This window comes from Moschus berezovskii, chromosome 15, assembly GCF_049115385.1.
Source record: "Moschus berezovskii isolate FMDL1 chromosome 15, NW_MosBer_1.0, whole genome shotgun sequence".
Taxonomy (NCBI): domain Eukaryota; kingdom Metazoa; phylum Chordata; class Mammalia; order Artiodactyla; family Moschidae; genus Moschus; species Moschus berezovskii.
In genome coordinates, this window is record NC_142474.1 from 39789476 (window position 1) to 39861396 (window position 71921).

General features: G+C 45.6%; 1 protein-coding gene and 1 long non-coding RNA gene across 3 annotated transcripts in view; one reads left to right on the plus strand and one right to left on the minus strand.

The window, feature by feature from the left end:
- Window positions 1-28188: 28188 nt before the first annotated feature.
- Window positions 28189-36957, minus strand: KLF6 (KLF transcription factor 6). The gene is made up of 4 exons (XM_055431562.2): window positions 36605-36957; window positions 33216-33792; window positions 31679-31802; window positions 28189-31223 (listed from the first exon to the last, which is right to left on the minus strand). The coding sequence occupies exons 1-4, from the start codon at window positions 36806-36808 to the stop codon at window positions 31172-31174; spliced, it is 957 nt and encodes a 318-aa protein (XP_055287537.1). The 5' UTR covers window positions 36809-36957; the 3' UTR covers window positions 28189-31171.
- A 20103-nt stretch (window positions 36958-57060) lies between these two features.
- The window catches only part of LOC129559701 (uncharacterized), a 16431-nt gene continuing 1570 nt past the window's right edge, over window positions 57061-71921 (plus strand). The window contains exons 1-3 of one of the 2 annotated variants that reach the window (XR_008686636.2): window positions 57061-57202; window positions 70796-70877; window positions 71758-71921. The exon at window positions 71758-71921 is cut by the window's right edge and continues 1570 nt beyond it. This is a non-coding gene — a long non-coding RNA (uncharacterized LOC129559701). The remainder of the gene's footprint in view (window positions 57203-70795; window positions 70878-71757) is intronic. The other variant, XR_016039166.1, reaches the window with a different exon arrangement.

Below are 71921 nucleotides of genomic sequence, written 5' to 3' on the forward strand. Positions count from 1 at the left end.
ACTATAAAACACTAGTGAAAGTAATCAAAGAGGACACTAATAGATGGAGAAATATACCATGTTCATGGATTGGAAGAATAAATATTGTAAAAATGAATATACTACCCAAAGTAATTTATACATTCAATGCAATCCCTATCAAGCTACCAATGATATTTTTCACAGAACTAGAACAAATAATCTCACAATTTGTATGGAAATACAAAAAACCTCGAATAGCCAAAGCAATCTTGAGGAAGAAGAATGGAACTGGGGGAATCAACCTGCCGGACTTCAGGCTCTACTACAAAGCCACAGTCATCAAGACAGTATGGTACTGGCATAAAGACAGAAATATAGATCAATGGAACAAAATAGAAAGCCCAGAGATAAATCCACGCACCTATGGACACCTTATCTTTGACAAAGGAGGCAAGAATATAAAATGGAGAAAAGACAGTCTCTTTAACAAGTGGTGCTGGGAAAACTGGTCAGCCACTTGTAAAAGAATGAAACTAGAACACTTCCTAACACCATACACAAAAATAAACTCAAAATGGATTAGAGAGCTAAATGTAAGACCAGAAACTATAAAACGCCTAGAGGAGAACGTAGGCAAAACACTCTCCGACATAAATCACAGCAGGATCCTCCATGACCCACCTCCCAGAATATTGGAAATAAAAGCAAAAATAAATGGGACCTAATTAAAATCAAAAACTTCTGCACAGCAAAGGAAACTATTAGTAAGGTGAAAAGACAGCCTTCAGAATGGGAGAAAATAATAGCAAATGAAGCAACTGATAAAGGATTAATCTCCAAAATATACGAGCAGCTCCTGCAGCTCAATTCCAGAAAAATAAATGACCCAATCAAAAAATGGGCCAAAGAACTAAACAGACATTTCTCCAAAGAAGACATAAAGATGGCTAACAAACACATGAAAAAATGCTCAACATCCCTCATAATCAGAGAGATGCAAATCAAAACCACAATGAGATACCATTTCACACCAGTCAGAATGGCTGCTATCCAGAGGTCCACATGCAATAAATGCTGGAGAGGATGTGGAGAGAAAGGAACCCTCTTACACTGTTGGTGGGAATGCAAACTAGTACAGCCACTATGGAGAACAGTGTGGAGATTCCTCAAAAAACTGGAAATAGAACTGCCATATGATCCAGCAATCGCACTCCTGGGCATACACACCGAGGAAACCAGAATTGAAAGAGACATATGTACTCCTATGTTCATTGCAGCACTGTTTATAATAGCCAGGACATGGAAGCAACCTAGATGTCCATCTGCAGATGAATGGATAAGAAAGCTTTGGTACATATACACAATGGAGTATTATTCAGCCTTTAAAAAGAATACATTTGAATCAGTTCTAATGAGGTGGATGAAACTGGAGCCTATTATGCAGAGTGAAGTAAGCCAGAAAGAAAAACACCAATACAGTATCAGTTCAGTTCAGTTCAGTTCAGTTCAGTCACTCAGTCGTGTCCGACTCTCCGCGACCCCATGAATCACAGCACGCCAGGCCTCCCTGTCCATCACCAACTCCCGGAGTACACTCAAACTCATGTCCACAGAGTCGGTGATGCCATCCAGCCATCTCATTCTCCGTCGTCCCCTTCTCCTCCCGCCCCCAACCTTTCCCAGCATCAGAGTCTTTTCCAGTGAGTCAACTCGTCGCATGAGGTGGCCAAAGTATTGGAGTTTCAGCTTTAGCATCAGTCCCTCCAATGAACATCCAGGATTGATCTCCTTTAGAATGGACTGGTTGGATCTCCTTGCAGTATAAGGGACTCTCAAGAGTCTTCTCCAACACCACAGTTCAAAAGCATCGATTCTTCGGCGATCAGCTTTCTTCACAGTCCAACTCTCACATCCATACATGACCACGGGAAAAACCATTGCCTTGACTAGACGGACCTTGGTCGGCAAAGTAATGTCTCTGCTTTTTAATATACTATCAAGGTTGGTCATAACTTTCCTGCCAAGGAGCAAGCGTCTTTTAATTTCATGGCTGCAATCAGCATCTGCAGTGATTTTGGAGCCCAAAAAAACAAAGTCTGACACTGTTTCCATTGTTTTTCCATCTATTTCCCATGAAGTGATGGGACCAGATGCCATGATCTTTGTTTTCTGAATGTTGAGCTTCAAGCCAACCTTTTCACTCTCCTCTTTCACTTTCATCAAGAGGCTTTTGAGTTCCTCTTCACTTTCAGCCATAAGGGTGGTGTCATCTGCATATCTGAGGTTATTGATATTTCTCCCAGCAATCTTGATTCCAGCTTGTGCTTCTTCCAGCCCAGCGTTCCTCATGATGTACTCTGCATATAAGTTAAATAAGCAAGGTGACAATATACAACCTTGACGTACACCTTTTCCTATTTGGAACCAGTCTGTTGTTCCATGACCGGTTCTAACTGTTGCTTCCTGACCTGCATACAGGTTTCTCAAGAGGCAGGTCAGGTGGTCTGGGATTCCCATCTCTTTCAGAATGTTCCACAGTTTATTGTGATCCACACAGTCAAAGGCTTTGGCATAGTCAATGAAGCAGAAATAGATGTTTTTCTGGAACTCTCTTGCTTTCTCCATGATCCAGCGGATGTTGGCAATTTGATCTCTGGTGCCTCTGCCTTTTCTAAAACCTGCTTGAACATCTGGGAGTTCACGGTTTACATACTGCTGAAGCCTGGCTTGGAGAATTTTGAGCATGACTTTACTAGCGTGTGAGATGAGTGCAATTGTGCGGTAGTTTGAGCATTCTTTGGCATTGCCTTTCTTTGGGATTGGAATGAAGACTGACCTCTTCCAGTCCTGTGGCCACTGCTGAGTTTTCCAAATCTGCTGGCATATTGAGTGCAGCACTTTCACAGCATCATCTTTCAAGACTTGTAATAGCTCAACTGGAATTCCATCACCTCCACTAGCTTTGTTCGTAGTGATGCTTTCTAAGGCCCACTTGACTTCACATTCCAAGATGTCTGGCTCTAGGTCAGTGATCACATTATCGTGACTATCTTGGTCGGGAAGATCTTTTTTGTACAGTTCTTCTGTGTATTCCTGCCACCTCTTCTTAATATCTTCTGCTTCTGTTAGGTCCATACCATTTCTGTCCTTTATCGAGCCCATCTTTGCATGAAAAGTTCCCTTGGAATCTCTAATTTTCTTGAAGAGGTCTCTTGTTTTTCCTATTCTGTTGTTTTCCTCTATTTCTTTGCATTGATCACTGAGGAAGGCTTTCTTATCTCTCCTTGCTATTCTTTGGAACTCTGCATTCAGATGCTTATATCTTTCCTTTTCTCCTTTGCTTTTCGCCTCTCTTCTTTTTACAGCTATTTGTAAGGCCTCCTCAGACAGCCATTTCGCTCTTTTGCATTTCTTTTCCATGGGGATGGTCTTGGTCCCTGTCTCCTGTACAATGTCACGAACCTCCGTCCAGAGTTCATCAGGCACTCTATCAATCAGATCTAGTCCCTTAAATCTATTTCTCACTTCCACTGCATAATCATAAGGGATTTGATTGAGGTCATATCTGAATGGTCTAGTGGTTTTCCCTACTTTCTTCAATTTAAGTCTGAACTTCGCAATAAGGAGTTCATGATCTGAGCCACAGTCAGCTCCTGGTCCTGTTTTCGCTAACTGTATACAGCTTCTCCATCTTTGGTTGCAAAGAATATAATCAATCTGATTTCGGTGTTGACCATCTGGTGATGTCCATGTGTAGAGTCTTCTCTTGTGTTGTTGGAAGAGGGTGTTTGCTATGACCAGTGCATTCTCTTGACAAAACTCTATTAGCCTTTGCCCTGCTTCATTCCGTGCTCCAAGGCCAAATTTGCCAGTTACGCCAGGTGTTTCTTGACTTCCTACTTTTGCATTCCAGTCCCCTAGAATGAAAAGGACATCTTTTTTGGGTGTTAGTTCTAAAAGGTCTTGTAGGTCTTCATAGAACCGATTAACTTCGGCTTCTTCAGCAGTACTGGTTGGGGCATAGGCCTGGATTACTGTAATATTGAATGGTTTGCCTTGGAAACGAACAGAAATCATCCTGTCATTTTTAAGATTGCATCCAAGTACTGCATTTCGGACTCTTTTGTTGACCATGATGGCTACTCCATTTCTTCTAAGGGATTCCTGCCCACAGTAGTAGATATAATGGTCATCCGAGTTAAATTCACCCATTCCAGTCCATTTTAATTCACTGATTCCTAGAATGTCGACGTTCACTCTTGCCATCTCCTGTTTGACCACTTCCAATTTGCCTTGATTCATGGACCTAACATTCCAGGTTCCTATGCAATATTGCTCTTTACAGCACCGGACCTTGTTTCCATCATTGGTCACATCCACAACTGGGTATTGGTTTTGCTTTTGCTCCATCCCTTTATTCCTTCTAGAGTTATTTCTCCACTGAGCTCCAGTAGCATACTGGGCACCTACCGACCTGGGGAATTCCTCATTCAGTATCCTATCATTTTGCCCTTTGTTACTGTTCATGGGGTTCTCAAGGCAAGTATACTGAAGTGGTTTGCCATTCCCTTCTCCAGGGGACCACATTCGGCTGTGGTCCATGTGATTAGATCAGCTAGTTTCCTGTGATTATGATTTCAGTTTGTCTGCCCTCTGGTGCCCCCTAGCAATACCTACCGTCTTATTTGGGTTTCTCTTACCTTGGTCGTGGAAAATCTCTTCACAGCCGCTCCAGCAAAGTGTAGCCGCTGTACCTTACCTTGGACGAGGGGTATCTCCTCAAGGCCACCCCTCCTGACCTTGAACGCGGAGTAGCTCCTCTCGGCCCTCCTGCGCCCGCGCAGCCACCGCCTGTTGGACGTGGGGTAGCTCCTCTCGGCCGCCGGCCCTGGCCTCAGGCGTGGGGTAGCTCCTCACGGCCGCACCTCTTTGCGTGGTTCGTTGCGCCGGGGCCGGCGTCTCTGGCGTCGCGTCTGCGCCGCCGGGGCCGGCGTCTCTGGCGTCGCGTCTGCGCCGCCGGGGCCGGCGTCTCTGGCGTCGCGTCTGCGCCGCCGGGGCCGGCGTCTCTGGCGTCGCGTCTGCGCCGCCGGGGCCGGCGTCTCTGGCGTCGCGTCTGCGCCGCCGGGGCCGGCGTCTCTGGCGTCGCGTCTGCGCCGCCGGGGCCGGCGTCTCTGGCGTCGCGTCTGCGCCGCCGGGGCCGGCGTCTCTGGCGTCGCGTCTGCGCCGCCGGGGCCGGCGTCTCTGGCGTCGCGTCTGCGCCGCCGGGGCCGGCGTCTCTGGCGTCGCGTCTGCGCCGCCGGGGCCGGCGTCTCTGGCGTCGCGTCTGCGCCGCCGGGGCCGGCGTCTCTCGCGTCGCGTCTGCGCCGCCGGGGCCGGCGTCTCTGGCGTCGCGTCTGCGCCGCCGGGGCCGGCGTCTCTGGCGTCGCGTCTGCGCCGCCGGGGCCGGCGTCTCTCGCGTCGCGTCTGCGCCGCCGGGGCCGGCGTCTCTCGCGTCGCGTCTGCGCCGCCGGGGCCGGCGTCTCTCGCGTCGCGTCTGCGCCGCCGGGGCCGGCGTCTCTCGCGTCGCGTCTGCATATACTAACGCATATATATGGAATTTAGAAAGATGGAACTATAACCCTGTATACGAGACAGCAAAAGAGACACAGATGTATAGAACAGTCTTTGGGACTCTGTGGGAGAGGGTGAGGGTGGGATGATTTGGGAGAATGGCATTGAAACACGTATGTTGTCATATGTGTAACGAATCACTAGTTCAGGGTCTATGCATGTTATAGGATGCTTGGGGCTGGCGTGCAGGGATGACCCAGAGGGAGGATAAAGGGAGGAGGGAGGTGGGAGGGGGGTTCAGGAGGGGGAACTTATGTAGACCCAGGGCGAATTCAAGTCAATATATGGTAAAACCAACCAATATAATATTGTAAAATAATTTGCCTCCAATAAAAAATAAATTAATTACTTAAAAATAAATACATAAATAAATAAATAAATGTTTATGCTAAAAAAAACTATCTTATGTTCAATCCGGGGAAGTAATAAAACGTATCCAGTTCAACCAAGAGTCATGGAAATCGTGAAAACAGGAGTTCCTAACACGTCTGCAGAGAACTGTGAGCCCAGCTGGGAGAGATGAAAACATAGCCTTTTCCTGGGTATTGTTTCTCGGACTGGATCACAGCTTCAAAATGTGTATGTCCCATTCTTAGCACAATGCTCTAACTTACACCCTAGTAAATATTTTTGCAAGATAATATTTAACGATAAAGGTATTTTGCTCACTAGACTTTCCCTGTCAACAACTGGAAATTGACCTCTAACTTGGCCAAAGCTGAACAAACAGTGGAGGTAGCTATTTGCATCTGTGGCTTCTAAAATGCCTTCCTTTTTTAAATCTGGTATGAAAGAGTTTCCTCTAGTAAAAAGGAAAAAAAAAAAAAAGTACCAAAACAAAAGCCTCCTATTATTCTCTTTTTCTTCCTTTTCTTCCCCTCCTTCCATTTTTATAATGTGGACCATTTTTATGTCTTTATTGAATTTGTTTCAACATTGTTTCTGTTTTATGTTTTAGTTTTTGTGGTTGTGAGGTATGTGCGATCTTAGCTCCCCCACCAAGGATGGAACCTGCACCCACTGCATTGAAAGGTGAAGTCTTAGCAGTTAGACTTCCAGCGAAGTCCTTCCAACCTTTCCAGTTTTGAAATGTCCCTTAGACCAGCAAAAGAGGAGTCTATTTTGGAAAGCCTAATAGTTAACATTGATGAGCAGAATGCCATTTGCAACTCCTCACCCACTTGCCTAATTAAAGATGAGATTATGACGTGTGGAATTATGCCATGTTATCACAGGGAATTTGAATTTTTAAGTGTTTCCTCACTATCTTGTCTCCTTTCCTCTCCCTGAAACATCTAGGGAAGTGATGCTGGTAGGTGAATACGCCCACAATACTCTGAACTACACAGAAAAGCCCCCATCTGATGTCAGACATCATTCACTCAGGGGTCCAGACTGATGTCATGATTTTACCACAACTTTCCTAAAAGTCGCTTCCCTTCTCTAAGCCTCAGTTTGCTCTCAGTAAAATGAAGAGTCTAGAAAGACACGTTTTTGGCATTGGGCAATTTTATGAATGGTAAGAGGCAACAATTGGTGGCAGAAATTTTACAGAAAACCTTGCTTTTGCAGATTTAGAACATTCAGGCCAGTTCTAAAGAGGTCGTGTTCTGTCCACATCTGACCTCAACCTTATGGAAGAAAATACGAAACGCACAGTCCAACACAGCATCCCTCTGTTGAGTTTGGTGCTGAATAAGGGATCTGGGAGACTTACTATTTTTTTTTTTTTGATTGTTTTCCAAGCACCTCAGAGCACCACTGGAACCCCCGGGGCAGTTTGGAAGCTTCACCTCAACCCAGAGACCATCAGCTGTGAGCAGCCTTGGAGGCGGGTTTCATTGTGTTTATGGGGATTGAACTGTATAGGTGGGATGTAGATCCAAGTCCATATGCTATGGAGAAATACTCCTTCCCAAAGCGGCTCAGGACTATTTTAAAGTCACAGATAATGATTTACTGTCTGATGCCCTGGGGCTCACCTGATTCTAAAAATAGTTGTCCCCCCAGCTTGGGGAGGGAGAATGGCTGAGAACAGCAAGAAGTAAAACCTGAACCACCAGGAAACACAAAACAAAGTCACATCCAGCCCCCAAGATCTGATTGTCAAAGGGTGGCTGTGACAATTGATTTCCCATCAGTTACATTTGTAAAGGTCTTTTGAGGATGGAAATAAATGGAGAGCCAACTGGACACATCCTTTGGGATTAAGACCAAGTCAAAAATTGTATTACATCACCTCTGTAACAGCAGCATAGTGACATCAGAGAAACGACTGGAGCGAATGGCCCACTGAGGACTGACGATTGCCCCTTGGCCCAGCTGGGGTCAGACCTCGGGCTCCTCAATTCCAAAAGATGGACTTAACCCTGGAGACAAAGAAGCCAACCTTTCTCTCCCCAAAGCAGACCATAGGTTATTTGGCCCTTATCCAAGGACTGAAAACAACACTTTGTCCGGGCATTTCTAGGAGCTCATACTTGGGTAAAGGAACTGACACTGCTTTGTGTGTGTGGGGGGGGAGGGGGGTCTTTAAGGAATATTTGATTAATATACCTATGCTGAGACCACCCTATGATAACTTAAATACTGGAAAAGGAAAATTCAGGCCATTTTTTTTCTATTACTTTTCCTATTGTTTGGCTTCCCTCTGGCCATTTTCTACTTACCTTACTATACTTCTCTGTCCATCCAGCCATCCATCTATCTGTCCTAGGATGGAGAGATTAAACGGGGAAGTTTCAAGTTTCAGGTGGACCGTTTCACTTGCATTCCTATTAACATATTGTACAGCGACTGTTTAATCTTTGGGCAAGATATTGAGAGGAGGTGGGGGTGGGAGAGAGACAGAGACCACACTTGGGTGCTTGACTGACCCAGCTGGACTCAATCTTTATTTCCGTGTATCTATTATTTCCCTGCCTCAGACTGCAGTTGAGACTGCAGATAAATTTAGAAAGCACATTTGAATACAGGAAGTGGTTTCTGATAAAGAAAAACATGCTTCCCCTCCCGCCCCCTAAAAAAATATACACACATACACATACACGGGACAACCTCCCCACGACTCAGACATAGTCTGTGAGTCCTGTGTCACAGGCGGTCCCCTAGTCTGGGGAGAAGGACATGGTCCAATGTTTCGCTGCTTCAGTTGAAGTTCAGTTCCTCGAGTTAGGGTTCTTTTACCCTCTGAGGTCAGTCATGATAGACAGGCTGCAGAGGTCCAGATGGGAAATTCGTGGATTCCAAGCATTTCAGTTTCTTTTCATTCAAATGGATAAAAACTAAGGGAACACATGACACTTGCATTGTCACACTGTATGGGAGCAAAAATATGACTCCATATTGTCTCATTTTATAAGAAAATCCTGAAAGAGTCTTATGTTTAAGCAAGGTACCAAATGCTTTATGAGGTCTGTTCTAAGGCATGATTTACTGTGTAAACATCATGTAGGTGACTAAGGAAAATATGCACTTTGAGTTGTTTAGTACTTAGAAGAGTTTTAAGTGGTGTAACTGAAAAAGATATTACAGCAATCAATTATCGATGTAGGGGGAAATGCCACAGTATTGAATGTCTTGCATAAGTGAAAGTTTTTACATTGCAGTGTATTCCAATAGCATTATTCCTTGATTTTTATTAACAATAAATTCAGTACAGAATGTTAAGAGAATATTAGGAGCTATTTTAGAATACATATTTTCCCATCAAACTTACTCATAGTCTTTTCCATAAGAAGAAATATGTTCTTCTGTAAGAAAATATATAGTTATTGATAGAAACTTTTTCTCACCTCACTTAAAAATAAGAATATCTTATTTCAGATTATTCCTCACTCTAAAAGAGTTTAGAAATCTTAGAAATGTGTAAATCTTTTAGAAATATGTCTTGTATCCCCTTTAATTCGATCTCATTTTTTTACCTTTAACGTGATTAGACTCCTAAATAGTGGCCTCTCCGCAAACCAAAGAAAAGAACAAGAAAGCACTCAGGCTGAGTTCAGGTCTCAGAAATTTGAGTCAACTTTCTCAGGATGTATCAATGTAGACTCATAAATACACTCATTTGGAAAGAGGCAGAAGTCAGCTCAAAAAGTTATACATTAAGGCAGGATCCAGGAGGGAAATTCCTGTACTGTAACTCTACATTATTTGGAAACAGTGATAGGAGTGAAGGAGAAACTGTAGCCAAAGGGGAACAGGTGTTGGAGAAATTCCTGCTCAACCGCCAGGCCTTGGAAAGGACCCAGGGGACTCTGCTCCCTGCTGGGCCGAGGTTCTCAGGTCAGTGCCGGTTCTCGGTGGATGCCTGCTGCCCAGAGAGCTGATACAGGACCATCTACCCTGGACACAACAACAAGGGTTTTTTCTTTTACTTTGGCTGCACTACAGGGCTTGCAGGATCTTGGAATTAGAGCTGGAACCTCAGTGAAAGCACCGAGTCCTAACCGTTGGACCGCCAGGGAATTCCCAAGCATCGTTTTTAAAGGTGCCACTGTGTACTATTACACTGTACTTCCATCATTTATTCAGTAGGTCTCATGACCTATTTATACAGGTGGTCTGTGTGATAAAAACCACATGAGGACTCCAGAAAACCGCCCTATTTCATAGTCAATTTCTTGTGAGAAATTTTTCCAGATATTCTGGAGGAAGAAGCCTGCTTGTATGGTCCAGGAATGATTAGCAAATCAATAATAATACTCTGTTGTTGCTGTTTATCCAAAGAGAAGAAAAACATCTCATCAGAGAGAAATCTGAAGGCTTAGAACCGAGGTCATGCGGTATTGTCAGATGCTGTGTCAGAAATGACCATCAAGGCGCGGGGACCTGAGGAACACGGGGCAGGGTCAGAGCTGGAGCTGGGCCGCTGATAGGAGAGGCTCCTGCCTGGTCTCAGGGACGAGGGCTGAAAGCCTGGGAAGGTCCTCGTGCCCCGGGGTGATGGGGTGAAGGTAGGAGAAGGCAGGCTGATTTTTTCCAATCTAACCAGTGATTGTTGGGATATTTGCCAACAACACACTCTATGTTTCAGATTGAGAAGTAGAACCTCAAGGATAAAACTATCCTAAAGCGTCTAGCCAATGGTTCTCAGCTAAGGGTGATTTGGTCCTTCCTCTTGCTTCCTTTGACAGGGGCCACTGGACAGTGTCTTGACACATCTTAGGGGTCATAACTGGGGGTGTGGGTGCTACTAGTGGATGGGGGCCAGAAGTGTGACTGGTCCTTCCCCAGTGCTCAAGGTGGCCCCACCCATGGGAATATCTGGGCTGAGACGTCAGTAGAGATGTGGAGACATAGTCTAAAGTAGTTGGAAGGAAGTAGATTTTAAATGTGTGTATATACACCATTATTAGCATGTTTCTCATATAATGCAAATTATATATAATCTATGTAGTATATAAGTTACATAGTATATATAATTTATATAATAAAATATTAACATGTATTTATATATTTTATTATTTATATATAATAATATATTAAATGTATTATATATCATATTTTCACATATTATAATACATGGGCTTCCCTGGTGGCTCAGCTGGTAAAGAATCTGCCTGCAGTACAGAAGACCTGGGTTCAGTTCCTGAATTGGGAAGATCCCCTGGAGAAGGAAATGGCAACCACTCCAGTATTCTTGCCCGGAGAATCCCATGGACGGAAGACCCTGGTGGACTACAGTCCATGAGGTGGCATAGAGTCAGACAGGACTGAGTGACTAACAGTTTCACATTATAATATATAAATATAGTATGAGTATATTATAGATTTATATAAATATTAATTATATATCATTATATGATTGATCATACATTTTATACAAATTATGATTATTTATAATTTGGTTGTACATGAAAATATTAATAGTTATATATGCATGTATTTATAAGTTTATACATATATACATGTGCATAGGCATATGAAACAGAAAGAAAGTGCAGGGTTAGAAAGCTAAACTTGTTGCCTTAAAGAGGACGATAACAACAGTGTGGTCCATGTGCTTGGCCCCCCATGACCTCACATAGCCCGACAAGCCTCAGTTTCCTCATCTGTAACAGTGTGATAAAAACAATGTCTACTCCAATGGGCTCAAGGATGTAATTGTATAACACAGGGAATATAACCAATATTTAGTAATAACTGCAAATGGGAAGTAGCCTTTAAAACCTTTAAAAAGAATTTTAAAATAATGTCAACTGCAGAGTTTCCAAAAGTATTAAATAATATAAAACATTTACGTTGGTATTTTGTGAATAATAAATCCTGAACAAATATTTGCTCTAATTTTTCAGGTTTTAGCATTGCATCTGAGCCGTTATATGGAAATGAACCTAAATTTGAGGTGACTCAGAAAAATCATGTATTAACATGGGATCCTTGGTGTTGATTGATAAAGAAATGAAATGAAATGTGATGCTCAATAAGAGCTCTTGTTTTCTGGTCCTTGCCACAGACTATAAAGGGAGTGAAGTGGTATCTATTGGGAGAATCCCGACTGGAGCAGTAGGACAGGGCATGAACCTCAGCCTTTCAACTGGTGGAAGGACCCCTGTCCATTGTAACAGGCTCTGGGGCCTTCAGGGAGGAAGCCCGAAAGCCAGTGGTGAAATGAAAGTTTCTCAGTAGTGTCTGACTCTCTGTGACCCCATGGACTATATAGTCCATGGAATTCTTCACTCCAGGATACTGAAGTAGGTAGCCTTTCCCTTCTCCAGGAGATCTTCCCAACCCAGGGATGAAACCCAGGTCTCCCACATTGCAGGCGAATTCTTTACCAGCTGAACCACCAGGGAAGTCTGGGGACTAGCCAGTGGGATAGCCATGAAACCAGGGTTCACCACGAGCTCAGTCGCTTCTCCAGCACTTCCAAGGATAAGTTAACTCACCTGCACAGAAGTGTCCTTTCACCACTTCTAGTGGAGTGTAACATTTTTAAATGGCCTTGTGGAGCTTTCTGGGCTGTGGTTTATGCAAGAATGTTCCAAGAACCTAACCAGTCCAGGAGGAGCAGACGAGAAGCTGATGGGAGCGGCATACCCTCCCAACACCGTCTGCCTGTCTGGAGAGGGACTTGGGACAGCTGACTCCGAGGAGCCAACAAACGTCCAGTGAGTGACTCAGCGGTGCACTGGCCGCTGTCCCATCTGAATTTTCCCGCAGGAGGGGGTTGGCGTGGAGCAGGGGCAGTGGGCTCCTTTTCTGTATTCACTGTGTCCAAGTACTTGAGGATCTTTACTTTCCCGAGGACCCCACACAGCTCCCCCACTGGGGATGCTCCAGAAGAGGGAGGGAGAGTCCCGTCCCGTCCACACAGAATGGGGACGCATCCTTCTTTTTTTAATATAAATTATGAAGTTTCAGATGGAAAGAACAAGTGTTTTTTCTTTTTTTTAATTTTTCGTATGAGAGAAATACCCCCTAAAAAGGAGCAAAGAATTCTCTAACATCTTGCATGAACATAATACCCATTTAACTAAGAGACATACCCTGCAGGGGCCACACACCCTTAAAGTAGGTAATGAAGTTCTTAGGGCAGAGTCCCAGAGGTGGGAGAAGGTGCCTGTGGTACGGACGGGCAGTGGTGCCTGGCTCAGCCTGGTGGGTGTGATGAGTTGGGCGTGTCCCCGTCTCCTCCCCACACCCCTCTTCCCCTCCCCTCCCCGCACCCTCCTCCTTCCCCCACTTTATCCATCACAGCAGAGCTGCTCCCACAGCTGAGCACATTCAGGAACACGGTTGCTGAGCTGGCTTTTTAAACCCAGGAACACGAGGATGGTAAAAGAGCGGTTTCAGGGATGCTCAGCTCTGGCTTCACTAAACTTATCTGTTTTCCTTATTCCAATTATTATTTGAGCAAATGGAATCAGGTGGAAGATCTGACAAGTGGGTGGAAGGGGATGGAGAGCAGAGGACACCGAGTTTTTCAGGCACAAGAATGACAGCAGAGACGTCAGCAGGACGGCTGCATCCTTGGTCATGCTGGTTTGTGCTATGGAGGTATCTGGTGGGTCCACGATGCTGGGTCACCTGAGACAGGTGTCCTATGAGCCTGGGCTCTGTCCGGCCCATCAACTTGGGGACAGCTGTGACTTGGAAGTCTGTTGCGCCCTCTGCCCCACCCCTGTGTCCCAGCTTCCCCGGGGTGGTGGGACTCTGTGTGTCCCCTTCCCACCCATCCTAGAAAGAGTTGGTTTGCTCTGGGGTCCTCTGGGTGCCGGGGCACCACGAATCCCCCTCTTTCCTTTCCCAGGATCAAACCCATGATGCACCGTGTGGCCTCGAGATGGATTCAAGTGGCAAACTTCAGGCCAAAAGGGCCCAGCGAACACGTGATGGACTTCCCCCCACCCCCTCCAAGGTGAGGTCATTGAGACAATGGGCTTCTAAAACAATCAAAGGGGCTTTTTGTTTTCTTCTTCAAATATGTTCCATGTTATCTTCAGAATGATGTAGAGTGACAAGTGTTCTTGAAACTTGGCCTGTGTTGACGGCTAGGATATGGGGTGATCATGACAAGAACCATAAGACTGACCAGCATGGTCAGGGGATACCTCTCAGGTCCCCATCTCTCCACCTCTGAGCTCACAGTACTTTTCTTTTAAAACAGTTTTATGCTTAGGAAGGATCCTTATGCCTTATCCTTAGAGAAACTTGAGCTTAACTTTCAGCACCAAGGAGAACACTGAACACTGGTAATGACCGGTCCCTTCTTTTACAAAGTGGCCCCAAAATATGCACACTTCTTTTCTCTCTTTTTTTTTTTTTTGGTACATGTTTAGAAGTGAGAATCTGCATAACATTTAGGATGAAGAGAAGCTGAGCTTTTAATCTCCGAGCAAAAGGCCTCGGGTAACTTGCAAGTTCCTCTGAATCTTCTGATTTTCGCTCTGGTTCAAAAACCATAGCTCCAAGTGCAGTTGAGAGGGCATTTTCTCCCATTTGTGACTTCTGCATTTGGTATCAAGTCCTTGGTTACGTGCCTGGCTTTGGTAATGAGGCCATGCTTTCTTTCCAGGAGTCCCAGCATCAGAGCACTTCTCTATGATGGGAAGAACAGCTCAGAGTGAGCCAGGGACCTCCAACCCATCCAGGCAGCAGACACCAGTGCATCCTGGCTTGTCCTAATGCCCATCTGGACAATGTAGGGATGCAGAAAAGCTGTTCTTAGTGATATGCCTGACACAGGAAATGAAAGACGGAACCAATGGTTTCAACCAAGTGACAGCAGAACTGAAAGTCTGCAAATAAGAATTAGAGATCCTTAATCACAACTTTCTTTCTGCTCAGACTGTATAAAAACACGCAATTCTATATGAGACTTGTCTTTTATTTTTTTGTCCAAAACCTCTTGAGTCATTTTGACTTCTGTCTCTTGATTTAGGTTTGACTCTGAAAGCAAAGCAATAGTAAAACACCTCATTTCCCTGCTCTGCATGTTCTGCACTCGGGGGTGTTCTCCACCCAGGGTCCTGCTCGGAGGACAGTCCTTCTGTCACAGCCTCACCGTGCTCAGCTAGATCTACTCTCTGGGCATCCTTGAGACAATGGAGAAGCACCTCAAACCCTGACTCTTGGTTTCATTTCTAAGCCAAATATTTGGAACTTTAAAAAAAAAAGCGTATGGAGATAAAGCCATCACTGACTGTGGAAAGGCGCATTAGCCAAAAAAATAAGTTGGACACATCTATTAAAAACTGAAGACTAAATGAGCTGCAATTATAAGCCAAGGTAATCTTTTTCGAGACCCCAGCCCCAACTGTGTAAGTCTTTCATCCTTGGGGTTCTTGCTTTTGACTTACTGAATCCACAGTTAGAAAATGGGGCTCGTATGCAAACAATTTTGCAATTCTTTGAGCATCTACCTTTGGATCCAGACCCATTCTGCAAAGCGTTAAAAGACCAAATGTGTATGTTTTTCAGCATTTGGGGGAAAAGGGAACTGATATGATAGCAGCCTTCAGAATTCTCTCATGGGCAAATAATGAAGCTCAGATTGCTGACGAGTGACACTGTCCTCCAGCATTTGTTCTCAGGAAACCTTCAGAGACCTGCAGCTCATGAGGACCCCCTCCCACCCATCTGCTCATTGGAAGCGACAGTTGAATCAAAATTTGTTTTTCTCTCCATAAGAACACAGCAAATAGATTTCATATGGGAAGTGACTTGCAAACCCAAGCTCTTCTGTTGTGAACACACCACGTCAATATATTTTAGTAAGCATGCATTACTTATTGGACCTGAGAGCCTTTAGGCCACACCTTAGAGTTTATTTTTTTTTCAGTCTGTAGATTTTATTGTTTTAATGGGAGGTACCTAAGGGCAAGTGGATTCCTCCAAGCTTGTCGTAAGTATCATTCTTGCTGAAGCAGGAGCATGTGGTGGACAGAAGGATGGAAGCCTGAGAATTCTTAGGCATGACACAAGCTGTTTAGCAAATAAGGATAAAAACAGTTTCTTCACTGGGTTAACTCTAGGGATAAAGTAACCTTCTATATCAACTAACACAAAATTACCCCGCAAAACTAATTATCCTGGAAATAAATTTTTCTAAGCAGTAGTCATCTGTAAGGTTAGTACATCCCTCATCTCTGAGTCTACAGCCTGCTGCCCCACCTGACTCTACAGGCTGAATTGAACCCACAACCGTGAGGCTGTGAGCTAAGCTGGGCTCTGCTTCACCGTCTACTCCCAGCCTCCTGGACCATTCCTTTCTTGGCCTCTAGAAGAGGTAAGACCCCTTCATTTGAGCAGAAAGGGAATTAATATTTGCAAATGCCTGTTTCATATGATTCCCAGAGAGTTTTGCAAGGAAGATATTGTCCCTTTTTCACAGATGTCGTGCTGAAGGCTCAGAGAGGTTGAGTGATTCACACACGGTCACACAGCTCAAGCATGGTGGAACTCGAACTTGGTTCTAAATCCCCCTGAATTCTATTGTTCCAGGCCTCCTCCCCGGGCACAAGTCACAACCCCACTATCCAGTTTTGTGAGGACACACCTCGCACCTCTTCAGGCATCTCACCCAGGTGTTTCCTTCTGGTCTGAGGCTGAGGACGCGGTGCCTCTTGGACTCAGGCCCGGGAGACTAAGTCCTGGTGAGATGTGTCAGGCGACCTTCCTAAACCTGACCGACTTTCCCAGAACAGGTATGAATGGGTGAGGAAAGTGTAGAATCTTGCTCGACAGCCCCACCCCCAGGGCCCCCTCCTGACTCACGGGCCGTCTGGGGGCGAGTTGAAGAGACCTGAGTCACTGCAGCTCCCAGAGGGCCGCACCCTGAATAACACCCCAGTTACCCTGCAGTGCCGAGGGGTCACCAGCAGTTTAGCTGAATAAAGGTCTGTATGATGCTTGGGGCTCAGGGACACTGGCTGCTGCACCCTTGGGGGCCCCTTTCTTAGACAGGGACGGGGGCGCTGCTCTCATGGGTTTGGAGGAGAGTGAAGTGAGACAGTATTCACCGTGGATTCGTGGGCACACTCTCTCAACCCCATGACAGACGTGCCACCTGAAGAGCAGCAGTGGAGTCTGAAAGCCCAGGCTGCAATGGGTGCTGTTGCAACCCATTCTCCACCCCCCAGTTGTGGCCGGCCCATGACCTCCAAGGTCAAGGAAGCTGCCATGACCGTGACTCAGCAGGAAGCAGACAGAGTGGGGAGCCAGAAGGCCTGGGTTCTAACAGGCCTAACATTAGGGTCTTGCTACATGAGAGTTCGTGGCATTTGTATTTCAGACTCAGGGAGCAACACACAGGGAATAGCAGGCAGCGAACAGAAAGCTGCAGCTCTGAAATTGGTCCCTGTTGAAGCTACATTCTGTGGGAGTTAGACGTGTGACATTTGAGGATCCTGGGCTCCGTATCTACAAGACGTTATAGGATTGAGCTCAAAGCTGAGGCAGATTATACTGTCTGTCATGTGTTGAGCCCTTGTCATTCAGTTGCTAAGACATATCCAACTCTTTGTGAGCCCATGGTCTGCAGCACGCCAGGCTTCCCTGTCCTTCACTATCTCCCGGAGTTTGCTCAAACTCGTGTCCATTGAGTCAGTGATGCCATCCAACCATCTCATCCTCTGTCACCCCCTTCTCCTCCTGCCCTCAATCTTTCCCAGCATCAGAGTCTTTTCCAATGAGTCAGCTCTTCACATCAGGTGGCCAAATTATTGGAGCTTCAGTTTCAGCCTCAGTCCTTTCAATGAATATTCAGAGTTGATTTCCTTCAGGATTGATTGGTTTAATCACCTTGCTGTCCAGGGGACTCTCAAGAGTTTTCCCCAACACCACAGTTCAAAAGCATAAGTTCTTCAGCACTCAGCCTTCTTTATGGTCCAACCCTCACATCCACACATGATTACTGGAAAAACCATAGCTTTGACTATACAGACCTTTGTCAGCAAAGTGATGTCTTTGCTTTTAAATATGCTGCCTAGGTTTGTCATAGCTTTTATAGGTTTGTTGAGCCCTTGCCAGCAGGTAAATTCCTCCCATCTGGGCTCTGCTTCCAGGGATGGGGAACCTGAGAGGGAGATGTCCCCCATTTCAGGAGGGGACACTCCAGAGTGTAAGGGACTCCAGAAGATCTCATCTTATGGTTAGAAACTTCCAAAGCTGCCCTTTGGCTCGGGTCTGCTGGATCCTAAAGCACTTCCACCTTCTGATCTAAGGTCTGTGCAGAGATTCGTCCCCAATGGTCCCTCATTCACTTCATTGCGATTGTAGAAAGGGGATGGATGGAGGGGTTTGGCCATTGACCACTGCATTGTGAGGGGCCTCAGAAAGGGTGTCAAGGAATTGAAGGGGAAGTTTCATCAAGGTAGTGACCAGCCCGTCTGTTCTGTAGGTGCAAGCCTCAAGTGTGGTCTGTACCCATGGAGCCGATACTGTTTGTTTGTGGCTGTCACTGTTGTTACTAGCAGTGGGGAGGGAAGCATGAAGCAGTCTGGTCACTGTTCTGTTGTCCTCCAGTGCTGAGCTCATCTTGCTCCCAAAGTTTTCTCTAACCTTGAAGCACAGCAAATGCGAGCCTTCAGGATGACAACGTCAAGTGTAGACAAAGCATGCTCTATCTGAGCTATGCAAATGAGGGTGATCTGACCATTTCATAACCAGACGGCTGCCAGTCAGTTCAACCAGTGCTTAGCAACACCACCATCTCAGGAAACCGTCTCTCTACCAGCAACTCCTGTCTTCTTTATATGACGAGAACTCTCAGTAGTGGGCCCACAGTAGAAACTGACTGATCATTAGGCAAAGATGAATATTATCTAGTGACATGCGTATCCAGGACAGGAAACTACAGCAACGTCTCCTTGTAAGGCAGAAAGCAGGCAGCTGCAGTCCTGATTTCTGCCTTTCATTTTTTAGAGTAACTTACTGGAACAGAGCTGGCAAAAGTGTAGGCATATTCAACAAACAGCCTTAACTGCTCAAGTTATACCAAGAATAGTAGCTGTATCTGTATGCGCTATTTTGGACTGACATTTTCCTGTATCTGTGAATTTCAGGAGAGTATTTTAAAGTTACTTTTCCCAAACGACAAAAAAGAAAGCACAGCAATCATCTGAATCGAGCAAACTCTGATGGGAATCACCCCCCTTGGCACCAGGTCCCAAGCTGAGCTCATTGCATGGATCATTTCTAGTCCTAATGACAGTCAGCACCTTGGCTATTTACTGTCATCCCCAGTGTTACAGGTGAGAAAATCAAAGCAGAAGGAGGTTAAAAAAAAAAAAAAGGGAGGTGGGTGGGCTGCAGCACCCTAGTATTTGAGCCCAGTCTTCCAGGGATGCTGAAGCTTCAATACTTTGGTCACCTGATGAGAGGCAACAACTCACTGGAAAAGACCCTGATGCTGGGAAAGATTGAGGGCAGGAGGAGAAAGCGGGTGGCAGAGGATGAGATGGTTGGATGGCATCATCAACTCAATGGACTTGAGTTTGAGCAAACTTTGGGAGATATTGAAGGATGGGGAGCCTGGCATGCTGCAATCCATCAGGTCTCAAAGAGTCGGACACGACTGAGTGACTGAACAACAACTCCATTTGGGTTGCCTTTTCTGTGTGTTTGCCCCTGACAGCTGTGGCACCAGCCTCAGTGATCCAGGGAGACCGGCATCTCTACCTCGGAGACATGGAACATCTTGACTGAAATGACAGATCTGGGGTGGACCCTGGCCAGGTACCAGTCTTCAGGCACCAGAGCATTTTATTTGTTGCTGAGATGTCCTGAAAGGACGCTTCCCCGGGGCAACTCTTAAAAATCAATTGACTGGGAAAGTTGCTAAAAAAAAAAGATGGCATGTGAGAAAAGTTTCTACCCAAGGGATGTGAGACAAAAACAGCCTTTTATCTAAGAGAAAAGTGGACAAGGCCTCGTTTCCTCTAGGTCTCATGGGACCAGTGACAGAATCAGGAATGTTGGTGTGGGTCTTCTAGTCAATGCCTGCAGCCTATGTAGAAAGGGCCCCTTGTTCGGGTGACTAGTCAATACCTGTGGCCCCTGTAGCAGGGCCCCTTCCTCAGATGAGAGCAGACTCAGAACTTCTGGAACTCGTCCTGGTTACACAGATGCACGTGGGACCGAGTCAAAGTCAGTTTTTTCACCTCAACGCTCACTGGATCATGTTACTTTCAGCAGGGAAAAACTGCAAGCTCTTGTAGTGTGCCATCACATCCAACGCATGATGAGTCACATGATGATGACAGCTTAGTCACCCACTTGACCTTGAAGGAAATACGACCCCCCTGGACTGCAAGGAGCAAAACCAATATCCCATGGCAGAGGTAGGAGCAGGCTGTGAGAGAGGAACTTGCAGACATTTTAACTGGTCATCAGGGACTCTATGCCTATTGCTCAGTTGTGTCCAGCTCTTTGTGACCCCATGGACTGTAGCCTGCCAGGATCCTCTGTCCATGGGATCCTTCAGGCAAGAGTACTGGAGTGGGTTGCCATTTCCTTCTCTGGGGGATCTTCCCGACCCAGGGATTGAACCCATATCTTCTGTGTTGGCAAGGGGATTCTTTACCATGGAGCCATCCCGGAAGTCCACCCATTTATTCCTCCTGTGCCAAAGACTTATATCCGGAATTAAAAATGCATTGTATTCAGTGTGGAAGTAACATGTCAAAACACTTGAATATTTAAATTGTACTGATAAGTCCAGAAAGCCAGTTTTCCTACAGCTTTGCTTTCATTTCCCCGAGCAGCTCCACTCAGAGGCATGAGGCTCCTGCCGGAGCGTTCAGTGTGCGTCTATTCAATTCACACGAGCTGAAGGCAGGGGAACTTGCTAGGTGACGTCCACTGGCCACAGATCCAGTTGGTGTTATTTACACAGAGCTATGCCCACCAGTGCATGGATTTCCCCAATCGTTTTCCTCTAATCTTTAGCTACTTCCTCTTCTTGAATAACTTTTCCATCTAAGGCGACAGGGGAGAAGAATGGGCTGAGCACGACGCATGCTCAGCCTTTCTGGCCACTGAGGGATAGACATCTATCTAGGGATAGACATCCAGGAATAGATGTACCATAGAGGTCTCATACAGTGGATAAGTTGGGGGGCTGGATTTGATCTAGCTCTTATCCTCGGAATTAAGGTCTCTGTGCTTTGGACACAGGAGAAGTCGTCGTAGGTCATCCTTTCATTCATTCATTGAAGAGGCATTACTAGAGCACCCTCCCCAGGGGCTGGGCTCTCAGACATGTCAAACTGTGGGTACACAGTCTTGGCCCAAAGGGACTGCTACTCGGGGGAGGGAGGGAGAGAAGGAGGGAGGCAGACAGAGAGAAAGAGCAGAGAGGGAGACTAAGGAAGCCCAGAGCAGAGACAGGTGATGAATCCAGATTCTGGAGAGCAGACAAGGCCTGGGGGGCGGGGACACTTTCCTCCCTTTCTGACGATTTCCCCTTGGGGAGGATGCTCCAGGTACTCACGCTCTGCAGCACAGATGGAAACAAATACGTCTGCATCCTGATTGGAAGCTCCCAGGCTGTCAGGTGTAGAGGCTCCAGCACTACTGCAGAAGTCAGGGGGGCATGAGGCGTGACTCCCAACCGCGCGGCTGGGCTGTGTGGTCAGATGGGGGCCCCCGGGGACTGCTTAGCAGGTCTAAAGGATCCCTAGTCAAGGGCTGTGAGCTGATGGCGGAGGACCGTGGTGCACAGAGTGCACTGTCATTGGCACGGCTTGGTAATCACACAGCCAGCTTTGCTCTGAAAGGCTCAGCTCTCTAGCCAAGCATCACGACCGAGAAACCAGGCACCTCCCACTGGTATCAGAGGAGGCAAGCAGGAGGCAAGGGTCAGGAGCTCCAGGAAGGGGACCCTCCATGGCTGGTGTGGCCTGGGAGGCGGGGGGCCAGGTTGGTGTATAAGCTACAGTTTGAAGAGAAGGCTTGGGACTCAGTCTTCTGCTCTGGCAGCCAGAGGGGCTCGTCGACACTCCCCATTTGAGTGAGTGAGGGAATGAATGAATGAATGGGCTTTGCCCCCGATGCTCCATCACTGACTCCTGAGGACCATGGAGGTGCAGACGTGGTTCTGCCCCACACCTTACACAGAGGCGGGCACCTGTGATGTCTATAGCATCTAAACATTAGAGACGTCAACAGGTAGCAAAGCAGAACCTATTATGACAGTGGAGAGAGATGGGCTGGCTTATCTCTCGGACTGCCTCCCACTGACCATATGGCTTGGTTGACTGGGTCTCGGGTTCATTCCCTGCAAGAGGAGAATTGGGTGGCTGCCCTGCTGACCACTGGGAGCCTGAGGAGCAAATGAGGGTTGACTCACATGCTGGCTGTTGACTTTGTCACCCAGAGGGCAGCCTGAATCCCGTCATCCCAGTGCTTGCTTCTCGAAGGAAATGGCCTTGAGATGATTTTACACACAGATAACAGTGACACCAAAACAAACAAAACCTCTGCAGATATACGGCATTTTATTTACACTAAGGAGACGTCGAATGAATGTCGATGGGGGTTAGTGTGGAAGAAAATGGGTGGTGAAAATTAAAAAAGAAGCAAACAAACACCGGTTAACTCAAAACAAGACAAAATAAAGAAAATAACTAGCAAGTGTATCTGAAGGTAAGCACAGGAATTTTAATTGGAGAGAATGTATGCCAAATTCAAGTGCTTCTAGCATCTATGCTGCTGCCTGTTCATGGATGAGATATTCCAGACACAGAATCCATTTAATCAGGAAGAAAGTAACAAGTCAAATAATTCCAGAGAACCATGAGGAGACTGTGGTTCAGTGGCCAGCCAGGCACAGCCCACCTGACTCAGAAGAATCAGACTTGTCTCATTGCTTTCCTGGTGGTTCAGAAGGTAAAGAATCTATCTTCAATTCAAAAGACCCGAGTTCAGTCTCTGGTTGGGAAGATCCCCTAGAAAAGGCAATGGTTACCCACTTCGGTATTCTTGCCTGGAGAAACCCATGGACAGAGTAGCCTGGTGTGCTACAGTCCATGGTGTCACAAAGAGTTGGAAACGGCTGAGTGACTCATACACTTTCAGGATTTACAGCTGCTTCTAAAAATGGCAGTAACCAAGACCTCTGGGTTCTGTGTCATTCGTCAAAAGCAATGTAAGTTCAGCTCACTAAGCCTGTTGGTCAGTTCAGTGGTCAGAGTGTTCACAGCTTTTAGCAGGAAAGTGCATCTCTCTCGAAGACTTGCAGAACTCCCTTCCTGTAAGATTGCAGTGCAGCAAGCATTTCAGGAAGAAGCCACTTTATTGATCATAAAATGCAACGTAAACATGGGCTTGTCCTTCACTGAATTCACTGCAAAATTATGTTGTGGAAATTAAATGTGGCTGACTTTTTCCTAATGCTGTGTGTTAAATTCCACTGCTAGACAAATTCGACAGGAAGACAAAAATTATCTTCCTAATTGAGAGATAAATATCCGCCATGGGATATGATCATGACTACTATTGATCCCTATATCCCTTGTCTCTAATCTTTCAATGATCTGAAAAGGGTCTCACTACTCTAATTTCAGAGATGGGAAAAACAAAGCTGAAAGGGTTTCGTGTAACCATCTCCAAGCCAGGGATTAGCGATTCATCTCGTGAGCTGCAGGTGAGAACAGTCATCGCTGCCTCTTAGAAACACAATAGGGTAATACCTGCCCAGTGTTTGCAAAATACAATTAATAGAATTCCCTTAAACACACATACACAATTCTTAGCATGGGCTACTATTAAGGATTTCCAAGGAAGGTCACCATAAAGAAAGGTGAACGACATTCCCTGAACGACTTTCCCCATCCTCATTCCTGTCTCTTCATTTCCAGGTGCCATTTGGACTGCTTGCTGGAATTCTCACCTCCTTAAAAGGCGAGTTCCTTGTTACCTACGGGAAGCCCAGTGGGTGGGTCATGACCGATTAATGATGAACCAGAAGCTGCCGGTAAGCCTTCCTCTCTCAAATGCCATAAACATTTCTGGCCAAAATGGGATTGAACCTGCTCCCTTGGTCCCCTCCTCCTGACTTGCTCCAAGTGCACCCTGAATCAGGGGCTGGAAAAACCCAGGAGGTGGATGGTGATTCCCTGGGCCGTTCTCACGGGCTACTCTTCACCGAGCAGAGGCTCCCGTCCCAGCTTTACTGGGGCTCATTTGGGTTGCAGGGGGCAGCCTCACCCACGCCGGACTCGCAGAGGTCTCAGCTTCTGTCACCTCCTCTCCATCATCTGATGTAGGTGGACAACAGACAGACATTCCAAATCGTATCAGCACGGTTCAGTCTGTAGGAAACATTGAGGTTCTCTTCCATTTTCTTCAACTAAATATTTTATCTATCTGAATGTTGCCCAAAGGCAAGTTTACCACAAAGAGTTAAATTTTTACAGTTAAAACACTCACACATGTATATGTATATGTCTCTTGGGAAGTCAGCACAGCTTTTGAACTTTCGAGTAAATGACCTATTTTGGGGAGGATGGTAAACTGAGTGAACATAGGGGTGACAGTTGGTGAAGATTTTGTCAAATTCCTGCTGAAAGGGAAGACAGGGCATAGTTCACTTACTGCCGCTTCACCTGCCCCACAGGGTCACCACTCCGCCATCTCCGCGGCCATGCAATTGGCAAACGACACACAGGCAGGCAGGGCCGCCTGCTTTTACGGTGAGTTAATTGATAAAGCCCATACCTGTCATCACCTATCTTGCGCATCTGGAAGCAAGTCTTGCACAACCACAGTGAAATGTGGTAATGTGAAGCTTAAGAAATCGAGGGGAACAGAGCTAGGCTCAGTCCATACATGCAAGTCACCGGCATGTGTACTTGGAAATCAAGCAAGTACAAAGCTTCCAAGATGTGATTTCTGCATCATGGTGAACACGATCCACTGTCAGCAGCTAAGCCTTGTAAAAAGTTACTAATTGTTTATTCACGTCACCTTTGGATGGGAGCTATGAATTTAAGAAAGAGTTCTAGATCATATGACATCTTTTTTTTTATTTTAGTACAATTATGTAAAGGGAAGTCAGCACAAGGTTTAGCAACATGAGTGTGAAGGAACTCACAGTGACAAAGGGCATTCTAGTTAAATCTGACTTATATTGAAAATTCTGTGCTTACTGCTCAGTCCAGCACGGCTCCTATGAGGACATGTGGTACCCAGACTCCATCTCGTCTTTGTCTCTTTCCATTCATAGACGTTTAGGGAATTCTCATTAAAATTACTTAGAGTGAAACAGAGAGACCATGTTATAAAATAAATCTGGTTAAATACACTTTGCTGTATTGCCTCATTTATGTGATGCATGGACCTAATTTTCTTCTCTTTGTGTCTTAACTATGTACATTAGGTGATGCTTGCCAATTAATGCAGGATGTCACATCCCTGATTGCTTTCTCGAGCTTCTTAAACATTAAAAATAAATACGTGCCATCTGTCTCATTTCTTGAAAGCAATTCAAAATGGTTACTTTTGTTTGCTTAGGATTACAGCACCGTTTATAGCTTCAGTACTTCTGAATTATAAGAAAGTTCTGTCTCCCTTTCTTAAACATAACTTAATTTTAGGGTAAATCCATCAGGATGAGTGAAAGGCTCTGATGAGACAGAAACTAGTGCCAGATGGTGATTAAACCTTTGGTCTTTGGCATTTGAGAGACATGGCCTGGATGCCAGGCCTGATGCATCCTACTGAGCCACCTAGAAAAAGCAACTTCATCTAGTGGTGCCTCAGTAGTCCTCACCTGTGAAATGGGGATAATGTCTGCCATGTGAAGTACACAGGGAAATATATACAAAGTCACACACAGACACACATATATAACATATTCCCTCCTCGGTTCATAGTTAAGACACAACAAATGGTAGATACTATAGCTTTCATCATCACCCAGTTTCAGGAGGGGAATATTTCAAGTTGGGAAGGAAAGTTGTTAAAAAAAATAAATAAAAGCCTAGCTTACCACAAGCCACAACTACTGAAGCCTGTGTGTCTGAGATCCTGTGCTCTGTAACAAGAGAAGCCGCCGCCGTGAGGAACTGTGGCACCACAATTAGAGAAAAGCCTTTGCAGCAATGAAGACCCAGCACAGCCAAAGATAAAAAAAATAAAATAATACATAGATGCAATTTTTAAAAACTTAGAGAAAATGAAAAAAAAAAGCTCATGGTGGCATAAGGTTAAAAACTAAGAAAGAAGTTATATAGGAAAGCTATGTTCTTTCTCCACAGCAATTAAAATATAAAAGTAAACAACCTGACTCCATCACCGCCCCCGCCCTCTGGGCATACAGGTCATCTGGGAACCTGTGCGATGGGGTTGGTGAGCTGGGAGAACTGAGAGGCTTTGGGTCTGCCATGGCTACAATGGCTGTTTTCAAAGAGTTGTTTTTGGTTTTTGCTTTTAATTTAAAAAATGGTATGTATTATGGCACCAAATGTCTAAATAACTTAACTATAATTAAAGGGGCAAGGGGATATTTGAGAACGTTCCCCTTTCCATTCTAAGTCAGAGCAATTTTCTCAACAATACTGTCTACTGTGGCGTGAGAGAACTTTCTAGATCTGAGCAGAGCATTCCTAGGAGGGTGGACGTGTAATTTGAAGTCCACCCTATACTCACAGACCACAGAATTGCAGTGCTCTACAAAACACTAGATACATGTGACCAAGCCCAAAATATTTCAGCAATAAGAAAGCTGAGGTCCAGTGTGGCTCAGCAAATGTCCAAAAGCACACAGAACAGATCTTTTCTTTTAGCAAGGTTTCAACACTTTTGTTAAGCAGAGTGAAAATTTTTGTCCTTCTATAAATATCCTGGGTTTACAGCTTATTTCTTGCATGGCAGTTCTCCTAGCAGCCTTATTTGAACATAACCGGGCTGTTCGGCATAGTTCTCGCATGACAAAGTGGTCAAGTCTCACTAGTAGCCGAGAATGCATTATCAAGCCTTTATTTAGCGCTACAGTCAGGGCAATCCAACTATTAGTCATCCTGACATGTGCTTCGAATACAACACACCCAAGAGTCCCGGCAAAAACTGCATCTGCTTCCTTCACCCTCCCACACCACACTCCTTTAGAATGGCTGATATTCCTACCGCAGTTCTAGAAAGAAAATTACTTAACATTCCTAATCTGGGGACTGCACTTCAGGTTCTCCTCCCCAATTATCACATTAAAAGGCAGCTCGTGTAAGCCCTGCTCACGAGGCAAAATGTAGAACCGCTACAGATGCAGGGAGCCCTTCCAGCAACAACCAGAGGACTTCCTTAAACTAAGAAAGAGCTTAAGAAGCTCAATCTCTAGAAAATTTCCACCATCCCACTGCCCCCTCCAGAAGGCACACACCAGTTCTACCCTGTCCCCACTAAGGAGCTTAATATGATGTGAAGACAAACTCGTTTGCCACTCATCACACAGCAGGACTATGATCTCATGCTGGGAAAGGTTTCTAGAAAATCAAAAGCTACCCTATTTTCAAAAAAAAAATTTACCTTGAATCCCATCTGCCTTAAGAGAAAAAGAAAAAAAAAAACCTGGCGATCAGGTAAATTATCTTTCACCTCCTGCCCTATTTTGCTGGTCTGACCAGAGAAGGTGGTGGTGGGGGAGGAGAGGTAAGGGAGGGTGTCCTGAAGGCCAGAGGGATGGCTCTGGGGCTTGCTGTCCCCACTGTGTCCTTTCCACCCTCTTGGGTGACATCACAGCCAGGTGTTTGGGCCAGGTTGGGGGATGGCACCCAGCTCTTGGTGGAACAGGTGCCCAGGAGCATCTGACCTTGAACAGGTCCCCAGGAGCATCGGAAATGAACAGGAGGTGGTTGTTCCACGTTCCTCGGATGCTTCTGCAATTTATTCCCAGGCTGGAATGACAGCAAAAGCACAGCCAGAGTTTCCTCCTGGGCCCCAAAGCCTGGTGGCCAGGCCCTGGAGGAGAACCCATTGCGCATCAGGGGACCAACCCCAGGCTCCTATTTCCACCTTTGCTGCCAGGACGGGTGAGTGGGAGGGAGACAGGCAAGTGGCTGCTGGGGTTGCATAAGGAAGATTTCCCAAGGAGGAGCCCAGTGATTAATCTGGCAGGAATTTGTTTCAACACTCCCTCCCTGCACCCCCCCCACACACAAACAGCCAGACTCAAGATGCTGATAAGAATTCTTTTATGTTATTCCAATAAAAAATACATTCATACAGAAATATAACAATCTTGCAAAAAACAATTTCAAATAAAATCTTGTAAAACAAAATTTTACAAAAATCTTACAAAGATTTTTTCTTAGATAACAGGGTGCTTCAAAAAAAAAAGAAATTTCACTAATAGAAATTTTTTTTTTTAATGTCAAGCAAAAAGTTTCTGCTTGATTGAGGCTCAGTTATCACCTGAACAGAATTGTAATTCTTTATGTACTTGCTTATTATGAAAATTACAGGCATTGACATACATGGCACCCAGCCCCACCCAATCAAACCACTCCACGGTGTTTCATAAGTGAGACAAGCCAGTGCAAGTTTTTTATTTTTTGTCTTTTGTTTACCTTCTTGCTTAATGGAACTGTTATGGCTAAGCACACAGCAGGGCCAAAAAAGGAGTTTTTTTTTCCAAAATCCAGCAAATCAAGTGTCTGGATTTGGAACTGCCAAAAGAAAAAAGTGCATTTTCCCCCTCAGCAAAATGATTTTTTTAGGTAAGTGTATCCATCAGCCCAGATTCAAAAAAAAAAAAGAACCAGTTATATGAGCTTTTACCATTGCTCATTTTCAGGAAGATCAAACAAAATACCAGCCCAGCCAGACTCATGTGTATATATATATATATATATATATATATATAAATATATATAAAGAGAAGATCCACACCCTCGACCAGCAGCTGCATGGAGGATCAGCTGTCCATGCTGCGGTATGCCAATTCGGGGAAATTACTTGTTGGAAAAACTGGAAGAATCTATGTGCTGGAAAAAAAATAGCTTCATCTGCATTAAAAAAATGCTCTCAAAAAGAATCTCTGTGATCAGCTTACTTTTAGGTTAGATCTTCAATAAGGCTGACATTTGAAATCAAAACCTTAGTGTGTCTGAGACCAAACAACCAGCGGGCTAGTATTCTGTTCACGGCAGTTCTGAATGGCCAAGGGACCCTATCCCAGACCCCGCAATTATGATGAGTGACTTGGCAGTCTGGAAGAGATCTGATGCCAAGGGCCTTTGGCAAATTGTTAAATGAAAGATAAAGCCTTTATAAAAGCTATAGTTTTCATTTTTACCTCCTTTATGGCCATTTTGAAATAGGTCTTCACAGGCTGTGGAATTTTCTAGCTATACATTCTAATTTCTCCTTAAAAAAATATTTATATATTATTCATATATATGTATATATATATATACACACACACACATACACATACTATACACACAAATGTACATACACAAGAATTTCGCCCACTTTTTAAAAAAGTAATATACCTTCTGTGTTACCAACAGATAGCTAGATAGATACGCGAGAAACTTGTGCCTTTTAAGCAAATACATTGTTTTTTAATACTTCTGTATCTTTAATACTTGTGAAAATGTTACATATTAAACACAGCCGGTGTATGATCTGTACAAGTGTTGTGCAAAGTCTATATTGGAGTCTCACCCTCACGGTGGCAGAAATGGTCTGATTTTCCAATTATCACGTGTTTCCCACTTGAACACTGACAGTCAAGTTGTCTAAGCTATTGAGTAAATACTGACTTGTTTGGGGGGTTTTCATCTATTTGACTTTGTGAAGTAGGACCTTAAACCTTAGAGATTTTTTTTTTCTGTATTAAATATTGATACAGTACAAAGCCAGGTGAAAAAAGAGCCTTAATAAAGCATGCATCACCCATTCCCCTGTATGAGACCCCCACAGGAGGGGCCACTTGCGTAAGGCACCATTATTAAGATCTACAGTGCATTAACAGCTAGAAAACCAGAAATGAGTCCTCAAGGCATAAATAAGAGAAACTTAGCTGCATGAGAAAACAGTTTCTAAGCTTTAGTGGTTTAATCCACCCAACTGAGAAAAATTTTAGGTTCTGAGTCTAGTGGGACGTTAGACCAGCGATTCCCAGCCTTGGTGTCCCGGACACCCAACTCATGCCCAATGTCTCCCAAGGGCATCTTGAAATTCTCCAAAAAGGTAATACGAATTCGGAACCACTGAAAAAATAGTCCTACACTACACAACGCCTCTCTAGAAGTGGAGTGTTACGAATAAATCCAAGGGGCGGGAGTCGGGGTAGGGGGGGAAAGCATCACATATTGCCAGGCCCAGATGGCTAGGGGGTCACCTGATTCGACCAATCGTTATCTTAGCTGCTCAGTGAACTTGGAACCAAAACGGTAGTCCTAATTTAAAAATGGAAAAGCAGATAATTCCCCAGACCATGCATTACTTTTGTCTTAGAAGGAAGAGTTATCCACGTGTTATGTTTGTAGGTACACAGCGTATACAACAGGTAACAAATGAACTCTGTCGCAGCAAGCAGCGCCAGCTACTCACTTCACACAGCTGAACCGAACACCGAACGCTCCCGTCACACACCGCGGGGGAAGGGGCTCCCCACCAACACCCACTCGCCACTCGGGGTCCTGACTGCCCACGCCTGCCCTCCGCATCTTCCCTTCTTTTTTTTTTCTCTCCTCTAAGGCGCAGACACCCCCTCAGGAAATGACGGATGGTCATCTCGTCTCACGGAACACGCCTCACACACAGAACATTCAAACTCTGTTTTTTTTTTTTTCTGTCTCTTGCAGTCTCGCCAGGGAAAGGACATGCCTCGTCACCCAGTCCGTAGGAGACCCTCCACATACAGCCCACCCACCACTAACATTCTCAGTGCGCATGCTCACGGCAAAGGCTGAGGGACCACTCAGAGGACAGGTAACCAGTGGCAAGCCGGGGCCACCCAGACACCACACACCCCGGGTGCCCTGCCGCTTAGGACGTGACTGTTCTCGCCCTCGGAAGACCTTCCCAGTAGGTCCTGGAGGCGACCGGGCAGGGTGCAAAATGGCTTTGGCTGGAACACGCACCCTCCTTCCGCGGCCGTCTCAGCCTGGAAGCCTTTTTAGCCCGCAGGAGTTGCTGCTCTGCCCCCTCAGAGGTGTCTCTTCATGTGCAGGGCCAGGTGGTCGGACCTGGAGAAACACCTGTGGAGAGAATCAGGGTCCCAGACATCAGTTCTCCTGCCCTGCTGGTCACAGACCTCTGTCCTGGGCTCCCCAACCTCTGCCTCTTCCCAGGAGGGTGCACTCCCCACCCCCGCTGAGTCACCCCATCCTCATTTGGGGCAGAAGTATCTACATCAAAGAGGCCACCAGTGAGTTCTTGGGAACGTCACTCGACTTCACTACCTGGCCTTCAAATCTGAAAACCAATCAAGGGTGGTTCCTCGGAAAGTATGAACGAAATCACTCTATTCTCAGGCACTTATATACCTGGGGCTTCCTAACCTGGACGATTGGCAAACAAGAGCCTTTTTAAAAAAGTCCTGGGCTGAAAAGAGAAATGCCATTGCAGGCCCGGAGGACGGCTGCCCACTGCGGGGTGACGGCATGCCTGCTCCCGGGGATGGCACCCCCGCCCCTGTGGTTCATGCACGTACCTGTCACAGTGAGAACATTTAAAAGGCTTGGCACCAGTGTGCTTTCTGAAGTGTCTGGTTAACTCATCGCTTCTTGCAAAACGCCACTCACACCCTTCCCATGAGCATCTGTAAGGCTTTTCTCCTGGGAAGAGAGCACACGACAGGCACGCCATGACTTCACTGAGCAGTGAGAGAGGGGCCCGATGACCCCAACACACGTCTGGGGAGTCATCTCAGGAGCAGAGTCCTCTCAGGAGCAGGCTAGGGGGTCACTGCCCTCAGGAACTCAGAACACTCACCCGTTAGGGCTGGGAGCCAGCCCTCCTGAGGTACCAGGCAGGGGCTCTTTTCTGACCTAGCCTGGGGACTCCCAGTGCTGGGGGACAGACCCAGGCTTGGCAGGGCTGCATGACCATGACCAGAGCCAACATGGAAGAATGACAATTACTCAGACCAGAGAAATACTTCCGAGGTGATGTGTCAGGCCACTGGACCCACAGTCTTGGCCAGGGCTGGGTTTTTACTGCTTTCTCCATGGAAACGGTTTCTCTCAAGCACTTATTTTGTTCCTTACTCACTTCCCCATGGAATGAGGCTCTGTAGTTTCCTCCGGGAAACTACATTTCTCCAAAACCGAGGTCATGAGTTTCTGGGAAGCCCCATTCCAAAGCCTTCAAAGCACTTTCTAAAACCAGCAAGACACCCAGTTGACTTCATCCCTTGGCCATTTTACAAATAGGATTTCACTAAAGGTGCTACCTGAGAAATTAAAAATTCCCACAGCTAGTCCTGAGTGTGCTGCTGGGACCATCGGGAGCTGGTCCAGGGCACCCAGGTCCTGATTCCAGCTCTGCCTTGAGCTGCTGCGGGGATCCCCATTTCCTCTCATTACTGGCAGCATGAGATTCTGTGTGACGTGACCCTTAAGACCCCTCCAAGCTCTAACATGTCTGTGATGTTCCAGCAGTTATCCAAGGCTGTCATGGTAACTTGAAATGGAACTATTCTCCAGATTGTGATCTTTCATTAGGAAGATATTGTTTTAAAAACTGGCATCGGAAAGTAAAGGCAGCATGACATGCAGAGAAATCCTTACTAGGCGCCCGCCGACGATACCACTTCACAGTCGATAGGGCCAGCTAAGACGATCCCCGTCATGGTGGCTGGCACCCATGTGTGCCACATGGCCGGGCCACCCCCTCCCAACCCTCGAACTTCGTGTCCACAACTCCACGTATCATGATGCATGGACACTGCTGACTGGACACAGTGGGGCCTCTGTAACCCGGGTGGTTGGGAGTGGGCAGGGGACTGGGTGTAGACAAAGAATGTGATTTACCTCTTGTGTGTTTAATCAGAAAGCGATAGACCATTCATCGGGCACACAAGTCCAGTCTTTCAGCGCCTACTCTGTCCTCCCCAGAGACCCAACTCTTTCGGGGGGGGAAGAAAGGAGGTGAGGATGTGTCTGTTCCGACAGCCTCCTGCCCAGCCCCCTCCCAGGGCGGGTGAAATTCAGCAGCGCCCCACCGCCCAGGTCGCAGGAGGGACTGACCTGTGTGGGTGCGCTGGTGTGCTTTCAAGTGGGAGCTTTTGGTGTAAACTTTCCTGCAGCCATTAAAGTGGCAGCGATGCACCCGCCTGCGGCCGTCGGGGGAGGCGTCCCCGCTGCCCTTGTCGCCCGGCTTCCCTGAGGTCCCACCCCGCGCCTTCCCGGGGGGGTGCAGCTCGCCAGGCACACTGCCCCACAGGTGTGAAGGCTCCCTGCTCAGTTCTGGGGAGGACGGAGGCGTGGAGGTGACCGAGGAGCTCAGATTCCCCGAATTGACCAAAACTTCGCTGATGGGGTCGGAGGTAAACTTGGTGGTGGGCGAGAGCTCCTCGGAGCTGTCGGAGGACTCGCTGCTCACATCCGAGTTCAGGCTGTTAGTTTCCAGGTTGTAGCTGAAGCCGGGGCTGTGGAGCGCGTCCTCAGATGGGCCAGAGGAGGACACCTTCAGGTCCGCGTCCTCCTTTTTCTCCCGAGCCAGGATGATTTTGGTCCACAGATCTTCCTGGCTGTCAAATTTGATCTCAGAGGCTGACACGTAGCAGGGCTCGCTCTGCAGGTAACGTTCCAACTCCAGGCAGGTCTGTGCGAAAGAATCACAGGGAGGCACGTGATTGTGACCACACCGAAAACGGAACCAAAAGCACAATTCCAAAAAAAAAAGAAAAAACATGCAGGAGCCAAGGGCAGATCAACTGTGGCCTTGCCACTATAGGACTCCTTGTCTGTAGCAGAGCGAGAGGAGAGCTATCTCTAAGAACGGGACACGTTCAGAAGGAAAACCAGGGTGAAGCCTCTCCCCGCTTCCCCGAGGTGGACCACAATGGCCACAAATGGCTGATGGCCACGGAGGAGCTAGTTTCTGTTGAGTTACAGTGTTGACTGTTGACGTTTCTAATGAGTTTCTGTTAGCCACACAAAGGACACCAGCCTCCGACACCCCCACCCCCACCCGACAGGTTTAACCAGATTATCTGACAGCCTCCAGAACCCTGTGCATGAAGGACACCCAGGCAGCCTGCTTCTGCGGGCCTGCTGCCCGCAGCACGGTGAGCTCTGACATGGCCATGTGTCTCCTCTGGAGAACCGCTGACAGCACAGGCCGCGCCCAGCCGGGGCGGACGCAGCCAGGGGGATGTCTAGGGTTAGGAACATCAACCGAGCTGTCCAGAAGCTACCCGTTTCCTGTGGAGGAGCCCAGACCTTAGTAGGCTTTCAAAGAATGCCATTCCCAAGTGCAGGGCCATGTGCGCACACAACTTAAATGACTTCCACAGTGGTCAGAGGAAAACAACAACAGGAGTGGAGAAATGGTTCCAGAATGGCCATCTGCTTTTGTAAAGGATGCGGGAGGGGAAATTCCTTTCCCGGCCCTGCTGGGAGTCCCACAATGGACGAGAACTTTATCTGCTGGCCAAGAGTACAACTGTATGAGTCATCACTCTATTTCTTTCACGCAATGCCAAAGGAGACTTCCTTTTGAAATTCTGACCAGCGGCCAAAAAAAGGACCCGGTTCAAATATACATGCAGTGTGTCATGGACAGAGTGCCCCCCGCCAGCCCCACAACCAACCTTTCCAGAAGCTACAACTGCCGAGACACCAGCATCCCCTCTCCCCACCATCTCAAACTTTCTAGCCACTGGAAAAGAAAAACGGTAGGAAACATTTTAGGATTAAATTATGTCTGCCTTATCTTCACTAGGATCAACTGCCTACATGTCCATATAAGGTTGTCTATACAACTGCAAGTCTACAGATTTACATTGCTACAGCAAAAGCCGCTCTCTTTTTTAAGCAAATCATTTTCAGGGCTAGCTAAGTCCAGCCAAAGGGCTCAGGCTTGCTTATTTAGCAGGGTGCCTGCTATCAGAATATATCCTTCCCCCACCCCCCCAGACTCTTCATACAGCAAGCAGGAGCAAGCAGAGGGGGAAAAAAACAATCATTGTTTTCTTGTTACTCCTAAAATTAGACGTCTACGTTACAAAGCACCCTCCAGTGTTCTGAGGAGAGACTGGCAAGATATCTTATGGATGTTCCAAAGAAAAAGGAAAGCATGTTTACTGAGACCTTGTTAAACTTTAATAATCTGGCTAATTTAAAATCCCCATTATGCCGAAGAGCACTGGGGACCAGAATGAAGCTCTTGGGGAGAGTTTAAAAGCCTCTGAAGGCAACCCAGAGCTCAGCCTGGCTTGTGGCCCGAATCCCAAACGCCCAAGGAAACTACTTAGATCGATTTCAATCACATCCTAGGAAGCTTCTTTAGTAGGAAAAGCTGGGAGGGGAGAGGGAAGGGAGGGCTGTGAACAATGAGACAGGCATGTGAAGGTTGTTCCACTTTGCATTTCATCCCCCTAAAAGCCTTCTAAGCTTTGAAACCCGCAGAATATATGCGATCTGCTAATTCACTTTGTGACAAAAAGCAAACAGCCTAGTAGGGCAGAGACAACCCCAAACCCTCCTATCTTTTAAAGACAATGGGACAAGTGTCAGAATCTCTCTCCCTTCAGGCAATCCTAAAGCAGGAGAAGGGGGGAAAATTAAGTTTTTTAAATGTCCAATGCCCAAAATTCCAATTCCACTAAAAAATGCCGGAAACAGAGACTCTTCTTCCCAAACTGAGACTAGAAGCAATTCGGACAGGCTCATTGTCATATGACTGATAAGTCACTGGTTGTGCAAACTGGTTTTTTTTTTCCCTTTTTTTTTTTTTTTTCTGGTCAACGAAAGAAGCAGGTAAGAAAAACAAGGCAGATGGAGGCAAATCTTAAGGGTTCCAAAGGTAAAGAAACTGAAAATGGCCTGGTAGAGAAAAGGAGCTTGTGGGTGTTTCGCTGGTGAAATTCTTAAGTAAAAAAGAAAGAAAGAAAAACCTGTATGTACAAACAGCAAAAAAAAGCAAAACGAAAACAAAATCCCTTAAAAAAAAAAAGAAAAGAAAAAATAGCCTTGGCAGTCCATGCAGGTTCGTATGACCAGGTCCAGCTGTGGAGAGCCTGGAGCTGGAACAAGAACCAAACTTCTGCCAAGGGCTGGGGCCGAGATCAGGCCGCGGAGCCGGGTCTACGCTCGGGAGGACGGTTCAGCAGCCCCAGAAAACGGCAAGAACACGGGGAGCGCCCGGCGCCGCTGCGCCCCACTCAGATGACAACTCCGCTCCACGCTCTGTAAGGCCCCTTTAAAGTGCCTTCCGCGCCGGAGGCACAAGTACGTTTTAACAGTAATTATTTTAATTTTTTTTTAATTTACCCAAACCATTAAAAAAAAACAAAAAAGATGAAGAAAATGAAAAAGATCTGCATCTCCAAGCACACACCGTCCTCCGGGTGCATGCACGCACTCCCTGCTCGGCGCACCGGGGCACCTGGCCCACGAAAATCCCTATTTACCTGTTGCCAATATTCCTCCAGGGAGGGCAGCGCCGAGAAGTAACCAGTCTCGTGCACAATCTGGAGTTCCTGGAAGATGCTGCACATTGGGAGCACATCCATGTCGGGTTGGAAGAGACCGTCCCCGCTGCTGTAAAAACAGGGAGGCGTGCGGTCTGCAGTCGGGAGCGCGGCGGCCGTGCCTGCAGCACCGGGGAAGTTCATGCAAACTCAAGTGCGCAGCGATTAGGCGCCGCGGGTTCGGGTCCTGGCCGGAGCCCGGAGACGCACTCGCGAGCCCGCACAATATTTGCAAACACCGGACTGACTGCAAACGTAACCCCTGCAAAACTTCCCTATTCAAAGCTCCGCTGCCAGCCTCCCCTCCTCCCCGCCCAGCTCCCCCTGCCGCCGCCTCCCCACGTGACTCGCCCGCGCCCGCCCCGCGCGCCGCCCAATCACGCCGCTCCCGGACCGGGGGCTGCGCGGCGATGATGTCAGCTCCGGCCAATCGCGGACGGCGGCTCACCGCGGCCCCGCCTGGCGTGACCGAGCCTCTCCATCACCGCCCTCGCCATTGGCAGAATTCGAACTTCGGCCAGTTCTGATTGGGAGGCGGTTTCGCAGGCTATTTTTAGCAGGGTATATAAGGCGCGGGCCGTCTCGCGCCGGAGGAGTCGGAGCTGGGAGGTGCGCGGCCGAGAGGCTGCGTGAGTCGCAGCCGGCTGGGCCGGGGGGACCCGGTGTCCCTGCCCTTCCCTTCCCTTCCCGTCCCGGTCCCGGCCCCGGCCCCGGTCTTCCCGTCCTCGTCCCCGCAGCCGTGGTCCACGTCCGTCGGGCCGATCGTCCGGCCCGACCCCGGTATCCCCGTCGTCCCGTCCCCTTCCTTGTCCCCTCAACCCGGTCCACGTCCGTCGGGTCGGTCGCCCGCCCGGTCCCTGGTCCCCTGACCCTCCGCCGAGCTGAGGGGAGCGCGGCTGGGTCCCCTGTGTCCCTCCCTCCGACCTCGGTCTGGCCGGCCGTTCTCTGGCCCCCTCCGTCCTTCTACCTTCTCGGTGCCCCCTCCTGCCCCAGCTGTAGATTCCCGTCTCCATCCCCGTCTGTCCCTCTCTCCCCCCTCCTTTCTGTTCCGTTATCCCTCTGTACCTGCCCCGTTTCCATCTGCACCCTGCCATGTGTCCCTCTCCCTCCCCGTTCCATCCCCCTCTGTCTCCAGGTGGCACCTGTGACCCCGGGGTGGGGGGTCTGATCAGCCCCACAGGTGTGCTGAGGGGACTCGGATTGCACTAGTCGCCGGGCTGTGTTGTATATGAATCTGAGTTTCCCACTCCAGCGTCCCTCACAAGGACAGGGCACTTACCTGGGCGACCACGGCTGTGCCACATCCTCCCCCTCTGCCTGCCTAAGCTGTAGGAGCAGAGTGGCCTGGAAGACCCAAGTTGGATCTCCTGGCTCTTGAGGGGGTTATGTACACTCTTTATTCTACCAACACATTTTTATTTTAAAAAAGAGGACATCTTGTGGGGGCAGGTGGGGTTATAAATAGAGGGAGCCTATAACCAATCTTAGCAGGGTCCCCCATCCACACCAGCTGTGTATATTTTAGAAACCCAGGGTCTGATCCCAAACCTACAGAGTCCCAGCCATTGTGTTTTAACCAAGCTCTCCGGGTGAATCTGTTGCCACTGAAGTCTGGGAAATGGGGGTTCTAGACACTGTCCTTGTACTTGTTGCCTACCATATAGACATTGTCATTGTACTTGTCGCCTACCATGGAGCAGTTCTCATTCCAAGACCCATTTGGAGACCCTCACGAGGATTAACAACTAGACTTGTCCCTAGTGAATGTGAAAACAATTCAAGTTATGTTGAAGCTGACATTTAATGTGTGTGTGTGTGTGTGTTTTGCTATATAAATTATCTCCCGAAATATACCATAATGTTCATTTTCTAGGAAAATGCCAAGACCAAGAAGAATATGCCTTTTAAAATTCGAATTGGAAAACTGAATTACAGCTACTACCTCCATTTTTATTTCAAAATAGTTTAATGAGACATCTTTTAAATAAAGTTTTTTTTTTTTTTTTTTTAATGAAGTGTGTAAAAGACTTTTGAGAGGATTTTGCATATTAGACTTTAGCAGACTTGAGTTTGCCTATGACCCTGTAAGATTCTAGGCAGGGGCCTTTGTCAACCAAAAGTTAAGGAAGGATATTATTGTATCTATTGTATTCAAAAGTCTGTAAAGATGATTCATGGTGAGCTGATTGCAATGATCACTGGCTTGTGTTCAGTGTCACTTTATCCTGGAAACAGTGTCATGACTGGCCCTCCATAGAGGAGACATGGATTGGGACTGGCTTGCCTTGAGCCAGCTTCAGGTTGTGCCCACCCATTGTTGCCTAGCCACTGGTTGTATTTGGGACGTGGGTCTGAGAGTGAGCTTATATCAGGGAGTAGGTTTTCTCAGTAATTGGTGGCAATGATCCAGGGAAACAAGAATCTAGTAAATATGCAAGGGAAACAGCATCCTGAACTGTAAGGAGGAGAGTTAGGTGAAGGGAGAGAGACACTGTCCAAGGGAAGGTGCCATGATAACTCTGTGTAGTGCATGTGGGTGTCATGGTTACAGTATTCTTATTCACCTTTTGGACAATTTTTCTTTTGCTTTCCTGTAATATTTTATATTTTATTGAAGTATAGCTGATTTAAAACATAAATTTCAAGTGTACTACATAGTGATTCACAATTTTTCAAGATTATACTCCATTTATAGTTATGATGTATTGACTATATTTTCTATGTTGTACACTGTATCCTTGTAGCTTATTTTTTATACATAGTAGTTGGTACTTCTTAATCTCCTACCCCTATCTTACCCCTCCCTCCATCCCTCTCCCCACTGGTAACCACTAGTTTGTTCTCATCATCTGTGTGTCAGTTTCTGCTATATTCATTTGTTTGTTTTACTTTTTTGAGATTCCATATATAAGTCATAATATACTTATTTGTTTTTCTCCATCTGACATATTTCACTGAGCATAATATACTCCAGGTCCATCCATGTTATTGGCAAATTTTCATTCTTTTTTATGGCTGAGTAGTATTCCTGTATGTGTGTGTGTGTTCATATCTTGGCTAGTGCAAATAATGCTGCTATAAATGTTGGGGTGCATGAATCTTTTCAAATTAGTGTTTTCATTTTTTTCATATATATGCCCAGAAGTAGAATTGCTGAATCATATGATAGTCCTATGTTTTATTTCTTGAGCAACTTCCATTTTGTTTTCCATAGTGGCTGCATCAAGTTACAGTCCCACTGACCATGTCAGAGGGTTCCCTTTTGCCTACACTCTGACCAACATTTATTGTTTGTGAATTGTTTAAAATTGAAGTATAGTTGATTTACAGCCTTGTGTTTCAGGTGTGCAGCACAGGGATATAATTGTATATTTGTGTGTGTGTGTGTGTGTGTATATATATATATATATATATATATTCCTTTTCAGATTCTGTTTCCTTATCGGTTCAGTTCAGTTCAGTCGCTCAGTCGTGTCCGACTCTTTGCGACCCCATGAATCACAGCACACCAGGCCTCCCTGTCCATCACCAACTCCTGGAGTTCACTCAAACTCATGTCCATTGAGTCGGTGATGCCATCCAGCCATCTCATTCTCTGTCGTCCCCTTCTCCTCCCGCCCCCAATCCCTCCCAGCATCAGAGTCTTTTCCAGTCAGTCAACTCGTCGCATGAGGTGGCCAAAGTACTGGAGTTTCAGCTTTAGCATTTATAGATTATTACAAAATATTGAGTATACTTCCCTGTGCTCTATACTAAGTCCTTATTAGTTATCTACTTTATATACAGTAGTGTTTGTGGACTTTTTAATGATAGCCATTCTAACCAGGGTGTGCTTAGTCTCTCAGTTGTGTCTGACTCTTTGGGACCCCATGGACTGCAACCTGCCAGGCTCCTCTGTCCATGGAATTCTCCAGGTACTAGTACTGGAGTGTGTTGCCATGCCATCTTCCCAACCCAGGGAGGGAATCCAGGTCTCTCGTATTGTAGGTAGATTCTTGACCATCTGAGCCACCAGGGAAGCCCCCCTAACCAGGGTGAGGTGATTTCTTATTGAGGTTTTGATTTGCATTTCCCTGGTGGTTAGTGATGCTGAGCATCTCTTCATGGTAATTATTTATTGTTTTTAATGCATTTCTCTCTCTGCTTTCCTGTCAAATGTAAGTTTGTCATTGTCTTGTACCTGCACTTCTCAGTGCTTAGATTATATAGTTTATTTTTTAAATAGCCAAATTGGACACAATACAGATACACTCAAAATGGTAATTTTCAGGGGGGAGAAAGGTGTAGAAACAGAATACATAGGTTGAATTTCAAAGAGAATAACTGTCATGACTTCCCTCTGTATCCATTAGCCCTTGAGCACATGCTACTCACGTCCTATGGACTGGTTAGGTATTTGGGATTCATACTGTTCACAGAGCAGGCAAAACTCCCTGAGACAGAGGACGATGCAGGAGATGCACGGGGAGGTCGTTATCTTGAAGCAATGGCTTTACCACTCCTGGTGCACATGACTTCTTGGTGGGAAATAATGTCAGTTTCCTACATGAAAAAGGGTATGCATGGGATCTAAGCAGTACTACAGCTGATTTTTAAAAAAAACAAGGGAAGAATCATAGAAGGTGAAAGTCATTCAGAGGGTGGAAGCATGGCAGCATATTAAAGATGGATTGTAGACTCTAGTTATGCTAGGTGTGCAACCTTGACCGTGTCCTTTAAATGGAGATAAAAATTACTTTGGTAGAATTGAAGATTATGCATCATAGTCCCTGGTTCGTGGCAGAGAGTGGTCATTCAGTAAGCTGAAGTCAGTCAGCATTCAGACATTCATCCATTCGTGAATTCAGCACCCGTCCATCTTCACGTCTGCTGTGTGCGGCTGTTCTTCGCCGAGTGTTGAGTCTCTGAGATTCAGTACCTGTGGTGGCTGCCACCTCCGCTTTTTAACAGGCCAAAGAAAATGAGGATTTTATAGATGGTCTGGCTTTTTATTGTTATTGAGGAGAAGAAGCAACATGGAAAAGATAGATGTACAACATTTTTTAAAAAAGAACATAAAAAAATAGGCAGAATACTTGAACAGATACTTCACAAGAAATATATATATGTAAATGATTAGTAAATACATGAGAATGTGTTTGACGTTGTTCATCATCAGGAAAATGTGAAATACAGCCCACTGAAATGGCTACAGTTAAGAAGCCCTGAGGCAGGGAGAGTTGGTGGGGAGGTATGATGAGCAACCAGAACTTTGCTACAATTTGGTGAGGATGTAAAGTGCTACAACCACTTGTGTAAACGGTCTGGCTGTTTTTAATAAAGTGCAACATACACGTATTCTGTGACTCAGCTCTTCCATCTTCTATGCGTTTAAGCAAAAGCTCTGAAAGAATGTGTTCACAAAGAGATTTGTACAAGATCATTCATAGCAGTTTATCCTTAATAGTCAAACCCTGGATGCTGCCCTGGTGTCCATCACAGGAGATGTGGTATTCTTGTCCAGTGTGGTACTGCTTATCGGCAAACAGAGCAAACTACTGCACTTGTGGCAATGCCAACACATCTCAGGAATGTTAGAATGAGTGAAAGAAGCGTTATACAGATGAACACCTACTGCAAGATTCAAGTTACATGAAGGGTTGCATGAACATGTAAAATTGATGTTTGCTTGCTTCTGGCCAGTAGGACTGGAGTTTGACTGGGAAGGGGCATGAGGAAGCTCTCTTGGTGATGAGTGATGGGTCACGGGTCATGGTCATGGGTGACGGGTTTCTTCTATGTTTGGATGGAGGTGCAGACTATGCAAGTGATTGCATTTGTCCTTACTGATCCATATTTAACTTTCTGTAAATTTCACGTGCACACATACACACACATGCACACAAAGAACCATAAACAAATTTGAACTAGTTAATGATGGGGAAGCTGCAGAGGGGAAGTGTACTAAGGTATGCAGTCTTCTTGGAACAGAGAAAGACAAAGAGACAGAAAGGATGTTGATTTAAAGCATCTAGTGAGTCAGAATATAAAATTCATATGTGTCTATCATGTATTACTTTAGTTAGATGTAGTATGGATGTTTGTACTTAGTTTAGTAAGTGCAAACATGGTGGCTTGAAACAACTGAAATTTATTATTTCCTGGTTCTGAAGCTAGAAGTCTGAACGAAGCTTCTGGCAGAGCCCGGTCCCTCTGGGTGCTCTGACAGAGGGTCCTCCCACTCTTCCAGCTGCTGGTGGCTCCCGGCTTCCTTGGTTTGTAGCCACATCCCTCTCATTTCACCTCCCTGGTACACGGCCTCTTCCTCTTCTGTCTAAGATATCCCTCTCTCATCTCTTCTAAAAACACATGTTATTGGATTTCAGGCCCACCTGCATAATCCGGGATGACCTCATCTCAGGAAACATAATTTAACTACATCTGCAAAGCCCCATTTTCCAAATAAGATCATGCTAATAGGTTCCAGGGTCTTAATGTGATTATTTTCTGGGAGGTCTTTTTTTGTGTGTGTGCAGTCCATACAACAATATAAATTAACTTGTATTAAATAGTATTTAGTAGTCGAATAATGGAATATGATGGACTCCACCTAGTTTCCTAGATTGTCAACACTAAATGTTTTTGGATAGTAAAGATTTTTTAAAATTTTAGAGTTTTTAAAAACATAATATGGTCACTTTTAGAGCTTAATCTGGGTCCCTGGTAAGACAGGAAAGAATCTGCCCACAATGCAGAAGACCTGGGTTCGATCCTTGAGTCACGAAGATCCCCTGGAGAAGGACATGGCAACCCACTCCAGTATTCTTGCATGGAGAATCCCATGGACAGAGGAGCCTGGCAGACTGTAGTCCATGGGATCGCAAAGAGTCGGACATGACTGAGTGACTACACACACACACACACACACACACACACAGAGCTTAATCCTTTTGTTCTAAAAAATAAAAGCTAGTATCCATCAGCCCTTTCGGGCACTAGTCTCAGTGTTCCCATAAAAACTTGATAGACACGGGGGCCACCCATATGGATGCAGAGCTGGCCTATGCTGAAAGCAGAGGAAAACAGAACTTCTGGCCAGTGGATGAGGGATTTGAAATAAGGCCCCCTTCCTTCCAGCATTTCAGAATCATGTCATCAGCCTGCAAAAGGCAGAGGAGACCTTTCGTAGAGGCAGGCGGTGCAGAGGGAATGTGGGAGGGAGGTGTCGATTTCACTTAGGAATGGGGAGCGTCATGATGGTGGTCTTGACATTGGTGACAAGCAGATTGAAGGACCAGAAGCGATGCTGGCCTGCTGCCCAGTGTTACGAGGAGGTGAGCACTGGGAGTGTGACACTGGAGGACACGGGGGGAATTTTTCTTGAAAAGCAGTTCCAGCAGGAGTGTGGGCCAGCAGATGGAAGATGGTACAACAGGCAGGCAAGAGGGAAGAAGGAGCTAGGGAGTGATGATAACCAGGAAGTGGCTCTCGTGAGGTGGGCTGAACCGAAACAGAGCTGGACACCGCATCCTTTACCAATGACTATTCTTGGGGCTTTCTGTGGTTTATCCACATGAATCCTTATCATCACGCCACTACTGAGGAGTTAAGTGAAGAAGAAATCAAGGCACAAAAGTTTATAAAACATGCTAAAAATCATCCAGGAGGAATAAGGAGATGTGACATTTTGTATGGACTTCCTTTATAGCTCAGTTGGTAAAGAATCCACCTGTGATGCAGGAGACCCCAGTTCAATTCATGGGTTGGGAAGATCCCCTGGAGAAGGGATAGGCTACCCACTCCAGTATTCTTGGGCTTCCCTGGTGGTTCAGCTGGTAAAGAATCCGCTTGCAATGTGGGAGATCTGGGTTCGACCCCTGGGTCAGGAAGATCCCCTGGAGAATGGAAAGGCTACCCACTCCAGTATTCTGGCCTGGAGAATTCAATGGACTAAGTCCATGGGGTTGCAAAGAGTCAGACATAACTGAGTGACTTTCATGCAGTGAAATGTTTAGCAGCCCAAGCTTGGCTATCATTATCCCATTTTATAGACCTGGAAACTGAAGTGAGCAGAGGTGAAGTGCTCTCTTCCCCGGGGTCACTTGGCTGTGTATTGTGGCCCATGGTGAAAGGTAGGGAGAGCTGGGTGGGGGGACGCCCCAGAGTGATGGGGCCATGAACTGGACCAGGGCAGTCTGAGTGCCAGGCAGGACCACAGAGCTGTATGGTGCTAGTGATGGGGATGAGAGAAAAGAAGGCAGGTTTCATTCTGAGGATAACAGGATTTGGTACCAGGGAAACAAAGCAACTTATAATCTATCTCAAGTCTGGAGTGATGAGCTGGGGGCCTGCAGTCTGGCCTTGATTGCTTTATCTTGCCCGGGTCCTGGCTGCTGAAACTGTGGCTGTTACATCACTGCCCCTGCTTCCTCCAGCCCTCCCAGATTTGGTCAGCCAGGTGTGTGTCCAGTCTTTGAATACTGAGAGCCCAGTGTGCCTGTCCTTTGGGACTCAGCCCCAGTGCACCCCTGGAAGGCTTCCCCGGCAGTCCATCTCAGTGCCAGGCCCCTCGCCACGCCCCCTGTCACCTCAGTGTTGTGCTTTTTCCCTCCCCGAGACCTGTGAGCTCCCTGAAAAGAGGCCCCGGCTCCCAACCTCACATCTCATCACCACAACATGGCATTCAAAGACGGATAGGGTTGATGGTTCCAGTCAGATGCTTCATCAGCTCAATTAACTTCCTGAAAAATGGAGCCTGGGAGGCCAACTTTCTACATGTTCCCCTGTTTGGAGGTTGCTGCTGTCTTGTGTAACTTGTGAATCCTAGTTTTCCTTCTTAGACTGTCCACTTGGAGGAACTTGTATCTGAGTCTTCAACCACTCTTCCTTCCTTGGACACATCAGTGGGCACCCATCTTAGGAGAATTTTCTAAAGGAGGTAATGTTGCTAACCAGCATGGAAGGCAACGTCTAATAATTAAGATTCAGAGCTACAGTTTACAAGAAGGCAAAAAGAAAAGGGAAGATTGCCAAAGATTAATGATTGACACACTTGGTATGAATCCAAAGCCTGTCATTGGGCACTAAATTGTTAAAAAGAACATGAAAAATTTATGATTGAGTAAAACAACTGAAGATCTGCAAAAGTAAGACTAACTTCTGCGTTTGTAAATTAAATGTTATGTTTATTTTTGCTGGTGAAGGCCTTTCGTGTTTTTTTGATCAACTATGTCTTATATAAAAATGCACCACCAATGATGCCATCTTAAAATTTAGCACTCAGTAGAAATTTCCCAAGGAAATTAAATTTCCAAGGAGAAAAATAGTAGAGATGATCAGGTTTTGAGCACCTACACTACTTTGTATACACGACACCAATTCATCCTTCTAGGATGTCTGTACCAAAGTTGAGAAGTAGAATACTCAGTTGAGTTCAGTTCAGTCACTCAGTTGTGTCCAACTCTTTGCGACCCCATGGACCACAGCATGCCAATCCTCCCTGTCCATCACCAACTCCTGGAGTCTACCCAAACTCATGTCCATTGAGTCAGTGATTCCATCCAACCATCTCATCCTGAGTCATCCCCTTCTCCTCCTGCCTTCGTTCCCAGCATCAGAGTCTTTTCAAATGAGTCAGCTTTTCGCATCAGGTGGCCAAAATATTGGAGTTTCAGCTTCAACATCACTCCTTCCAATGAACACTCAGGACTGATTTCCTTTAGGATGGACTGGTTGGATCTCCTTGCTGCCCAAGGGACTCTCAAGAGTCTTCTCCAACACCACAGTTCAAAAGCATCAATTCTTCGGCACTCAGGTTTCTTTATAGTCCAACTCTAACATCTATACATGACTACTGGGAAAACCATAGTTTGGAATAGACAGATATTTGTTGGCAAAATAATGTCTCTGCTTTTCAATATGCTGTCTAGGTTGGTCATAACTTTTCTTCCAAGGAGCAAGCATCTTTTAATTTCATGGTTGCAGTCACCATCTGCAGTAATTTTGGAGCCCCCCAAAATAAATTTAGCCACTGGTTCCACTGTTTCCCCATCTATTTGTCATGAAGTGATGGGACCGGATGCCATGATCTTAGTCTTCTGAATGTTGAGCTTTAAGCCAGCTTTTTCACTCTCCTCTTTCACTCTCATCAAGATGCTCTTTAGTACTTCTTCACTTTCTGCCATAAGGGTGGTGTCATCTGCATATCTGAGGGTATCGATATTTCTTCTGGCAATCTTGATATCAGCTTGTGCTTCCTCCAACCCAGCATTTCTCATGATGGACTCTGCATATAAGTTAAATAAGCAGGGTGACTACATACAGCCTTGACGTACTCTTTCCTATTTGGAACCAGTCCATTGCTCCATGTCCAGCTCTAACTGTTGCTTCCTGACCTGCATACAGATTTCTCAGGAGGCAGGTCAAGTGGTCTGGTATTCCCATCTCTTTCAGAATTTTCCACAGTTTGTTGTGATCCACACAGTCCAAGGCTTTGGCATAGTCAATAAAGCCAAAGTAGACGTTTCTCTGGAACTCTCTTGCTTTTTCAATGATCCATCGGATGTTGGCAATTTGATCTCTGGTTCCTCTGCCTATTCTAAAATCAGCTTGAACATCTGGAATTTCACAGTTCATGTATTGCTGAAGCCTGGCTTGGAGAATTTTAAGTATTACTTTACTGTGTGTGAGATGAATGCAATTGTGCGGTAGTTCAAACGTTCTTTGGGATTGGAATGAAAACTGACCGTTTCCAGTCCTGTGGCCACTGGTGAGTTTTCCAATTTTGCTGGCATATTGAATGCAGCACTTTCACAGCATCATCTTTTAGGGTTTGCAATGGCTCAGCTGGAATTTCATCACCTCCACTAGCTTTTTTGTAGTGATGCTTCCTAAGGCCCACTTGACTTCACATTCCAGGATGTCTGGCTCTAGGTGAGTGATCACACTATCGTGATTATCTGGGTCATGAAGATCTTTTTGGTACAGTTCTTCTGTGTATTCTTGCCACCTCTTCTTAATATCTTCTGCTTCTGTTGTGTCCATACCATTTCTGTCCTTTATTGAGCCCATCTTTGCATGAAATGTTCCCTTGCTATCTCTAATTTTCTTAAAGAGATCTCCGGACTTTCCCATTCTGTTCTTTTCCTCTATTTCTTTCCATTGATCACTGAGGAAGGCTTTCTTACCCTCTCCTTGCTATTTTTTGGAACTCTGTATTCAGATGGGTATATCTTTTCTTTTCTCCTTTGCCTTTAGCTTCTCTTCTTTTCTCAGGTATTTGTAAGGCCTCCTCAGACAACTATTTTGCTTTTTTGCATTTATTTTTATTGGGGATGGTCTTGATCCCTGTCTCCTGTACAATATCATGAACCTCCATTGATAGTTCATCAGGCACCCTATCTATCAGATCTAGTCCCTTAAATCTATTTCTCACTTCCACTATATAGTCATAAGGGATTTGATTTAGGTCATACCTGAACGGACTAGTGGTTTTCTCCACTTTCTTCAATTTCAGTCTGAATTTGGCAATAAGGAGTTCATGATCTGAGCCACAGTCAGCTCCCAGTCTTGTTTTTGCTGACTATATAGAGCTTCTCCATCTTTGGCTGCAAAGAATATAATCAATCTGATTTTGGTGTTGACCATCTGGTGATGTCCATGGGTAGAGTTTTCTCTTGTGTTGTTCAAAGAGAGTATTTGCTATGACCAGTGTGTTCTCTTGGCAAAACTCTATTAGCCTCTACCCTACCTCATTCTGTACTCCAAGGCCAAATTTGCCTGTTATTCCAGGTGTTTCTTGACTTCCTACTTTTGCATTCCAGTCCCTTATAATGAAAAGGACATTTTTTTTTTTTTTTTTGGTTGTTAGTTCTAAAAGGTCTTGTAGGTCTTCATACAACTGTTCAACTTCAGCTTCTTCCATGTTTCTGGTCACGGCATAGACTTGGATTACCGTGATATTGAATGGTTTGCCTTGGAAATGAACAGAGGTCATTCTGTCGTTTTTGAAATTGCATCCAAGTACTGCATTTCAGACTCTTTTGGTGACTATGATGGCTACTCCATTTCTTCTAAGGGTTTCTTACCCACAGTAGTATATATAATGGTCATCTGAGTTAAATTCACACATTGCAGTCCATTTTAGTTCACTGACTCCTAGAACGTCGATGTTCACTCTTGCCATCTCCTATTTGACCACTTCCAATTTGCCTTGATTCATGGACCTAACATTCCAGGTTCCTAGGCAATATTGGTCTTTACAGCATTGGACCTTGCTTCTATCACCAGTCACATCCACAACTGGGTGCTGTTTTTGCTTTGGCTCCATCACTTTATTCTTTCTGGAATTATTTCTCCACTGATCTCCAGTAGCATATTGGGCACCTACCAACCTGAGGAGTTGATCTTCCAGTGTCTTATCTTTTTGCCTTTTCATACTGTTCATGGTTTCTCAAGGCAAGAATACTGATGTGGTTTGTCATTCCCTTCTTCAGTGGACCATATTTTGTCAGAACTCTCCACCATGACCCGTCCATCTTGGGTGGCCCTACATGGCATGGGTTAGTTTCGTTGAATTAGACAAGGCTGTGGTCCATGTGATTAGATTGGTTAATTTTCTGTGACTGTGGTTTCAGTCTGTCTCAGGGCTTTACATATTGGTTGGTGTCTTTGTCTGTAGTGTTTAGCACAAAGCCTAGAAACTAGCAGTTGTTCAATAAATACTTTTTGAAGGCTGATAACCTGAGCGACCTATGCATGCACAAGGAATTTATCTACAGGTTAATGCTGTAGTATATTCTAATTTTAGGAAACATAAAATTGGCTTTTTAATTCAATTGACTAATGATTTTGGTTAACACTTCCACTCTCAGCAGAACATCTCCGTTTGCTGATCTGATTAAGAATGTGGAACACCCCACGGTGGACATTCTCCAAGATTTAATTCCTGTGATGCCAAAGCTGCTGAGAGTGGAGTAAATGCAGGCTTCACTTCCTGTAAAAATCTTTGTTTGGGTCCCTGTGTAATTGAGCCATTTATATGAGTGCATCATTTTCATGATTGGAGGGATTTCTTTTCTGTTTTAGTAAGGGATCCTCTCCTCCTCTCTGACTCCAGGATCCCACAGGAGCTCTGGGCAGTGTGGGCACCTTGTGGCCTCCCCAGCCCAGTGGCCACCTTGCATACCGAGGCTTCACCAGTCTGGAGGCATCGCCCAGGGGTCCTAGATACATGCAAAGGGCTCTGGGAAGAGGTGTCTGAGGTAAGAGATGTAGGTGTCAGGGCCCAACTGGAATTCTAACAACAAAGGCTGTTAACAACATGCTTCAGTTAAAAACATGCTTCCTTTCCAGGACTGGTTGGCAATGAAATGAACTCATGTATGCTTAGCTCATAGTAGAAGGTCTACTAATTATAAGTAGGATTTTGTCTAAGGCCTTGACTCCTGGGAGGCTTCTGCAGAGAGAAGATGGGCGTCATGTCAACTGGCGACTACAGAGGCCCTTCCTCCCGGGGAGCACAGTGGTGGGCATGGGGAGAAGGGCAAGATGGTGGAGGGTGACTGGCTCTCCTCTGCTCGGTGACAGAGGCATCAGGCCACACTCCACCCTCCTCCCCCACCCTCCTCCTGGCCTCAGACCACGGGACTGTTCTAGAGTGGCCCCAAGTTGAGATGTCTTCTTGGTCTTTGGTGGCCAGCATGCAGTGGGCAAAGCCGGGGTCACCTCCGTGCAGCCTGCCCTGTGACTCTGGTTCCAGCACAATCAGTCTTCCTTAATTTCTTTATTTGCTTGGCTTTTATTTCCCTCCAAAAGTCTTGGTTGGGAGTAGACACACCCGGACACTAGGATATTCAGAGATGTTCACATTTGCAGACACACTCAGAAACATGTTTTCACACCCACAAAAACACAGACATTCACAGGCACGTGTATTCACAGGCATGCTTACACAGAGAGATACACACACACACGATGGTCACCTGGCTATGAGGAGAGTTCTCTCTTGGGATGTTCTTGTTACAGTTAGCTTAAGGCAAATTACAACCTGAGTATCTTTAGATAGTATTGTTGTGATAAACCAATTCACAAAAACATGCCAGGTTTCAGAGTGTTTCAATAATTAATTTTAGGGTCTGAGTCGGTTGCAAATATTTGTCTAGAATTACCTATCCTCAGACACCTCACTATGGAAAAAAAACCCTCTTGGTGATGAGCTATTTATAGCACTATTTTAAAAGTTTACCTTGTTGAAAGGCAACATCTCTTTGGGAGTTAAATCCTGGAGCTGCCTGGCAGAAAAATTGGTACTTGGAAATCACATGTTGTCATGGTAGCGAGAAAACCTTACGGTGTGACTGTTTCTTTGTGCAGTGAACATATGACCGCAAAGCCTTGAACTTCTGGGGTGAGAAAATCATGTCGCTCTCCTGAGCCCAGGAGCCCTTATAGATGTCAGAGCAGAGAGATGTTTTCTTAATGCTTTAAGGTAAAATATTACGTGACAGAGCCCAAGAAAACACAGGACTCTAAAAAGCAAATTGACAAAATCTGTCATTTTAGAAAAACTGAATTTATTCAGGACTCCTCGTCTCCAGGAAAATCATGGAGAGGGAATGTCAGGAGCTGTGGTTTTCCTGAATAGGTCTCGGCTTGTGTACTTCATGAGCCATTCTTGAGAAAAGTCAATTTTTCACACATTTACAGAAATAATTTGCTTCAGATCTGCAGTGACGGCTTGAAACCGCATGTGTTTCTGAAACTGCCAATCCAGGATAATGTCTGGGGTATCTTTTTTTCTTTTTTAAGTACTACTTAAATTAGATCTATGCAGAGTGTGGAAACAGCAGATATCTGGCAATCCACAGACCAGTCAAGAGAAATAAAAAAGGAACTTTCTTTGAGCAGATGAAGTGACAGTCTTGGGCCGTTATCAGCAGAGTTGTGTGTAGCGAATGCACGAATCATTTCAGAGATAATGAGACATTAAGTTTCTTGGTTCACTATTTAAAAATATAAAACCAACAATTACAGATGGAAACTATTCATTCTGAGATTTAAGGAGGGAAAAGAAGAAAAAAAAATGAGAGAGAGGGCCTATGTCTATTGAACGCTTGAGCATGCTATAGAGAATTGAACCAGGGCAGTCCTGATTCTCCCATGAGGGGAGACGGCAAGGCTTTGAAAGAATGGATGAGCAGGGCCCGTGTGCCCTGGTTCTGGGTCTGCCTGTGACCCAGGCTGGGCCTCCAGCCAACCCTCTGTCTCCTGAGCAGTAGGAGGCCCACAGTGGGACTGAAGGTCCCCCGCCGAGCCATCCAGTCTCCCCACACCATCCCAAGGTGGGAGAAAGTGAAAGAGTGAGTCCGACTCTTTGTTGACTGCAACCCAGCAGGCTCCTCTGTCCATGAGATTCTCCAGGCAAGAATCCTGGAGTGGGTTGTCACTCCCTTCTCCAGAGGATCTTCCGGACCCAGGGATGGAAAGCGGTCTCCTGCACTGCAGCAGATACTCTACTCTCTGAGCCACCAGGGAAGCCTCAAAGTGGGAGGAGTTTATAGAAAATACATAAGGCACAGGTAGAAGTTTGGCTTACTAGAAAAGTCAGTGATTGACAAGAAATGTCAAGCATCTAACTCCATCATCAGTGAAGCTTTTCTATTTGAATCACTTAAGGGCTGGTTGGGGGACTTCGTGAACAACTAAAGATCAAAATTTTTTAAATCCTTCGTTCCTCATTTGAAGCACATTTCAGTAGAAAAGGCATGGTTCTTGAACACTCCCCTGAACTATCACACACACACTCAGTATTTAACAGGCAATCATATTCAGTCATTTATGTGGCAATTTATTTAAACGTCTTATACTTTGAAACAAATTTTTTTATATTATTCATTTGCACTGTGTAGATGCAAAGCTGTATTGGACAAAGGCAAACTTCAGTTCAACCTTGGTCATACTGAAACTAGTAGAAGCTAAAAATGCAATACCTTCCAATGTCTGCAAGGGTGTCCCTAACCATTTTTAACTTTGCAGTTAGTAACAGCCATATACTATTCAGAGGTGTAAAAGGTTTTACAACTGAATGGCAAATACCAGATTCCATATCCTTAAAAATATTAAGCATACATTTCCTTTCATTAAAAAATACTCATTTGATTCTGTATGATACTTGTGAAGCTTATTTTGCAATAATTTGATGATGATACATTGATTAAGGAACTCTCCCCTAATTTACTAGAAAACATTCATTAAAATCTCAAAGTGGTCTCTGCTACATTTTTTCCTCAAAGAAAGTGTATTATTTGGAAAACAAACACTGTTGCCTTGCAATAGGTTGTTTTTTTTTTCAAGTGAGCCAACACAACGGGATAAAATATATGATTGGTCGTGGCTGAGTCACTTCCTGTTTCAATAACAAGAGTGTCATTAGCAAAATTGTAAGCAGCAGTTTGTCACCGTGTGTGTGGCTTTGTTTGTACACGTTGCCAGAAACAAGTTCTTAGGGAAAACACACTCATTGCTCTATTACCAAGAAAGAAAGTTTCGGCGAGTGGTTTTGGCAGCAGCTGTTCCCTTGTTTATTATTTATCTATAACTGAAGCTTCCCTAACGGAAGGGACAGTGGTTGCCCAGCAGCCGAAGTGGAGCTGCAGTTTTGCCCAGGGAAGTTATAATTCACTCCTGTCACCAAAGCCCTAACACAAATGCACATTGGCTTCCGAAGACTGAGAGTTGCGCTCCAGCCGTGTGGCAGAGGGACTGGACATCAGGGAAACAAACTTTTGCCTGGCTTGGCTAGCAAGTGACCGTTTGAGCTTGGATTTGCATTTCCACTTCTACAAAACAGCAGTATTGAATTGTACAGTCTCAGAGCCTCCTTCCAGCAAAAACAGCTCTTTTCCTGGAATCAGGAAATTGAGCTGGCATTCTTCACATATAGGTGTCCGATGCTCGCTGAGTTTAGAACCTGCCCCCCCACCCCCGAGATTCCCCACCCCCACCCCCGGGGCTCATTAAGGTGATTCATCTGTGATTCATCACCACGCTACCTCCAGGGCAGGATGGCTCCTGCCTTGGTGCTACCATTTGTGAAAATTGCTGTAACTCGGCAGCTGGAGGAGTCCAGACCTGGCCCCAAATTAGATCAGGTAGACGACATCGTCTGGAGCTCTGAAGGCAAAGGTGAGGTTGGGAGGGGAACAGAGGCCTCTAGTCCCCATGCTTCTGAAATCCTGCCCCGGGCTGTTTTGGACGCTGACGTGATTTGGCTCAGATTCTCAACACAGAGACCCACTTCAAGGACCTGCCGGGTTTATCTGCAGGAAACCACCTGGCTGAGCCATGGGTGTCTACCCCCTCAAGTGAGGGTGACCCAGCATCTTATCAGAGGGAGCCTCAGACCAACGCCAGTCATGGCTGTGCCCCAGTTAAGAATCCCGTTGCCTGTGAGGGAACATCTGGACTCACCATTTCTCTTTCAAACCCCTCCAAGAGAGTTCGTTCCTGACCACGTGGCTCTCTCGAATGTAGACTAAACATGCATCCCGAGTTTCCTTCTAAAGGCACCATGAAGCTGTAATAATTAACATCTTATTTTCATTCACTAGAATTCTACACTGACCTCTAATCTGGTGGGAGGTATTCGATAAGTGCTAAGTCAATATTTGTTCTCGGTTGTAAAAAATGAGTAAAATGGGTAAGACCCTGCTTTCCTGTCACTGATAACCCAGGGTGGCCTGTGTGTGAGCAATGCTTGCACACGGCTGAGTAGGACTCGGCTGTAACCGCCAGCCTGGAGCCTCCTGCACGGACCCCACTTATCTCTAATCCATGCACACTCCGTATTCCCTCTGTGCTCCACGTGGGACTTGGCCACATGCACACTGTTTAAGATGCTGCTGAAAATGTCTTAATACTTTTTCCTTGGAAGCCTGGTATTCCTGGGGAGGGGATGAACTATGGGAAAATGTGTCATCCACAGGTGTTGGGCCCACGGAGTGTTTATGGGCCATGGGTCCTGGTTCTGGTTCTGATCAGACACTGTGTGGTGAGCCTCAAGTGGGCTCATTCAGGGTTTCCATCCATTCAGGAGTGATGTGGTCCACCTCTTGAGTTTAGAAGTAATTTGGATTTCTGGGTCCTGGGCAGAACCTAGGAAATACGAAGTCCACTATTCAGTTGCTTCTGCTTATCAAGAGCATGTGGGCTGTGCAAGAACTGGGGCTGTAATTTCCTGCTTCCGCTCATGTTAAAGCAACAGTTGGGTCATCGATGGTCTCCGGCCTGTCCGCTGCGGGCAGTGTCATGGGGATGTGAATCCTCCTACCTGGGAGGGACAGAATCCACCTGGTCTCTCACTCCCCATTTGATGGTCTCAGAATCATTCCTCCAGGCTTTCCCTTAGCTGGGGATCTAGCTGCAAGCTTCCCAGTCCCTGGACCCTGTGGGTTTCCTTAGCAGCTTCTCACCACTCTACTTCCCAGAGCAGGACATGGTAAAGAGCTGCAAGCCTGCCTCCTCTTCCTTGGCTTATTTCTGCCATGAACCTTCTCCCCTAAGGCCCTGACTTTGCTCAGGCTTCTCTTCCCTCCTGGAAGCATCCTGCCTCCTCCTGACCGCATCGTCCCCCATCCGTGGTACGACGGCTCTTCTTCTGTACGTTTGCTGCACCCTGTGTCCCCATGAGATGCTAGAGCGTTTCTTTGACAACTATGGTTTCATTTGCACAGCATCTTCAGTTAAGGATGAGGATCAGGGATGTCTTTTTCCCCGGCTCCCAACCCACCATAGATGTGTGGTTTCTAGACAGAGCTTCCAGCTGTGGGACTGCGTGCCAGTCTTGCCTTGGTCTCAGTTCCCTCACTTATGGCCTGGGGACGCTCTGACCTGTCTCAGGGCATCTCCTGGTCCTGCGGACAGAGGCTGTCTCCTTCTAGCTCCCAGTGACCCTGGGGAAGTCAGCGTATTCGTTCTCCTTGGAAAGCTCCTCAGAAGGATGGTTCCGCCCCAGGTCTGTTAACAGTATTTCAGATTTGAGGTTCAGAACAGAGTGCTGTCAGCTGGCTTGCTGGTGGGTCCCACGTCCCCTGTGCCTCCCCCACCCCCAGGGCGAGAGGCCAGGGTCAGAGCTGTTGGCAGGCGGTGAGCAGCCATTCCTGCTGCTGTGGTTGTCAACCCTGCTGCTATTTTGGGGCCTGTATTGTTCACTCAGGGTTTCGTTTTCCTTTGCTGTCTATTTTGGCACAGCCTTGCTCCCAGAGGGCAGGCTCTGTCATGGCTGAGGGCTCGTCCACATCTTTGTCCAAGGTTACGTGGTGACATGTCACCTCCAGAAGGAAAAAAAGAAATGTGAGACCATGAGAACATGATCTTCCATGCAGAATTGTTCTCAAATACTTCAAAGCAAAAGAGACATTTTAGAACGTTTTCATTTTCATATGTGAAGTTGAGGAAGTCAGATTTACCCAGTGATGTGAATTAGGGGGACGGGACAGGCTGTGAGGACCAGTCTGCAGTGTGTGCATGCATGTGCACCTGTGTCTGTGTGTGTCTGTGTTCTGTGTGCATGCATGAAATCCCTCATCTAGCCTTCTGTTTTCTGAATGACATGCTTCTTGGGCCCCCAGGACAAAGGCTCTCTAGTCTCACTGAAACAGCCTGTGGATACGTGTGTCCCTGAAAACTTTAGCGTGTGACTGTATAGTCGTGGAGGGGCTGGCACAACGGGCTCTGGCTGCGGGTATGTAACACACACTTGACAGCATGTGCTGTGCTCACGAGGGTCACAGTATTTTGTGTCGATCTTCAACTTAATTCTTAGTGCCGGACCCAGGCAGTCGAGGAGGACAGGAGCCAGCCAGGAGGTGTGGGGACTCTACGTGGAACTGGCCATGTTCTGAGGACAACTGAGGAATTAGCCTTGACACTGAGGCTTGTACGAACTGAAGAGTCTTGTCTCGCTCCCAGATCTGGCAGCTCTGCATGCCTGGTTAACTGGGCTTACAGGAAAAACACTCACAGGTGAAAGACCTTTGGCATCCACTCCTAACTTTCAGTTCCGAGGACGGTGAGTTCCCGGTACAAGGGAGTGGAAGTTGACGTCACCGTAAGGATATTGCCTTGCTTTGAAATCTGCAACTGCTTTCAAAGTCCTCCTGTACACACAGCTGAAAACGTGTTTCTCAATTGTCATGGGCAACTTCGTATAAACAGATGTTCCAGAAACAAATAAACCAAATACAAAAACACGTTGGTTTGTGTTCAAGAATGCAACATGGTATTTACATGTGCCTTACTATGCTGTTTTCACTGACAAAGTTCCCAGAAGAGATCGTTAGGACTGAAAGTCCAAAATTAGCTCTAGGACAAGAGTGAAAAATTTCAACAGGCGCTCTGAGATGGTTTGTGTGTTTGAAGCCATATATGGGTGAAAGTAGCCATTTCAACAGGAAGTAAAAAAAAAATAAGGAAAACTTTTTGCACACAACAGAAAAATGCTTACACTTTCATCCATGAAAAGGAGTTCAAATTCCCAAGGCATGCTGAATGAGACTCCAGGTAGGTTTTAAACTCGCTTTTATAAAACTTATTTGAAATGCTTCACTAACTTTCAGGGTGGAATCAGGAAATGTTGCTTCCACTAATTATTATTTAACAGTTGGCTAGCATTTCACTTCTGTATATGTGCTCCTTCTCATAACTAAAAACTAGTGAACATTTAATTGAATTTTGATGATAATCTTAATAGCATCATCATACATTTATTCCTTAAAGCAATTTCATGTTTGCAAATTGCTTTTGCATTCCTTTTAGCTAGTTACATAACTTACTTTGCTCAAAGAGTAAAATTAAATTCCTACGAATATAATGTGTTTTTGATGCTTCAGTGTAAATACAAATATGTCAAGGAATGCACTCAAATGATCTCATTTCAATAGGGGTTCATCAGTGCTTGTCACTAAGTGTCTCTCCATGGCATTTCTGTTGGACCACATGCTGCCGTCCTCACAGGTCTAGGAGTGGCCTTGAGATTAAGTTCTAGAATATGGCATAACTAATGAGAACTTCCTGTATAGAACAGGGAACTCTGGCCAATGCTCTGTGGTGACAAAGAGGGGTGTATGTATATGTGTGTGGCTGACTCAGTTTGCTGTACAGCAGAGACTAATACCATACTGTAAAACAGCCATACTCCAATAACAGAAACTTATAAAAATAAAAATAAATAAAATATGGCATATCCTGGCATGCGGTCAATTGATTCAATCATCTAAACTCTCATCCACTGACACCCTTAACTGTCAGGCCTGGAGCTGGTTAGACTCCAGAAGTGGTTCCAAACTTGGTGTTCTGAAGGAGGGGTCCCTGATGTTTAATGGTCACCCTGAAAGGCTTGTCGATTTCCACTGTGGAAGAGCAGCCAAGGGAAGCCCCTCAAGCAGGTGCTCTCTTTATCGGAAACTTTGTAAGAAAATCCTAATGTCAGATAGCCGTCAAGGAACAGTCCAATCTGAGTAACCTCAGAATGCTAAACTGGGTGAAGAATGGCTCTGCAAAAGAATTGTTGTTATTCTTACTGTTAAAAAATAAAAATAATCTCTCTACAGGGCTTGTGTGTTCAGGCTTAGCCTCCAGACAGCCAGTGGACCTGTAGGGGCTTGAGTGGGGGGTGGGAAGGTGAGGAAGTGGCTGTGAGTTGGGAAGTTTCGTTTCAGGGAGAGCTGGGTTTCACCGTCTAGGTATGCTGTAGGGCTATGCCATTCAGCACCCAGCTGTTGTCCATGCCATCAGTTTAGTCAAAATATTGCAGGGTCATCTGTTTGGAGGCACCCCAGGTGGAAGAGAGAGGGGTGAACTTTGGGCAGTTAGGAGTATTTCCCTAACTCACTCAACAACCTTTCCCTTAGAAGATCAACCCTCTGCCCCCCCTGGAAATGCCTCCAGGGCTCCAGTTCTGATAACATCAGGAGGCCTGAGGATGTTTTGAGGACTGTGATCTCCAACCTGTGTCCTCTGCCCACACCTGCTGTCTTCACCTGGAGTCAGGAGAAGGGCCTTAAGCTAGTCTAGTCTGAAGCCGCCTGGCTCCCCAACCTCTTCTCTCTGGAGAGTCCTCCACTAGCCCCCTCTCTGCTGACACTTTCCCTAGTTGTGTCGACTGTGGCTGCCTGGACAGTCTACCTCCAAAGACCATGCTCCCCTGGGCTTCCCCCAACCTACCTTCTACTTAAACCACATCTCCTGCTTGGAGCATCCAAGATGGTGGCAGGTCAAGTGCCTGGTGAAGTCTGTCTTGGGTAAAATGTACAACTTACAGAACAGAAAACCTCCTTGTTAACAAGAGAGAAATTTCCCTTATATTCTTTGATTCTACAAGAGGCAGGGCCTTTAAACATTTTTCTGAGAATTAGAGTTTTTCTCCTTTTATTCCTGCTTAAAATTTTTAAAAATTGAGATGTAATGAGCATATATACTCTATTATATATTAGTTACATGTGTGCAACATTACAATTCAATACATGTATATACTGTGAAATGATGGCTGCAATTAAGTCTAGTTAACATCTGTCACCATCCATAGCTACAAAATTTTTTCTCATGTGATGAGAGCTCTTAAACTCTACTCTCTAAGCAACTGTCAAATACACATTGCAGTATTGTTAACCATAGTCACCATGCTGCATATTATGTGTGTAATACAGTAAGGAAATAAGCGGTTTTGAAATTTGAGTCACAAGGCAATCAGTTTGGACCTTCTTAGTAGGTATGTATTATATACTTTCAAAAGCAGTGCTCACTTATTAATAATGCTTGTGAGAATTGACAGAGTACAGTATAACCTCATCATTTTTCCACCTGGAGAGGAAAGACAAAAATCGATCACACTGACCCATCAGCCGACACGACCTGGGCATTTCTGAATGAGTGAAAATTGTGGATCCAAAAGGGCCCCTGAGTGCCTGCGAGGCCGGTAAACACTGCAGTCCTCAGGTGCTGGTCACTGGGCCATTGTGCAGATGGCTATCAGGGGATCCAAATACCATCTTCCTCTCCATCAGTGCTTTGTGTTCGCTTTATTGACGCACGTCCCATATCACCATAGTAACACTGCTCATTCCTGCCATAATTCCCCTCCAAGATAGTAGGGCACTTTAGGAGGGCCGAACAGAATCCATAGGGACTCAGGCTGGGACGTGAGAAAGCACCCCTCCCCCAGATTCTGTCAGGCTGAGACTCTACTCCATAGGGTATAGTACTTCATATCCCTCACATATATTGCTGTGCTTTATGAGAAATATATTTCAGACATTAATTAAAAAAAAAACAAACCCCTTTTCCCTAAATCTAAAACTTACAGGTATAAGAGCTAGCATTTCTTTCCATTTTTAGTTAAGCCCTAAATGTTTCTGAGCTCTTCATTTCCAGAATGGGCACAAGGTTGATACAAAACCCAAAGACGGACTCTCCAGGACACCTGTTCTACAGCTCTGATGTGCTTACCTGTGGTTTGGACCCATGACTAAGCTCTCTCCTCCCCCAACTGACACTGAGTGCCTCCCGGCGGTGAGCGTGTTCCTTATAGATGGCGTTGATTCCATAAACACTCATAATGCAACATGCTGGGCTCCCTTTCAGTGCCCATTCATCATCCTTCTTGGATTAGAGCGTGTATCAACGTAACTCCCCCAAACGTATCTACCTCTGTTGCTCCCTCTCATAATTCACATGGAACTGCCAGAAAATACTGCGCAGGCGGCTAAAGAGAATGGTTGTGTCCACATGTCCTGCATGGGGCAGGTGTTTCCTTTCTGGTTTGTGGCCTTGATTTCTCCTTCCATAGCCAGCCACCCCATCCGTCCTCCCACACCCATCCCCTGTGCAGCCTCCATCTGACAATTATGTCTCCACTCCAGGTTTTAAGCAATTGGAAGGCGCACACCACAGTGTTCATCAGGTCACAGCTTCCCTGGGGTTGGGTAAAGACATCCTTTGTTGGCACGAGATGACATTCTCACCTTGTCCGGTGTGGTTCCTTTGTATGTGAGGGAAACCAAGGGCTTAACTAATGAAATTTGGTCAGTCTCCAAATCACATAGCTGGTAACTTTCAAAGCCAGAATTCAGGTCTAAGTTGAGTTGACTCCTCAGCCTGGGAGGCTAATGTCGTGTCTTGTCCCTGACATTTTCCTGCCCCCAGGACACATCAGGAACTGCCTGCTGCTCCCGCATGGAGACGGAGGCCACCTGCCCTTCATGGCTGTGCAGACTCCACCAGCTTGATTTGGTTCCGTTAACTAGACTCACAGAGCACTTAAAACACTGTCATGATATTCACTTTCTACGTGAGGAGCATCACAGGCTTCCGAACACAAACGTTCTTCAGTACGCTAAAGGAAGTGAAATCCACCAGTCTTTCTGAATATGACTTTAGGTCCACATTTCAGGCATCCCCGGGGATCCTCTGATACTTTCTTCACAGTGACATCTTATCTTCTGCTGCCTGAGAGTCTTCTCGTGTATATCAAGTGAACGGAAGACTTTCCTTTGTTTCCCCTTCTGACAAAGATACAGAGGGGAAAAAGGGGACTATTGTACAGTACTGATAAATTCGGTTTTTAATCTGTGCTTCCTCACTTGGGTGCAGTGTGGGTCAAATGGTGAAACAGGCACATATGTGTGAGTGTCATGAGCCTCTGCAGGCAAGCCATCTCAGAAGGCTGAGGTGACTGAGTTTACTATTATACCTTCAGAAGTGGGCTGCCCCAACTGTCACCCTTGGGATAGAGAGAAGAGCTCCCCACCCCACATATGACAGATCACTCTGACCCTGATGTGTGGCTGTGGAATTAAAGCCGGGTCAGGCTGTCACTTCCTAGTAACAGCACCTCATCCACTGTCTTTACTTTTATCCCCTCATCCCCTATTCCTGGGATCCTTTAAAAGATGTCTAGGAGTTGGATGCTCCAGCACCCTCCCACGGCTCTGGACTCACCTCGGGTCAAGGAGCGCCCTTCCTGTGCTCCTGGTTGCACATCCATTTGATGGTACATAGTGGAGAAGGAAACGGCAACCCACTCCAGTGTTCTTGCCTGGAGAATCCCAGGGATGGGGAGCCCGGTAGGAGGCCGTCTATGGGGTCGCACAGAGTCAGACACGACTGAAGCGACTTAGCAGCAGCAGCAGTAGCAGTGCATCACTGCTGCTGTATGCTTTAGCTACTGTTCCTGGCGACCTGTGGGCCAGGACTTGGGACAGGCTCAAGCATGCAGTTCTCACATGGGGCCCCTCATGCCATTGCACCTGGACCTTGTCCAGAGCTGCTGTCCCCTGAAGGCTGCCAGGGCTGGAGGTTGGGGTGGCTCGGTGCTGTTGGCTATGAGCTTGGCCGAGGTACTGCCTGGAGCGCCAGCAGGTGACCCCTCATGATGCCAGACTCTGTAGAGCTGGATGTACAAGCATCCTGAGAGAACCACATCAAGGTGCACAGTCTTCCCTGACCACACTTCAAGAGCGCTGTAGCTTCACATTCACCATAAGCTGTGGTTGAAGCTGATGCACCTCCAACCAGAGTCAACTGGGAGGGACGTAGGCCGCACCCCACGAAGGGAGAAAACCCAAAACATGAGGTGTCATTTGTCATTTATGTTAGGCTCGTCCCTAATTCAATCAAGCATTTTTGAGGGCAAGTTGACATTGGGTCCTTTGTGCTCTCACCGGCCTGCTTGAACATGACACAGTGCAACATGGAGGCATTTTGTTCAAAGAAGAGCAACGCAGCAGTATCTTGATGTGACAAGCTTGTCAGACTGGGGGTCAGTATTTGCTGATCACAATTAAATTTTGTGTAGCATATTTCTGACTGTTCATATAAATAGACTAGCCATGTAGAAGGTTTTAATGGTGCCCTAGCCCCGTTTTCTGTGGAGATATAACGTTGGAAGTGGGACCTGCCAGCCCTACATATCTTCTGATACATCCATTTAAGACAGTTCTGGCCCTGAGGCTCACTTATTTGTCCAGTTATAGACTTGAGTTTTGAGGAAGGAGGCAGTTGGTCGCCTGCTCTCTGTCCTTCTCCAACGCCAAGGAAGGAAGGAGCTGGGCGTCTGAACTCCACCAGCCCAGAGCGCTTCACTCAATGCTTCTTGCTAAGAAGCGCATGTGTGTGGCTGTGTCTGGAGAATCTTGTTTTCCAGGAAGCTCGTGAGAAAAACAACAGAGCTAAAGTAAGCCCAGGGGAAAATGCATTTGGGGCAGGCTTCTGACCCAGGAGAAGGGTTCATCTGTGTTTGTATTAAGCACGGCCCCACCCCCAAGCCAAGCTTCCTAAGCGGAAGGTAGACAAGCGGGCTGAGGCCATGTGACATCATTTTCCGTCCTGGAGACACCCCCCTATCTCAGTGCAGGAATGAGTCCAAATGAACCCAACAGAAACCTGGACCTGCACACAGGGGACTTCACCATTTACTGTCCCCATTTGTCTGTGACCTCAAAGGTTCGGGACATAAAGAGTGACTGCTCCCCATGGAAATCAGTGGACCCATCTGTAAACACACAGCAAGGTAACAGATTCCACTACTCAGTAGAAGAACACGGCTCAAGGGACACTTCCTTTTGCTGGGGAAATAGCCAGCCTTCTCGTGAAAGTTACACTCGTGACCACATCGCTCGTACTCCTACGTCGGAGTGTGGCTGAAGTGTGTCCTCATCCTTGTCTTCTGCACTTGCTTATGAACTTCTTCACAAGTAGGGCCAACGTCCCTCTTCATGCTTTCGTATCCTTAGGGGAAATATACGCTATAGCTCAATAGGAGCACTTAAAAATATTTACATCCTATCCCGCGTGGAAACAGTATCAGACTTTATTTTTTGGGGCTCCAAAATCACTGCAGATGCTGATTACAGCCATGAAATTAAAAGACGCTTACTCCTTGGAAGGAAAGTTATGACCAACCTGGATGGCGTATTGAAAAGCAGAGACATTACTTTGCCAACAAAGGTCCATCTAGTCAAGGCTATGGTTTTTCCCGTGGTCATGTATGGATGTGAGAGTTGGACTGTGAAGAAAGCTGATCGCCGAAGAATTGATGCTTTTGAACTGTGGTGCTGGAGAAGACTCTTGAGAGTCCCTTGGACTGCAAGGAGATCCAACCAGTCCATTCTAAAGGAGATCAATCCTGGGTGTTCATTGGAAGTACTGATGCTAAAGTTGAAACTCCAATACTTTGGCCACCTCATGCGACGAGTTGACTCACTGGAAAAGACTCTGATGCTGGGAGGGATTGGGAGTGGGAGGAGACGGGAACGACAGAGAATGAGATGGCTGGATGGCATCACCGACTCTGTGGACATGAGTTTGAGTGACCTCCGGGAGTTGGTGATGGACAGGGAGGCCTGGCGTGCTGTGATTCATGGGGTCACAAAGAGTCGGACAGGACGGAGCGACTGAACTGAACTGAACTGATAGTTGATTTACAGTGTTTCAGGTGTATAGCATGGTGACCTAGTTGTGTGTATTATATATGTTATGTGTACATAATATATATGTTATTATGAAAGTGAAAGTGAAATTTGCTTAGTCTTGTCCAACTCTTTGCAACCCCATGGACTATAGCCTGCTAGGCTCCTCTTGTCCATGGAATTCTCCAGACAAGAATACTGGAGTGGGGTTGCCATTCCTTTCTCCAGGGGGTCTTCCTGGCCCAGGGATTGAACCCAGGTCTCCCTCATTGCAGGCGGATTCTTTACCAGCTGAGCCACCAGGGAAACCCTCATACATGTTATTATATATATAAATATATATATATAAATGCCACAATGAGGACTTTGGTAAACAAAAATTTTACAATAAGCTTTCAATAAATAAGATAAAGATGTTTTTCTCATGACTAACTAACCTTTGGACATCCTCCAAGAACATGTTCAAGATAGTGTAACATGTGGATGCTGACATGATGTTTTTGTAAATCAACTTCCTTTTGGAAGGAAGACAGAATCAGGATGTACCCACATAGACGAGCTTTAGTCATAGGACCAATGATTTCACGCTCACGTGCAGATAATTTACTACAGCACTTTTTATTCTAAAGCAGGATATCACCTTAGACTATTTAGAAAGATGGCATTCTGCAATTTTGTGGTGTCTTCAGCATCTATTACACTTTACAGAAAAAAAAGTGTATTTATTTCAAGAATTCTACTAAAAGTATCTAAGGATGGCAACTTTTCCAAAGAATACATGTATGTCATCTAGATGTCAGCTTAGGAGTGTGGCCTCTCTGTTTTCTATGATGGTGCAGTCAGAGGTGGTAGGGAGACATGATGCGACTTCTCTCCCTAAGGACACTGTTTCTTTGGCTAGCTCTTTTGTTTAAGGAGGAAGAAAGTGGAGTACTTTCATTTTGGTTTCTGGGAAATTTGGCTATTCTTCCCTCCTATTTATCAACAAGATGAGTAAGTGCTATCAGCCACACTGATTAGATTCTTGGCAAATGTGCCTAAGACCAGCCCCATCTATGCTCCATGGTCTTCAAAGAGAAAGAAAACCTGGATGAAAAACAACGTAGACTGGGGATAAGATGCTGCCATAGAATCGAAGGAAAAGTAGGTGACGATGGGGAGAATTACCTTTTGTCTGTGACCCATCTGATTTCCACTGATACTAACTTTTATTAGGAAAGGAAAGGAAAAGCCTGTAGTTCTTGTCCATATAGATTCCCTTGTTCTAGGTATGGCATTAAGGTTTGTGGCAATGAAAGTGAAATGCTAGAATACAACGATCAGAGTGCTTTCAAGCACTTTATCTCACTGACATTCCCAAGCCCAGTGTGGACTTTGTAGAGATATCAATGTCTCTATAAAACAGAAGAAGACTCAGAACTTGATGAAATGTAGTAACTTCCTTGGGGAGCCACTTGGCTAGTGAAGGGCAGATTTGAGAGTTAGAGCTAGTCAGTATGCTAATTCTCTCTTCTCTGAGTGGCATAGGGAACAAATACTTTTAAAGTGTATATTCTACTTGTTTCTATGCAGTATCAGAAGAAAAGGCAATCTCCTTTTCATTTTGGTGTATTAAGAATGAAACATTTGAAATGCATGCTTAAAAAATGAAATATATACTTAGTATGATTATATCACATGGTGCATCTCAACGACTATGAATCTGTAGTATTCCTGGGCTCCGAGTCACAATTTTAGATGCTTAGATATTCTATATAAGAACTATATCCAGAGTAGTCATCTGGTATGTTTAGGCTTTTTTCAATCAATTTTACAACAAGTCTGAACACCATTACCAAAACAACTTTACTGTTCAGCTAAGGTGAAGAAGTCTTCAAAATGAATGAAATCTTGCTCTGTGGTTCTCATGACCTCCCCACAAGTCTATTTTCACTTGATAACTCAATCTCTCAGAAGAGATTTTGGCTAAAAATGTGATCATTTTTGTTTGACTTTTTGTTTTTTAGGTCCAAATTGAGCCTTTCTTTGGATAACAGTTGTCTGGTAGATGTGGAGGCTGAGTTTTCTTTAAGGAAAAAAGTTTTAGTTCAGAAAAAGTATTAAATGAAATACATATACCAGCAACATAGGTATACGGGTTTGCTATAAGTCATATAGACACAATGCATTTTCCCGTGTTGTTTCCGAGCTGGAAATATTGCCATGTTGGTATCGGAATCCCAAGCAATAAAAAAAAAACCAAAAAAACAAACCCTGCATTTTTTAAGGAAACTCCATATTGTTCTCCATAGTGGCTGTATCAAATTGTGTTTCCACCTACAGTATAGGAGGGTCCCCTTTTCTCCAAGCCCTCTTCAACGTTTATTGTTTGTAGATTTTTTAATGATGGCTATTCTGACTGGTGTGAGGTGTTATCTCATTGTAGTTTTGATTTGCATTTCTCTAATAATTAGTGATACTGAGCATCTTTCTGTGTGCCTCTTGGCCATTTGTATGAAAAGCCTATTGAGGTTTCTGGCCAGGTTTTGATTGGGTTATTTGTGTCATTTTTTTTTTTTTAATATAGAGATGCATGAGCTGTTTGAATATTTTGGAGATTAATCCCTTGTCAGCTGTTTCATTTGCAAATATTTTTTTCTCATTCTGAAGGTTGACTCTTTGTCTTGTTTTATGGTTTCCTTTACTATGCAAAAGCTAAAAAGCATTTAAAAAAATAACTGGAGAAGGAAGTCTGACTGTGAGTACACCTGTATTTAGGGTCAACAGTTACGGGTCAGCAGAAGCTTGAATGGTGTGTCCAGAGCCCCAGGGTCAGAATGCACCAGCAGAGGTAATGGGGAAGCCTCTGCTCTGAAAATAAGAAACTGGTTACTTGGAGGAGAGATAAGGTTGCAGATTGTGTGGTATGAGATGATGAGAAACCTTGGAATTTAGCCTGAGCACTGGAACATCAGCAGATTTCTTACTTCAGGCTACTGAGGACAGCTCAGTTTACCTTAAAGAAAGCGGATAAAACCAAGTGGATATTGGAGAAAACCTGCAAATTGAAACAGCCTTCCAGAAGAAACTGAAGAAACTGTCCCAACTCCCTGGTCTTACAAAGAGAAGAGCACACTTGATGGGGGTGGTGGTGGGGGAACCTTAAACACTTAAAAGCTGAGAACAGAATAATTTAATGATAGGAAAGTTATGCTGAGTTGGTGACATCTGAAGTACGTTTAGATTTATGTAAATGGTCTTGTCAATAGGTTTTCACAGGGTGCTGAGGTCCCAAACCGTCAGAAAGGGTCAGACTGCCCTGTAGCCCCTGGTATCACAGATCTTACTGAAAATCAGGAAAACCCCACAGGCCCAACAGGATCCTGAAAAATAAGGGAAAGAATGTTTGGAACTGGCTGCGATTTTGAGGACAATAATGAGGAAGAGGATAAAGGGGCGTTTCCAGAATGTTCTCTTGAGATGGCTGCAGGAGGAGCACCCTCTCATTCCACCCTTCACTGCCCCAGCACACACACACAGAATCCGTCCCTCCATCCGTTCTGGTGGATGGGTCAGTGTCACAGGAGAGGCGGGCCGGTAGCTGAGCTGGAGAAGCTGGGTTCACTGGACACTTCACGGGGGCATGGGGGGCCGCCCCAGGAAGCGGTGTGGGCAGAAGCTACAGTCCTCCTTCTTGCACAGGAGGGGCTCCGTGTGCCCCTGGGGGAGGTGGCCTCGGGGATGTGGCCTCTCCCGTGGGAGGAGAGTGCCAGCCCACTCTGTGTCAGGTCACAGCCTCCTAACTGATCAGCCTTGGCTCTGTGGCTCCACATGGATTCCTGTAGAATCCGGGCAGGCTTCCAGGAGTCTGGGCCAGAGGAGACCTTGGGGCTGGGCTCACAAATATCTTTATCTGATGCCTGAGCCCGACTCCTCATGCCTGCCCAGGGTTGACTCGCTGCTGGTCCAACTCACCAGCCTGGGGGCCTGGTCCAGACCCTGGCCAGTGATCCTCCCACCTGGGGTGGGACCTGGGTGAGCCTTGGCTGGAGTGTGGGGAGGGGAGATGGAAGAAGGAGAGGTTACTTCCTCTGTCCCCACCTAGACCCAGAAGACAATCTGCGTGTCTGTGTGTGCGTGTGTATATGTGTATATATGTGTGTCTGTGTGTGTGCGTGTGCCCATAGGTATGTGTATCTCCATGTGTGTATGTGAGTGCATGTGTGTATATCTATGCGTGTGTGTGTCTGTGTAGGAGTATATATGTACCTATGTGTGTATTTGTGAGTATATGTCTCTGTGTACATGTCTACACATGTGCATTTGTCTCTGTATATGTACAGATACGTATATGTATCTGTATCTGTGTGTGCATGTGAGTGTGTGTGTGTAAGCACACAGGGCAGGGGAGGAGGTACAGGTTGGAGCGAGGTTATGCGGTTTGCTGCCTGAGTACTGGTATGTTCCCAGCAAACACACACACATACACACAACACACACACACAGTACACACACACACAGTATACACACACACAATACACACACACACTCCGCATACTGGCCACAAAGCTCTCTGACCCTCCAGGGTTATCTGCCCCACCCTGTGTTTCAGCACAAACACGTGAAAGCTGGGCCCACTCAGGGCCCATGGGCACAGATCTTCCCGTGGCATAAAGATCCACCACTTTGACTAAAGAATGAGCTCGTGAACATTCGCAAAACCTATTCTGAAATGACTTCAAAAACAGATAACAGGCACAGCTGGAAGGATGCACTTGGTGCCGCAACAAAGACACTGCTCTCACCGCTCCGACGTCAGGACGCTCCCCACACCCTTGTCCATTTCTTTTATTACTGCTGAGTCTTTTGGCCTTGTGTTTAATGACATACACTTTTTTCTGTACTAGTGTTCAGTTCCTTTTGAATCTTAATCAGAATGGAAACTGAAATGAGGAAAAACAGAAGGACTTCAGCATTAGCCTTGTAAGCCCTTCAGAGACACCATCCAACTCTGAGCACTGTCATCAAGAAACAAGGCAAGAGTTTCTGTTTGCACAACCTAGTATCAAAGGCTGTTTTGACTTCTTTAGTTTCTATATAAAGTCCAAGGATAAATTTATATAGGTTTTTAAAGGAGTAGATCTTATGTGACACATAACTTCTCTAAGCCAGCTTCCTTTAATTAAAATGTGAATATAATCCAGACTTACAGACCACACACACTGTCTCGCACAGTGCCTAAAACACAGTAACCGTCCAGTACAGTTAGTAGTTGGTGATGGGCAGGGAGGCCTGGCGTGCTGCAGTCCATGGAGTCACAAAGAATGGGACACAACTGAGAGACTGAACTGACTGACTGAGGGCAGAACAGGGCCTCAGAAAATGCTGAAACTTATGTGACAAATGAAGCAAATAGTTGTTTTTTTTTTTAAACTGCAAATAGTTTTTTTTTTTTTTAAACCAACAGTATGAAGGCATTCAGACAGGCTGTCCAAACAGCATTGCTTAATCACCAATATCCAGATCCGGATTTTAATTTCAGTTGTTTTGAAAAATGCTAATATGCTAATTATTTGGTTTTCTTTCATTAATTCAAATAAATATCTAAGCCAACTAACAGAGGATTCCAGCACACAGGTCCCAACGCATTCGGAAAGTGAACAGCACATTCATTAGAAATTCTGTCCTATGGCTGGAGCACAGAAGATTCTGACAGCAAAAAGACTCTGATGACACTTTGTGTGTCAAACATGAAGATGGCAGAATGTGCAAATCAGGTCATCAGTGTTTTCACTGGAAAGACTAGGTTTTAATCTGTTTTCTAAAAGACTGAGGTGTGTTCAAAATGTGTGCAACAGAAATAACTTTCCCCATAAAAGGAAAGCTTTTTCCGTAAGACAGATACAAAATGTATAAGCAATTCCTATTTAAAATTGTATCCATAGAGGTTTTATTTGCATTCTAAACAAGGGTTTGAAGATAGGCTATTTATAGTGTTCTGTACCTGGAATTTGAGCTGATTTTAATGCTATTCCTAGGCTTTGGTGACAGGAGATGGTGTGTGTGTGGGTTGGGGGTGAGGGGAGCAGTGGGGCAAAGCAACATTCACGGAAAAAATGTACAGGTTTATTTTTTCCCTGTTTTTTTGGAAAGATAAGTTGTATATTGTACTGCAAAAGTGTTCATTCTGCTTGAGATCAGGTTTCTTTTGGGAAGTAAATTCAATTACACTTCCATTATATCCACACCAACAATATTTAGCTGTAACATGACACATATGGAAAACAGAGGCTGTGGTTACTGTATCAGACTTGGGAAGTAGAAGGAGTGAATTCCTTATTTTTCAAAGAAGCGTCAACCTTTTCTGAATAGCATTGAGCTTTGCATTATGAAATGCCTTCGGTGTATGGCTTTTATATGGAGAAGTACTTTGGCTACAAGAGTGATTTCTTTGAATTCGTGAAGTAAGAGGGACACCAGAATCCTATCAATCTTGTGACTGAGGTCTGCACCCTTCCACATCAGGAAGTGCAATTTTCTCTTATTGGGGTCTAATGATACTGCCATGAATTTATGTATCTGTAGAAAGAGTTCAGATGATGAAAAAATTAAGCTCCTGTTTGCTCTTATCGCCAATTGCACCTGAATTAAACCTGTGCTTTGGGAGAAACTGATCAGAGCAGCCTTAGTGTTCTTGTGTGTGTCTGAAAAGTCTTGCAGGTCACAGGACCCTGACACTTACCTCTGTTCAGCAATACTTACCGTGGACTTGCTAGCAACTGCCAGAGCAATGGGTACGTAAAACATTTTTTTTTCTCTTTCCCGATTTTTTTCTTTTACTGAAGTATAGTTGATTTACACTGTTGTGTTCATTTCTGTTAATTCCCACCATCTCTGCTATAACAGCAAAATGTTTCAATTATACGTATACATGCATATTGTTTTCCATCCTGGATTATCCTGGGATATTGAATATTGTTCTCTGTGCAATAGAACAAGACCTTGTTGTTTATCCATTTTGTGTATAATAGTTTGCATCTGCTAACCCCACCTCCCACTGCATCCCTTCCCCAACCCTGCCACTTTTTGGCAACCACAAGTCTGGGGAACAAATTTTTAATTAAAGTAAAATGACGCTACAGCCAATTTCCTCAGAAATAAGGGAAGGAAGAAGCTTTATTTATAAGTGTGGTGATTGTGCTTACATTTTCTTAACTTTTGCATAAACTTGTCATTTCCCACACCATCACTCTGTGAGGATGCTGATGTATTTAACTCTCATTTCATGAATGAAGGATGGGATGCTTAGACTTTGGCATCCTGTGGTTAGAGTCTTCAGGAGGAAAACAACGCCCCAAGTGTTGTGCTTTCTTGTTCAGTGCTTTCACCTGATTAAATATTCACATCTCATTCAATGAAAGAGATGGAAATAACTTTACCAATGGCCACATGGATGAGAATTCAGCTTAAGGTCATAGCTATCGCCCATCACTAAAGTAGAAAATTCCTTCTGCTGGGGTCGTTCTTCTCTAGACACCAGATGCTATTGTAGAGCCTGGGGTCTGGTTTATGGGTTTTATTTGTTTTTTTAAGCTGCTTATCAAAGTATAAAGCATCATTTGAAATCAATGGATATATATATATATATATATATTTTTTTTTTTTTCTCTGAAGACAGTGGCTGGGCTGGTCCTAAGAAAGAGAATGAGAATCTTTACAGAGACAAGATTTCCATTTCTTTATAAATGGAAGAGCAAAGGTGAGCAGGACAGTCAGGGAGATATTCACACCCTGTGCCAACAGACAGGATGGTCCTGGAGAGCTGACTGTGGAAGGCT

Excerpts from the sequence above, each read along its gene's own strand:
- KLF6 (XM_055431562.2), bottom strand. The coding sequence starts at position 36,808 with ATGAACTTCCCCGGTGCTGCAGGCACGGCCGCCGCGCTCCCGACTGCA. Across the intron at positions 33,793-36,604 it reads TGGAGGAATATTGGCAACAG|ACCTGCCTGGAGTTGGAACG; the intron begins GTAAATAGGGAT and ends TCTTTCGCACAG. Across the intron at positions 31,224-31,678 it reads AAATGTTCTCACTGTGACAG|GTGTTTCTCCAGGTCCGACC; the intron begins GTACGTGCATGA and ends TTCTCTCCACAG.